Here is a 72,089-nt window from a genome sequence, read left to right on the forward strand (position 1 = left end):
TTTGTTTGATTTTCATACTTGAGATTTTGTGCTTCCTGTTCGGCTTACAAGACCTTATATGATATGTACTACAGTACCACCATGTGTAGAAGTATTTTCTTTTGATGGGGAATCTCATTGGAGTACTCTCTAATACAAGTCATGGGCATAAAATAACCGATCAGGGCTTACCTTGAAGCAGCTTCAAATGTCATTACTTCACCACTGTATGTGTATCTTAGTATGGCTATCTTGATATTTAAAATAACAGTGTATACTTACACCATGTACATTATTCGTCATTATGTAACACTTTTATAAGCTCAGAATTTTTTTTCAAATGATTTTAATAATAGTACGTATGCGTATGTCCGTAAAACTAAAAGAAGAAGAAAAAAAAAAAAAAACTACTCATGTCATACAAACAATTCCCAATTTTTTTTTGAGTAGAAACGATAGTAGACTTTATTTATATAGAATCATTTTGTACAATGAGGAAGAGAAAAGAAGGGCATTCTTCTAACCAAAGAATAATTTTCTCTTTCTCTCTCTTTTGCAACACTAACTAAATCTAGAACCGCACAATTACATCGTAAAGGAAAAATTAAAAATAAAGTCAAAACTATCTCTAATCCAATTAATGTCTTCAAGGATCCAAGCAACCTCAAGTAAGCAAATTCTATCAAAGTTTAAAAGATCAACAAGTTCAGCAAGGTTACACTCTTCTTCAACTTTTAAGAAGTTGATGCTAAGACCGAATTGTAAAGCTGCTCTCACTAAAGAAGTCGTTTTACAAATGGACTTCTCCGAGGATTCTGGCATTTTACCCCTAATTTTGAAAAAAATTAGCAACATGCCCTTGTTTGCAAACTATATAGGAGCGTGCCCCTGTTTCAATACTCGATTATCCTAAAATCGAGTTTAATTAAATACTTGATTTGTAGAAAATCGAGTTATGCCCGATCAAACTTAAAAAAAAATATAAAAAAAAAAATTTCCATGGAACTCGAGTTTTAGGAAATCGAGTTCCATGCAAAAAAAATTTTTATAAGTGTGGTTGCTCTATATTCAAGGAGCCCTATAGTGGCGTTTTTAAGCCCTATAGTGACGTTTTTAAGCCCTATAGCGACGTTTTAAAGTCCTATAGCGGCGTTTTTCTACAAATATTTTTAGAAATGTGATTGGCCCATATTCACGGTGCCCTATAGTGGCGTTTTTAAGCCTTATAGTGACGTTTTAAGGCCCTATAGCGGCGTTTTTCTGCAAAATTTTTTATAAGTGTAATCGCTTTGTTCTGGGTGCCCTATAGTGATTTTTTTTAGGCCCTATAGTGACGTTTTTAAGCCCTATAGTGACGTTTTAGAGCCTTATAGCGGCGTTTTCCTGCAAAAATTTTTATTAGTCCCCATACCAAGTTCAAGGTGCCCTATAGTGGCGTTTTTAAGCCCTATAGTGACGTTTTATAGCCCTATGGCGGCGTTTTGGAACTCGTCTTCCCTAAAATCGAGTTCTATGCTTTTTTTTTTTTTTTTTAGTTTTATTTGAAATAACTTGATTTTCTACGAATCGAGTATTTTAATGAAACTCGATTTTAAAGTAATCAAGTATTGAAACAGGGACATATCCCTATATAGTTTCGAAAAAGGGGCATATTGCTAATTTTTTTCAAAATTAAGGGCAAAAGGCTAGAATCTCCGGACTTCTCCACACAAACAATTCCCAATTAAACGTAACTATTCGTGTAATATTCATATTGAAAGTAATGATGCGTTCATTACGGAAGACATCAAACTTGTCTCGTTAAATACGGCTCCTTAATAAAGAGATAAAACTTGCTGATAACCCATTTATAAAAAATTAATTAATTAATTAAAAAATAAAAAAATAAAAAAATAAAAAAACTTGGTGATAATAGATATGTTGGCTCTTGCAGTCACAGTTCGGACTTTTTTTAAAAAATGTAAAGCCAAGGTATTCAATCTTATCGCAAATAAATGAAAGATTCATATCTAATATATATTCATTTAATTAAAATTGTACATCCAAATATAAAACCTTATTCAATTTTTTATTTATTTATTGAAAGTTAATTTTGAAATTCATAATTGGATTACAACTTCTTTTTATATCGTTCATACTTGCAAAATTTTTAGAAAATTAAAAATCAATAGCTATGTCATTAATAAATTGTTTAAATTACAAATTTTTGTAATTTAAAATTATGCATAAAACATAAACTTATAGATCATATAGTAAATAATATCTGATTGACACAAAATTTGACATGTATATTAAAAGCATAAAGAACATATAATTCAATAGTTAGATTTTCAAAATATATAGTAATGTTTATTTTATTGAGTAATATCATAACCTTATACTACAACTAGATTTGTAACTAAACTTTGTCCTTCCTAGAAAGAAGTCAAAACAATTATGAATTTTACTATAAAAACTCACATATTAATGTGAAAATGATTGTGAACACACTTTAATAAAATAATAAATGAGAGTTGAATTACTCTTAACTAGTGCAGGAGATATTACTAATTTTTTTACATTAACTTACAATCACATTTATTGTCACATTAGTTTGTAAGTTTTTTCTTAAAAAAAAAAATAAAATTGTTAATGGTACTGCAAGTTTTAGTACGTAATGCTTGAAAACTAGTGTGGCAATAGATGTGATTGGTGAGCTTCAATCACCTCATTAATGATTGTTGAGTTGTCTCCTTATGATTAGTGACATGTCAGTTGATAAGTTAAATGTAATAAAACTTGTAGTACCTGTAATACTACTCTTTGTAGTAAAACTTGTAGCATTTTAGCATTTCCCTTACTTTTAATGACACATCAGTGTGTATATATATAGTAAAATTTATAATATATCTAATATCACTCTTAAAAATTTTTAGTCAAGATGTTTTAAAGTTTGATTATTTCGAAATTAGCTCATAAGCCTGGGACTCCACATATTTATTTGAAATTTAAAAGAATAAAGATAAGAAGAAAAGGGGAAAAGTAGTAAGCCAACAAATGAGACTTGAGTTCTATTAAAATATATGGACTAAGCCAAACACCATTTCAGAGCAACAGTTTTGGTGTGGGTCCATCCTAAACTTGGACCTTGAAGACTATCACCAACTTATTAGGGCATCTCCAGCTGCTTCTCCAAATTTTTGTACTGTTTGGAGGATGAACAGTGACTTTTACCTTTTAGCTACCCACTTTTTCAAATCCACTTTCTAACAGATTCTCTATCTCATTTAAATATTATTTCTTAATTCTTTTTTTATTCTTTCTTTAATCTTTCTTTATTCACTCCCACACAATCACAACAATGCTACTGCTGCTGCCACCACCACCACGCCACTACCATTGCACCGCAAACCCACATCAACCACCACCACCATCAATCACCCTACCCCCCACAACCAACATGGCAACCCCCCACCACTACCACCACATCAATCACAAAACCCAACCACTCCCACACCCACACCCACACTCATCTAACCACCCACCACCAAAAAAAAAAAAAAAGCCACCGCCATAACTCAACTTCCAAAAGCCACAACCCATCAGCCACTACCACACAATCTCCACCATCAACAACACAAACACCACCCAAACCCAAATTAATTCAACCAAAAAAATGACCAAAACAACCCACAGCCAAAATTCATCATCAAAAACCGATTAGAAACCCATCACCACCCATGACTTCACCGATCTCGCCGCTGCAGCAACCACTTCTCCACAAAAACCACACCGCAACAACCACGCCAATCTGATGGGGTTGTCTCCTTGCCGATTTGAGAGAGAGAGGAAGGAAGTGCTGATGGGTTTCAGGTTTGAAGAGGCCAGTAGAGCTTGCCAGAAGTGGTTTTCTAAAGATTTTGAGGAAGAATCTAATGGTGTGGCCGTGGTGGGGTGTGGCGTTGAGGAAGAAGCTAGGCAATTTTGAGGAAGATGCTGATGGTTTGGATGAGAGAGAAAGAATAGTAAACTAAAACCACTGTTCAATTTTTAAAGATAAAATAAGAGAATAAAGTTGCTACAGTGTTCTCTAAATTAAGAGAAGCACTGTAGCAACTTCAAACTAAATTTGGAAAAGTTTTGTATTTAGAGAACTGGTTGAAGTGTAAACAGTAGCATTTTATCTCCAAAAAATAGAGATACAGCATCTGTTGGAGATGCTCTTAGAGTTTAGGGTGGAGAGAGGAGTTGTCATTTGGTCATAAGTTCAAAAACCAATATTGGCCCTTACATAGAGGTTCAACTTATCCATGTCTAACGTTTGGAGTTAGGGTATAGACAAGCTTGGAAGGGATTATGCAATTAAGTTTGCCTAATTGAATGCATCAAACACACCTGTAGACATCCCATTTTGGGGCATTTGGTTCACTTCATGTTACATCAAAGTGTAATGTTACATTTTTGTAATATTTTTTTGACTGAAAAAGGTAGATTAAATTAAATTATTATAATCTTAGATTCTTGTAATCACACTACCATAATGTCACATTAAGGAATTTGGTTTATTAAATCACATTCCAATCATAATTCAAGAATGTAACATTCATATAATTTATTCATAAAAATTCTTAGAAATAATTATAATTATTATAATAACAAATTGATTGAAAATAGCCTCAACAACAAAAAATGCCAAAATAACCCTTGAACCAAAAAAAAAAAACCATTGGAAGACCCAAAATGACCAAATTACCCATAAAACCTCAAAAGAAAAAAAGAACCATTTGAAATCTAAAAAATAACCAAAATACTCATGTAACCTCTAAAATTATCAAAAATACCCCAAATCTAATGAAAATGACTAAAATACCCCCGCAAACTTAAAATGACAACATAGTACTGAAATCTTTAAATGACCGAAATACCTCAAAAATCACTAGAATAACCAAAATACCCATGAAATCACTAAAATGACCAAAATACCCCCGAAATCTCTAAACAACCAAAATGTCCTTAAAATCTCTAAAATGACCAAAATAACCCCAAAAATCTCTAAAATGACCAAGATAGATCCAAAATCTCTAAAATGACCAAAATACCCTTAAAACCACTAGAATGAGCCAAAAAAACTCCGAAACCTTAAAAATGACCAAAATACCCCAAAACATCTTAATGATTAAAATACACCCTAAAATTGCTAAAATGACCAAAATGCCCTTAAATCTTCTAGAATGAGCAAAAAACTTAAAACCTCTAAAATGACCCAAATACCCACAAAATATAAAAAATGACCATAATGTCCCCATAACCTCAAAATGACCGAAAATGCCCACAAAACCCCTAAAACTAACCAAAATACCCAAAAACTTGTAAAATGACCAAAACTACCTTGAAACCTCTAAAATAACTAAAATTTCCTTGAAATCTCTAAAATCACCAAAATATCCTAAAATATTTAAAATGGCCAAAAAAATCCTAGAACCCCAAAAATGACCAAAATTCCAATGAAAACATTAAATGACATAAAATAACCTGAAACATTTGTTTATTTCAAAGGTTTCGAGTATTTTAGGCCAGTTTAAAAGTTTCGAGGTAGTTTAGTCATTCAGATGGTTTTGAGGTATTTTTGGTCATTTTACATGTTTCAAGATATTTTTGGGCATTTTGGAGGTTTCAAGGTTATTTTGGTCATTCAAGAGGTTTAGGTGTATTTTTGGTTGTTTGAAATTTTTGAGGTATTTTGGTCATTTTAATGGTTTCGGGTGTATTTTGGACATTCTAGTGATTTTCAGGAGTATTTTGGTTATTATAGTGGTTTTAGGATTATTTTCATCATTTTAGAGGTTTTAGAGTTATTTTTTCCATTTTAGATGTTTCAAATGTATTCTGGTCATTCTAGTGGTTTTGAGGTATTTTTAGTCATTTTATAGATGTGAGGACACAATTTAGTACCGAACCAAAACAGCATTGGGTTCGTACGTAAAGGGCCCAGACAATATGATTTTTAGAGTGTGGGTGTAAAGAACTAGGCTAACCGTAATCTATCCTCCAAAGACTCACTTTCATGAACGTTCAAGGTTTTTCAGTTGATACCCTGGATATTTCTCCCTAGTGACTAGTACAAGTCCTTTTTTCTCTTCTCCCTTTCTTCTCTCTACTTTCCGTCTCTTGTTCTTTTTTTCTTTCTTTTTTCTGTCTCCCCCTTTTCTTCCATGTTCTTCTTTTAGTTTATATACTCCCCTTTGCGTTCCATCCTTACCGCACACGTGTAGGTTGGACCCGGAGGATCCCTTTCTGTCCCATCCCGTTCCCCTGGGAACTTCCTATGGGCAGCTGTAAGGCTGCTTCCTTACTGTTCAAGTATCACCTCCACATTAATGCGGCCAGAGAGTTGGTTGGGAGGTCATTAATGCGGAGGCAGCTGTTGTTACAGATATTTGTTGGCCTTATCTCTTTCATCCGTAGTCGGTTACTCTTATCCTTTATGGTGACCTAATTCTGGGATCGGATCGCAGTAAGACCACGTCCCAGCCTTCCTCGGACGCGATCGTCCTCGGACGCATACTGCCGAGGAGTATGGCGTCTTCGGATGGGCACGCGTCCTTGGATGGACCTTAGGCCCCGCAACCCTGAATCAATTTCGAACCCTACGGGCCCATTAATCGACCGGCCCCCACAATAGCCCCTCAAAATCCTACTTTTCAATTCCTCGGGAGAAAAGGTGGATTTTGACGTCACAAGCCTACGCCTGAGCGCGTTTTGGGGCATGCCCCTGACGCTTCAGTACCCTGATTTTGGCAGCATTTAATTCTGACAACTCCCTTGTCTCCCACGTTCGACGGTGAGATCCAAATCGAACGGCAAGGGATTCCTCTTATCTCGTGAGCGGGAATTTTACCGCTCACAGTCCTTACATGACTATAAAGGTGTTCCCTAACTAAACCTACACCTTACCTTTGATGACTACGTGGTTCCAGAGCTTATACATCGAATCTGCCTTCTTTCAGTCTTCGTTATTTTCCTGGCGACTACAAATAATCGTACGTTGTCCGAGGTCTTTCCCCTGAACCTGTAAGTTTCCTTGAAGCTTCTACCATTTTTGTTTATAGCCAAAAAGCCTTTTCTACTAAGTATTTTAGAAAAATGGGGAAACAGAAGAATCCCTTTCGACGTCTTGTTGACTCCGAGGAGGGTATTAGAAATTTCCGTTCTAAGTACAAGATTCCTCCAACGGTGGGATTGAGGTATGCAGCCCAAGGGGAGTGGGTTGATGCCAGGCAGACCGAGGAAGTAGTTATCCCCATGATTGCCTTTATTGAGGGCGGGATGACTATTCCCATGGGTAGTATCACCAGGGGTTACCTCAACTTTTTTAGGCTATCCCCTACTCAATGTGCTCCCAATATGTTTAGGATTTTGGGAAGTGTAGACGCTCTGAATCAGAGAATGGATCTAAAGCTAACCCATCACGACGTGAATTGGGTGTATAGCCTCCACCGCCTAGCTGACCAGGACTATTATCTCAAATCGAGATATCCTGAAGTGAGGCTAATTCAGTGCCTCCCCACTTCAAATAAGAACCTAAAAGAAGATTTCCTTATTTTTTCTGGAGAATGGCATGATGGTCTACCTTGCCCCACAGTAGAGGGAACACCAGGTGGGTGCAAAGTTATAGACCTATGCTCGTTAGCTCACGAGCGCATTTTACCTTCCTTTATTATTCTTGTATATCACAATTTTAACTTTAGAATCAACGGTTTTGCAGATAGACGCTACACAAAGCCCAATCTCAGACTAGTCAATAAGGCTAGCCTAGATAGTTTATTGAAAGCTGAAATATACGTGAACGAGGCTGATGGCCAGTTACGGGCAGCACATTTAATTCTTGGCTATACCCCCCTTTCTTTTGGCTTTCAGGCGCCGAAGTGCGTGATTAGGGCACGCGATCCTCGGCTTCATCGTATCAGCGTTGCCCACAAAGGGTTTATTGTTCCAGAGGGTATTCCACTTCTCGAACACACACCTCTCACAGAACCTCTTTCTGTGGCCAGCGTCTCGGTGGGACCTTCTTCGCCCTCATTTTCCCTTAAGAAAAAGGGAACCAATAGGAGAAGGAAAGGGGGAAAAGACAAGGAAAGCATCGTAACAGTATCTGAATCCGCGGACGATTTCGGGATTTTCGATCAACCCATAAGCCCCGAGGAAAATCCTGACGAGATGGGGATACAAAGGAAACCTCAGAAAAGCTTGATGGAACTGATGGAAGGTCCACCGGGAAAGTCTGTACCTGCCAAGACAATACCATCCCCGGCTTCATCTCTCTCAGCCAGGTCTCCCTCTCCCGTTCCTCGCCCACCCCCTCGATCATCTCAGCAACCAGCGCTGCCCAGCGCTGCTGAGCAGGAAAAACGCAAGGATCAGAAGGGTAAGGAGGTGACAGATGCGAGCAAGTCTCATCCCATTCGAGAGGAAGATGTCCAACGAGCTGCAAAGCAGCAGAAAACTAGGCATCCCGCCACGCGGGGCCATGAGAAACCTGATTCCCCACATCCTGATTCACAAGCGTGGCTGCCAGCTCCCATGCTCGGTGGGGAGCCCCTGCGAGACGATGCCTCTATAAGGGACTACAATGGCGGCATTGGGTGTCATGTAGCCTCGGCCATAGAGGAGGCCTTATTGCTCCCAAAGGATATGGCTGAGATGAAGAATATGAGGAAGAATCAAATCATCCTTGACAACAAGCGATACTTGGGCATGGTGAGAAGCTGTCTTTTACACTGCCTCATTCTATAATTTTTACCTACTCATGTGCACTTTTTATTAATCCACGAAGCTGCCCCATCCCTCCATTTTTTACAGATCATTCAAAATACTTTCAAGCTAGACGAGATGCTCAATGCTTGCTCCAACCAGCTAGATGGCGAAAGGAAAAGAAGGGTAACGGCTGTACAGACTTTGTCCAAATCTGAACAGGATTTAGTCGACGCAAGGAAGAAACTACAGGTTGAAGAAGAAGCTCGCAAGAGTGCCGAATTGACATCAGTAGGCTACCAGAAGCAAGCCGAGGAACAAGCAAAGTTTCTTCGCGAGGCGAATGCCGAACTGAAGAAGACTCAAGAGCAAGTTCTTGTTCTTAAGAAGCATTTAGAAGAAACTCAGAAGCTAAGGGAGCAAGCCGAAAGACTCAGAGAACAAGCCGAGCAGGCGAAAAACAAGTTCGAACAGGCAACGAATGAAGCCGAGCAGAGGGGCTACGAAATTGGGGTGGCTGAAACGGAGAAAGCTTTAAGAGCTGAGGTTCCGGAGGTGTGCCGTATCTACTGCACGAGAACTTGGAACGAGGCTCTTAACGCTGCTGGGGTTGAAGCCTCGTCTGAGCTACGTAAGCCAGAGAACATATATTACCCCGAAGCGATACGCTCCTTAGCTCCTCAACCGTACCAGACTGACACTCCTCCACCAGCTATTAATCCTAATGAGGGGGTTTTGCCTCGCAATTCCTCTCCAGGAGCTTCCCCAAACAAATCCAATACTGCTTCGAAGGCAGAGACGACCTCACAAGGCTTTCAACAAGAATTGGACTCCACGGTTTTATCAACCGGGGGTATTAATGATTGAAAGTAGAGAAGTATATTTGTAATTTTGAATAGACACTTAATGGAGGGCTTTATCGCTTACTTTATTATCGTTTTGACAAATCCAAGTTACTTTCACAATCTTTTGCTTTGTCGTTATAATTTTGTATGGGCTCATTTTGACCACCTTTTTCATTGCACATCAATCTTGCATTCGAAGCTTTCTCTTTCTGACTCCATAACGAGTGTCCGTAGGGCTTTATTTTCATCAAGTTTATGATTTTAGAAAAATTCATCACAATTATATTCATCATTTAGTACTTCAATATACGACTTAGAAGATCAATTTCTACCGAGCTGTGGTCCGAGGATCTGGCATAATTTAATTTCTGTTTAACAATACAGTATGAACGATAAAATGTTAACTTCCACTAAGTTTGCGATCCAAGGACCTGGCATAGCTTAGTTTCTGTTTAACAATTCAATATGATAGGATGTTAATTTCCACTAAGTTTTGCGATCCGAGGACCTAGCATAACTTAGTTTCTGTTCAACAATTCAGCATGAATGATATGATGTTAATTTCCACTAAGCTTGCGATCCAAGGACCTAGCATAACTTAGTTTCTGTTTAACAATTCAATATGATAGGATGTTAATTTCCACTAAGCTTGCGATTCGAGGACCTAGCATAACTTAGTTTCTGTTTAACAATTCAATATGATAGGATGTTAATTTCCACTAAGTTTGCGATCCGAGGACCTGGCATAACCTAGTTTCTGTTTAACAATTCAATATGATAGGATGTTAATTTCCACTAAGTTTTGCGATCCAAGGACCTAGCATAACTTAGTTTCTGTTTAACAATTCAATATGATAGGATGTTAATTTCCACTAAGCTTGCGATCCGAGGACCTAGCATAACTTAGTTTCTATTTAACAATTCAATATGATAGGATGTTAATTTCCACTAAGTTTGCGATCCGAGGACCTGGCATAACCTAGTTTCTGTTTAACAATTCAATATGATAGGATGTTAATTTCCACTAAGTTTGCGATCCGAGGACCTGGCATAACCTAGTTTCTGTTTAACAATTTAATATGATATGACAGGATGCAAAATTTACAGGATGCATATTTGACATAAGTTAAAAGAGAATATTTGAATTGAAACTTCTTACTAATAATAATACCTTCTGAGATTATTTACATTCCAGGGATGGAGTATAGATTTTTCATCTAGGTCCTCTAGATAGTAAGCCCCTATTCCTGCTACAGAAGTAATCCGATATGGTCCCTCCCAATTGGGTCCCAGTTTTCCCCAATTTGGATTCTTAGTGGCCCCCAGGACTTTTCTCAGCACCAGATCTCCTATGGTTAACGGCCTCATCTTCACATTGCTGTCGTAGCCTTGCTTGAGTTTGTGTTGGTAGTAAGCCAGCCGAACTATCGCGCTTTCCCTTCGTTCTTCAATTAGGTCTAAACTTTTTTCCAGCATCGCATCGTTATCACTTGAAGAGAATGCACTGGTCTTTAACGTTGGGAATCCAGTTTCCAAGGGAATAATGGCCTCGGCCCCATAAGTCATAGAAAAGGGAGTTTCCCCTGTCGAACGTCGGGGAGTTGTCCGATATATCCAAAGCACATGTGGCAGTTCTTCCACCCATTTCCCTTTCGCGTCATCCAGTCTCTTCTTAAGCCCATTAACGATAACTTTGTTAACAACTTCAGCTTGCCCATTGCCTTGCGGATAAGCTGGAGTGGAATATCTGTTTCTTATTCCCAGTTCTGAACAATATTTCCTAAAGGCATTGCTATCGAACTGGAGCCCGTTGTCCGAAACAAGAGCTCGTGGGATTCCAAATCGCGTAACAATGTTCTTCCAGACAAACTTCTTCACATCTACATCCCTGATATTCGCTAAGGGCTCAGCTTCAACCCATTTAGTGAAGTAGTCTGTGCCGACCAGCATGTACTTCTTGTTTCCTATAGCTTTAGGAAAAGGGCCGACAATGTCCAGCCCCCATTGCGCAAAAGGCCAAGGGCTTGAGAGTGGGTTGAGAACTCCTCCTGGTTGGTGAATATTCGGAGCATATCTTTGACACTGGTCGCATTTCTTAACGTACTCCTGCGCTTCTCTATGCATATTCGGCCACCAATAGCCTTGCGTTAGTGCTCGATATGATAGAGACCTCCCTCCTGTATGGCTCCCACAAATGCCCTCATGCAACTCTTCCAGGATTGATTCTGCTGTCTCAGGAGGCACACAGAGCAAGTATGGTCCAGAGAAAGACCGTCTGTACAGCTTTTTATCCTCGGACAACCAATACCGAGGTGCTCTTCTTCGTACTTTCTCGGCTTCCACCCTGTCCTCGGGCAATGTGTCACTTTCGAGAAATTTTAATATAGGGTCCATCCAGTTTGGCAACGAATTAACTTGACGGATTTGGCAAACCTCCTTTTCTGGTGAAGTGGGAGTACACAAGTCTTCGACGATAATTATCTGAGGGAAATTTCGTACTGAGGAGGTGGCAAGGGTCGCCAAGGAGTCAGCGTGGGTATTCTCCCCTCGTGGAATATGTAATATGTCGAAAGATTCGAACTCAGTTTGCATTTGCCTGACCCGATCTAGGTATCCTTGCATCCTTGGGTCTCTGGCCTCCAGTTCTCCGGTAACCTGGCCGACGACCAGCCTTGAGTTCGAGAACAGTTTCACCGCCTTTCCACCCATTTTACGGACCATACTTATTCCCATTATCAAAGCCTCGTACTCTGATTCATTGTTAGTGGCCGAGAACCCTAGCCTTAACGATTTCTCTATGATGACTTCTTCAGGGGACATCAAAACCAATCCCAATCCGGCCCCCCTCTGGTTTGCGGCCCCATCCACGTACACTTTCCACACAGACCCTCCTTGGGCGGATATCACGCTAACCGATTTTCCATCCATGTGATCTTGATTCCTACTAATTTCCTCAGGGCACTCAGCGAATTCAGCTACCAGATCGGCGAGAACTTGACCTTTTACAGAGGTGCGGGGCAGGTACTTGATATCAAAAACACCCAGAATCGTCCCCCACTTGGCAATTCTGCCAGTGTAGTCGGCACTTCTAAGTATAGATTTAAGAGGCCATTGGGTCAAAATAACTACAGTGTGAGCTTGAAAATAGTGCGGAAGTTTGCGTGTTGCATGAACCACCACCAGTATAGCCTTTTCCAATGATTGATATCTCACCTCGGCTTCATGGAGGGACTTACTTACATAATAAATTGGCCTCTGAACGCCATTGTCTTCTCGAATCAAGACGAAATTGACTGCGTGAGGAGCTACCGCCAAGTAGGCATACAACACCTCATCCACCTCAGGGCTAGACATGATCGGTGGCTTGGATAAATAGTCTTTCAACTGTTGGAACGCCTCAGCGCACTCTTTGGTCCATTCGAATCCTTGCCACTTATGTAGCAGGTGGAAAAAAGGACGACACTTCTCAGCTGACCTGGAGATGAACCGGTTCAACGCAGCAGTCATCCCAGTCAACTTCTGCACCTCTTTTGGGTTCCAGGGCGCCTGCAAATCGTTAATAGCCCTAATCTGGTCTGGATTCACCTCAATTCCTCTATGGGTCACCATGTACCCCAAGAATTTCCCGGAGCCTACACCAAAGGAGCACTTCGAAGCGTTTAGGCGCAATTTGTGCTCTCTCAATATCCCAAAGATGTTAGTAAGGTCCCCCACATGTTCAGCTACTACTTTACTTTTCACGACCATATCATCAATATAAACTTCAATACTTCTGCCCAGCTGTGGCTCAAACATTTTTGTCATCATGCGTTGGTAGGTAGATCCAGCATTTTTCAAGCCGAAAGGCATCACCTTGTAATGGTAGTTCCCAATCGGGGTCACGAAAGTAGTTTTTTCCTGATCATCGACGGCCAGCGGTATTTGGTGATATCCTTGAAAGGCATCCAAGAAACTCATCCTAGGGTGCATCCACCAACTGGTCAATCTTGGGCATAGGAAATGGGTCTTTAGGGCAGGCCTTATTAAGATCGGTGAAATCAACGCACACTCGCCATTTCCCTGTTTTCTTCTTTACTACAACCGTATTGGCCAGCCATTGGGGATAAAAGACTTCTTTAATAGCCTCAGTCTGTTTCAGCTTGGCGACTTCACTTCTGACTGCCTCGGCATGCTCTTTCGATGGTCGCCGAGGGATTTGTCTTCTAGAGGGAATGGCAGGGTTCACGTTGAGCCGGTGACAAATGAAACTTGGGTCTACTCCTGGGGCTTCATACAGGTCCCATGCAAAGACGTCCACATTGGCTCGGAGGAACTCCAGCAAACTCGCTTTCTCTTGCAGAGGCAGCTTAGCCCCAACTTGGAAGAATTTTTCTGGATCATCAGCGACAATCACCTTTTCCAGATCTTCACACTCCACCCCATTGGTTAGTATGTCTAAACCCGACGCTGGGGGCTTTAATTGCTATGACTCATTATCGGCTGTAGCCGAGGTTTCTGCCTCTGGCCGATGCTGAATGGCCGCTACTTGGCATTGCCGAGCAGCCACTTGGTTCCCTACTATCTCCAGTACTTGGTCTCCGGATGGGTACTTCACCTTCTGATGTAGGGTGGACGAAACCGCTTTAAGTGTGTGAAGCCAAGGTCTGCCCAAGATAGCCGTATATGGAGAATAAACATCTACGATAATAAAATCCACCTCCACCACCTCCGTGCCTGACTGTACGGGCAACCTGATTAGCCCCATAGGAATGACCAACCTTCCCTCAAAACTGACTAGAGGGGAATTATAGGTTGTCAAGTCCCCCGGTTTCAAACCTAGCCCCTTGTACAAATCCGGATACATCACATCCGCTGCGCTCCCCTGATCAACCATCACTCTTCGGACATCGTACCCACTAATCCTCAGCGTGACCACCAGGGCATCCTCATGGGGCTGTATAGTTCCAACCAAATCTTCATCTGAAAAACCCAAAATCAAAGGGACACGCCTCTTGGCCCTCTTCGATGCTTGAGAACGATCCTCGGCGGGGAATCGGGACACCGACGACACTCTTGTGGGGTAAGAACCAGTCCTTCCCGGGGCCGCAAAGATGACATTGATCGTTCCCCGGGGTAGCCTTGATGAAGCATCCCCCCGCACCTCAGAACCTGCCTGGCTCGCCCTTCCGCTGGAATGGTGCAAGAGTTACTTTAATTTCCCTTTTCGGACCAACTGCTCCAAATGGTCCCATAAATTCCTACAGTTGTCTGTCGTGTGACCATGGTCTTGATGGTAATGGCAATACAAACTCGGGTTGCGCTTTGTAGGCTCTCCCGCCATCCTGTTCGGCCATTTGAAGAATGGCTCATCCTTTATCTTCTCCAAGACCTGCTGAACAGGCTCCCGAAACACTGCATTAACGGCCTGGGCATCTGCCGAGGCTGACTGCCCAGCGAAGTCCCTCCTTAGTCGATTATTATAACGATCCGACCTGAAATCCCTTCTCTCCTGAGGGATCAATTTGGCCTTTCCTTTCCCCTGATGTTGATCCTCCTCTATTCTCTTGTACTTCTCTATTCTGTCCATCAGCTGCCTCCTCTATTCTCTTGTACTTCTCTATTCTGTCCATCAGCTGGCGCACACTGGTGACAGGTTTGCCCGTCAAAGATTTCCTCAAGTTGTAGTCAGCTGGGAGACCGGTTTTGAAAGTGGTTATAGCCACAGCGTCATTCTTCCCCCCTATCTCGTTAAACATTTCCCAGTACCTATCCGAGTAGCTCTTGAGAGTCTCACCCTCTCGCATAGACAAAGTCAACAAGAAGCCCAGAGGCAAAGGAGTTCGGCTGCATATAATAAAGCGAGCGCCAAAAGCCTGGGTCAGTGCTTTGAAGGATCCAACAGAATTGGCCCTTAAGCCATTGAACCACCTCATCGCCGTTGGACCCAAACTCGATGGAAAAATCTTACACATCAGAGCATCATCCCTGGAATGAATAACCATCTTCTGGCTGTAATAACTTACATGTTCCACCGGATCCGAGTGGCCATCATACAGAGAGAACGTAGGTTGATTAAACCGCCGAGGATGGGTCATCTATGCTTCTTGTAAATGGTGATTTGGAAATTTGACTCAATGCTTTGTTCATCGCATCGTTTCCCAAGCCCCTGCTAGTGGGACTTTTACGCCTACGCCTATGACGACGCTCCTCTTCGTAGGAGAAAGTTTCGCTTTGCGGAGTCCTCGACCTCCGCCTGTAACTAGTTCCATCCGACTCCCCGGATGATGGTTCGGAGCGAGGTGGTGAACGTTCCATTCGTGCATGGCGTAACTCTCTCTTCAAGTCCGCAATCTCACGTTGCAGATCCCCATCATGCTTCACGTGGGAAACGTGACTCTTCCCGCGTGTACGGGTTCTCGTGGTATGAGTAGTATGTATGCTCCCCTCCTGGACTTCCCTCTGTTCGGGACTCCTTCGAGGACCACCATGCTGAGAGCCCCTTGACTCCGCCTGATGCGGGCTGACATCACCCTGATACAGCCCTGCTGCGGGGTGAGGCAGTTCCACTCCTTCTATCGAAAACGTTGTATTAGAGGTTATACAAGCTAACACAAGCTCTTCCCACAGACGGCGCCAATTGTGAGGACACAATTTAGTACCGAACCAAAACAGTAATGGGTTCGTACGTAAAGGGCCCAGACAATATGATTTTTAGAGCGTGGGTGTAAAGAACTAGGCTAACCGTAATCTATCCTCCAAAGACTCACTTTCATGAACGTTCAAGGTTTTTCAGTTAATACCCTGGATATTTCTCCCTAGTGACTAGTACAAGTCCTTTTTTCTCTTCTCCCTTTCTTCTCTCTACTTTTCGTCTCTTGTTCTTTTTTTCTTTCTTTTTTCTGTCTCCCCCTTTTCTTCCATGTTCTTCTTTTAGTTTATATACTCCCCTTTGCGTTCCATCCTTACCGCACACGTGTAGGTTGGACCCGGAGGATCCCTTTCTGTCCCATCCCGTTCCCCTGGGAACTTCCTATGGGCAGCTGTAAGGCTGCTTCCTTACTGTTCAAGTATCACCTCCACATTAATGCGGCCAGAGAGTTGGTTGGGAGGTCATTAATGCGGAGGCAGCTGTTGTTACAGATATTTGTTGGCCTTATCTCTTTCATCCGTAGTCGGTTACTCTTATCCTTTATGGTGACCTAATTCTGGGATCGGATCGCAGTAAGACCACGTCCCAGCCTTCCTCGGACGCGATCGTCCTCGGACGCATACTGCCGAGGAGTATGGCATCTTCGGATGGGCACGCGTCCTTGGATGGACCTCAGGCCCCGCAACCCTGAATCAATTTCGAACCCTACGGGCCCATTAATCGACCGGCCCCCACAATAGATATTGGGGTACTTTGGTTATTCTAGTGGTTTAGAGAATATTTTTGGTAATTTTAGAGGTTTTGAGGTTTTTTTTTTTTTTTTTTTTTTTTTTTTTTTTTTTTTTTTTCATTTTTAAGGTTTTAGAGTATTTTTCATCATTTCAAAGGTTTCAAGGCTTAGAAGTTAGAACTAGTAGAATACGGTAAGTATGCCACTTTGGCCATGTGTGTCCATTATGTACATTTGGCTTAAATTCTCTACTCCTTAAGACCAGAATTAATTGGGTCTGGGGGTTTACTTCTTGACCCAAAACGTGTGAAATTTTAGGTATCAACAATTGTCAAAGCCTGGCCAATCCAGCTTACCGTACAAGCAACTTGGAGATAAACACGATTGAATTTCATTTGACATGCGGAACTTGATCCTCTAACAATTTTTATATTGGGTATCAAAATAATGGAGTGCGAAGTTGTTGCCAAATTTGAAAAGTGAGCTTGTTGAAAATTTTATCCGCAAAATTCCAAAAGTCATTTATTTTAAAAGAAATTTCTATGTCAATTTTTTACTTTGATCAGATTCTCCAAAAAAACAGATACAAAAGTTGAATTTGCTCTGAAGATGGAGTTAATGGATGTTAAGAGCATTCCCATTAACTGTTTTATAAAAATTCCATTTTGACATACCAAAAAACCTACTTTATTATTTTAGTACATCATTTTACAATATCCCATATATCACGTGTTTTATTCTTCAATTCTATATATTAAAATAATATACTAATTCCACAATTCATAATACAAGTACACATCCAATGGGTTGTGGCCACCAACAACAACCACAGCCGCAACCATACAACCATCAGCAAACCCATACTACTACCACAACCATACCACCACCGGCACAAACCTATTAAGAAACCAACAGCCACCACCAGCATAAACCTATTACCAAACTCATACCCACAACAAACCCACAACCACCATTGGCACAAACCCATTGCCATCAACACCACAAACCCATAACCACCACCAGCACAGACCCATAGCCACCAATGCCACAAACTCACAGCTACTACCATTGGAATCCTCCCACAAATTTTTTTTAAAAAAATAAAAATAAAAATAAAATAAAATAGAGAGTGGTTTGAAACCCTAATCCAACCAATCAATCAATGACCCAAAACCTCGACCCATAACCCACACAACGCCGCTGAACACTGACCCAAAATGCCAAATCCACAACCCACACAACCATTGCCGAATCCACCATCAAATCACAAAAAACAAAAACAAAAACAAAAACAAAAACAAAAAAATGATAAAGATTGGCCTGGCTTAATGCTTTAGCCTGGGTTTCGTCGGAGAAGGAGGTAGAGACGTTGAGTAGAAGGGGAGAGAGAGAGCAGAGAAATGGTTAGAGGCTCAGAGCAAGAATGAGAGACAAGGAAGAAAGACAAGGAAATGAGAAAGATAGAAAAAATAAGAAGAAAAGAAAGCAGGCCCCACCTGAATAAAAAAATAATTACGTTTTACAATTCGTGAACAGTGCGATCTCAAATTTGAGATTGCACTGTTCATCAATGCCAAATATTATGGCATTTAAAACGCCTAATGAAAGTGGTTTTTTAGTGTTTGGTGTGTCAAATGCCAAATATTTGGCATTTGACAAACCTGATGAGAATGCTCTAAGATGTATAAGTGTATTTGAAGAACTTTTTTTGCTATTTATTTGATTTTTACCAATAATTTTGTTAAGTAGCCTCAAATTAAACTATTTTCCTTAGTAGCCTTATTTAGAACTCAAGTATTTGATAGTCGAATTCCAATTTAAAGAACTCCACTTTGAAACTCAAGTTCTACTAAAAACTTGAAAAAAAAAAATCTCAACTTAAAGTTTTTCTCTACAGAATTTGGGCCTTTGAGACTCAAGTTACCTCTTGGAAAACAACTCAATCTCACACCAAGCTAAACTAGGAAAGTTAATAGGTGTTTTTCTAACTCATTTTAAGGTCTCTACCAAACATAGGAAAATGAGATCATTTTAAGGGAAATTACACTTTACCACCTTGAACTATACCCATAATTACACTTTACACTCTAAACTTTTCAAATGTAGGTTTTGCACCCTAAACTAACTCTTGTTATACTTTGTATCCTGACGTCAAGCTTGTTGTTAACTTGGACGGAAAAGTATGACATCACGCTAAAATACCAAATTGCCCATCTCCTTAATCTCAAAAATTAAGGAGAAATTACACTTTAACACCCTAAAATATACCCCCGATTACACTTTGAATGATAAACTTTGGATTTCTGTCCAAGTTAACAACAAACTTAACATTAATGTGTAATGCGTAACAATGATTATAGTTTAAATTGCAAAACCAGCATTCGAAAAGTTTAAGTATAAAGTATAATTTGGGATATAAACTATAATGCTTTTTGAAAAATAATTCATACATTTTCCAAAACCAGACAACCATTAAAAAACCAAATGTAGTTCTAGAATTATTGAAAGAGTAGTGTTTATTTCACACTTATTATTGCACTATACACACATTTTTTGCATTGAAATTGTAACTTGTAGTCATAATTTCAACTCAAAATCACAATTCAACAATTTTAGTGAAAAAAATATGTATAATTTTATTTTTTATTTTTTATTCTCTGGAGGGAAAAGTTTGTGTATAATTGTGTGTAAAAAAATTTAGAGCCCGTTTGTTTAGGTGTATTGAGAGAGCTAAATGCCTGTTTATCAAATCGTAGAAATCAGCAGATGTTTGGCTGGGCGAAATTTGTGGGATTGCGTTTTTGAATCAGTAGATTTTCATGTTTTAGGAAAGGCAATTTCCCGTTGCGATTTTGATATCGCGCGATTTGCAAATCGTGATTCCGCCAAAAATTTTTGCTGAAAACCAAAAATAGCCTTTAGTCCTCTCCCTTTACCGTTGCATCTCCAGTCCTCTCCCTTCACCATATATATCCTCAGTCCTCTGCCTCAACGCATCAACTTCACAAGGATTGGTTCTCTCTTCAACATTTTTGCTCTGCTCCGTGTATCCTCGTTCTTCATTGCAATTCCAAGTAACTATTCTCCATTACCCATCTTTGAATTTATGATAAATATTTGGGCTTTTGGCATGTTGGTTTGCACTATTTGATCTCAAAATATTAGAATTCAAAGATGATTTGTTGTTGTTTTTGCTCTGCTCCGTTTATCGTCGTTCCGATCCACCAATTACAAAATCATAGTAGATAGGGACAAATTTCTATTTGATGTTTAAAGGAGATATGGATTCTATCTTCTTAGCATTAGATAATAGCAATTACACATTATGATGAATGTTTGCCTCAGAAGAAAATGTTGGAACACTACCCTCTGTGGTTTGCTAGTTTTTGAATGTTTGCCTTAGAGTAATCTTTTAGAAAAGATAAAATGAACTAAAATTGTTGTGCTGTCTTTTGCTCATGGATCTTAACTCTGCTTAGAAACTCAAATTTTAGTGGCTATAGTGATATATTAGTTGGGTTTTGTGCATTGAGTGGCTGTGATAACAATTAGATTTTTATGGTTCTGTTGTTAGCACAAGTTAAAGTTTTTGGTGTCCTGTTGCCATTGTGTGTATTAAATCTTATGCAATCATCTTCACATGTCTCTTCCCTTGCTAATAATACTAGAAACGAAAATCACATTTTTGTATAATCTTAGTCTTGACTCATTGACCAACTTATCAATTTGTCTGATTCAGAAATACAAAACACAGCCAAAGAATTTCTCTCCATTTTCAACTGTCACCATTCTCTGTTTATCAAAGCTTTCAAGCTTATAAATTTTATCACATGGACCATTTGTATTACCATTTGTAACTTTGTGGCTGTAGAACTTACCTAGGAAACTTACTCCTACTATGCAATTTTCTCATGGGTTTGGCTATAGAACTTGTTGTGTTTGGTTGAACATTAATATTAACAAACTTATATTTTTTTTAGATGGGTAAGCCATCCCAAAATAGCTCAAATGTTAGAGCTCAATGGCCATCAAGAGTAATAACTATCTTTTGTGAAGCTTGTGTGGATAAGGTATTTAAGGATAATCGACCTAATACCCACTTTAGTAAAAAAGGTTGGACAAATATTATAGCAACTTTTGAAAAGAAAACTGGAAAGGAATATCCTAGGTCGAAGTATAAGCATAAATGGGATAGTTTGAAGAAAGATTGGGTACTTTGGAATAAGTTGAAGGGAAGTGAAACTGGATTGGGATGGGATGCAGCCAAAGGAACAATAGCTGCAACTGATGAGTGGTGGGAGAGGAAACTAATGGTATGTTTTGTATAACCCATTGTACATATTTTGTATTAGTAGATAAACCATGCTATTTGAGTTATTAATGAAAATATTCAAAATTGTAGGAGGTTCCTGAAGCTGCAAAATTTCGAGAGAAAGGTTTGGAGAATGTTGACTTATTAGACATTGTGTTTAAGGACATTGCGGCCACAAGAGATTTAGCATGGGCCCCCACCTCAGGTGTGTTACCTGATGATCTTGAGACACCTAAGGAGGGGTTAGGTGATACTTCTGCTGACTCATCTTCTCCAAATGATGATGATGACATTCATGAAGATGAGACTCCTAATCTCACACAACCACCTAACCCAACACAAAAGAAAGGAAAGAAGCGAGTTTTACCATCATCCACACAGAGTAAAGGGAAGAAAGGAGGAACGGCATTACAATTGATACAACAACTTAGTCGTATTTGTGATGTTGTCGAGTTAAGGAACTCAGCTTTTTCAGTGGAGCCAAGTAGTACTATTCATAATGTCATGGAACGCATATGCACCTTAGATGGCATTGAGAAGGGTTCCGAACTCTACCTCATGGCAGCATGTATTTTTCAAAAACGAGAGAAGAGAGAGATGTTTGTTGTAATGGAAGAACCATATTTACAACTTCAGTTTCTTCAAGAGGAGGCAAGATTGTTAGGAGGGCACTACTTTGGCACTTAGGGTGTTTTATGTTTTATTCTATGAATAATGTTTTATGGAAGAGAGATGTTTGATGTTTTATTGTTTTATCCTTTGAATAATGTGGCTGTTAGGGAGGTCACTACTTTGACACTTAGGGTGTTTTATGTTTTATCCTTTGAATAATGTTTTATGGAAGAGAGAGATGTTTTTAATAATTTATTGTTTTATCCTTTGAATAATTTATTTTTTATTCTAGATGGCATTTTTTTGGGTAAAATCTTTATAGTGGTCCAATTGACCTTTTTTCTCATAATTGTTAACACATAGCAACTTCAGCTTTGCAGACAGTATTGAAAAAAATGATATAGTTGGTTGTTTCTATTGGAAATCAAGAAAGAAGAAGGTTATGAAAAAAGCGTTAAGTTAGACCCAATTGTTACTGGTATATCTTGTTTTAGTTGTAGCTCTTAAATTTATTGTACTAAACTTGAACCTCTAGTCTCTAATTGACTGATGCCATTGTTTCTGGAAGTGTGAATTCTTGGCCTACATGTATTTTACTTTCTGCTAGAATTGGTGCTGGTTTTAATTTTGAATATAAAGCTAGAAATTTTGAATATAAAGCTAGAAGTTAATTCTTTTTCTTTTTCTTTTTTCAATTAGTTGTTCTTAACAGGGGTGATTGATTGTGACCAGCACAACATATTTTTTGTACACCCTGTGCCTATTAAATAGTATTGTCTACATTGGTAATGAGTAATTCTTTTCAGGACTGAATTTTTTTTACCAAGTACTTGGGTCTGGCTAAATATCCTTCCTTGGCATCCTTGCTATCCTTTTAAATTTGTATCCTTTGGATTACTTTGCTGCAAATCTGGGTTGATTAACACTACTGCTGGTTTGATCTTTGGCCAAATTATGTGTGTTAAGGAAGTGTAATTGAACACTGCTTGCACTTTACTTTGGAAGATTTAGTTGATGAAACAGTTTTATTTAAAAGCTATTAGATTCTTGCATATTTTCTTTTTATAACAGCCGATCCCATTACATATTTGTACATAGAAACCTTATGTTGCATAAGTTCCAAAATGAATTTCTTCTGTTACTTTTCAATTTCAAGTTTTCGTGACTTAAGAGAATTTTGTGGTTTCAACTTTCAATGCACGTGTATCAAAATTGGAACATCCATTAGAGGACAAACTTATGAATGTTTGTGCAAATTGTTGTGCTTATAGACATGTGAATGCATATCATGTTAGTTACTATTGCTTTTCTTTGACTAGGCTGCTTCTCCTACTCCAATAATTTGCTTTTTAACATTATTATTGCCAAGTGCCAAGGTCTTAGCTTTTGTATTGATGTGATTCAGCAGCCAAAGTGACCATAAAGATTGCTTGGGTTGTTACAAATAGTGTTTTTGTTAATGGTTTTTTAGTTGATCTTTCTTCAATTTTTTCATGTGTTGGAGGTAGTATTGGTGCAGGTCTCACCTGCTTGAACTTATTGAATCAATACAGTCCATTTTCTCATAAATAAGTAGAGAAAATAACACTTCATAATGAAGTTATTATAGATTTTGTTACTTCAGCTGCACTTGGACTACCAAATTTTAAGATGTGAGCTAGTTCGAATAGAGTTACCTTGAGTTACATAGTTTTCAGGTTGTTATAAGTCCATATGGTTTGCAATCTTCCTGGCCTGATGTTAACTAGTATTTTTACATAAAAATGTGATTAATTTCATCACAAATGGTGTAACCTGTTTCTTCTTTTAAATGTTTGGTCATTTTCTTTATTGTGATTTATCTAATTTATTGCTATAATTTTTTAGGTGATATTCCTATGGATTACAATGATCATATTGATAATAGTGATGAAGATCATTCTTATGATGTGGATAACGATGAATATGATGATGAGGAATTATATGAACTTGTTGTTGCTGGATGTCATGTTGCAGTGACATATTATATTAAATATATTGATAAACAACCTTGTAGAGATTCTGAACAAACTGGCTATATGTGGTTGATGGATTGTTTGATGGGTAATGAAACGAAATGTTTAGAATGAAGCCACATGTTTTCCTTCAATTGTGTAGTGTTTTACAACATACATATGGGCTTCAACACACAAGGCATATTAGGCTTGAAGAGTCAGTAGGTATATGTTTAATGATACTTGGACAAGGAGCTTGTTATAGGATGGTTCAAGAAAGATTCCAATGTTCTGGTGAGACTATACATAGACATTTTCATACAGTTCTGAAACACCTTAACATAATGTCAATGGATATCCTCAAGCCTTCTGACCCTACATTTAGTGTAGTTCCAAGACATATACAGAAGAATCCATTGTACATGCCACACTTTCAGGTATTCATTTCATACATTCTAATTTGTTTCTAAACTTTATTTCCTAAGTATCTAAACTCTATATTCTATTTTAGGACTGCATTGATGCCATTGACGGTACACATATCCAAGTTGTTGTCTCGGACGACAAGAAAGCTTCATATTATAATAGAAAGGGCGTGACATCTTTTAATGTGATGGCAGCATGCGATTTTGATTTACTTTTCACATTTGTGATGGCTGGATGGGAGGGTGCAACACATGATACACGTATTTTCTTAGATACTATCCGTCAACAATCTGTCAACTTTCCAAAACCACCACCAGGTATATAAAATTTTTATATATTAAATATGTATGAAGGATATTATTTATGTACATTTTATATTTTTTTTCTTTTACTAGGAAAATATTATTTAGTTGATGCTGGATACCCCTTAAGGAAAGGATATTTGCCACCTTATAAGGGACAGAGGTATCATCTTTCAGATTTTCGACGAGCTGGTCGAGGGAATCACATAGAAGAGAGATTTAATTATGTTCACTCATCACTTAAAAGTGCAATTGAGCGAACTTTTGGAGTGTGGAAGAATAAATGGAAAATTTTGAAGTAAATGCCACCTTATGACATTAAGCACCAAAGAAACATTATAGTTGCTACTTGTGTTTTGCATAATTTTATTAGAAGACATGATAGGGAAGACGAGGGATTCAATTGGGATGAACATGGCTTGGGCAGACCAAGAAGCAATAGTAGTGGAGAAGGTAGTAGCAGACAGGCAAACGTTGAAAATATATAAGATGAGGAGATGAAATTTGTTCGTGACAAAATAGCTCGATCCATTTGCGGGTTGTAAACGATATTTTTATTATTTCTGTTTTGGTTTTTAATTTTTCGGATAAGAACTTTTTATTATTATTATTATAATGGATTTTCTAGTATTGATATTGTTGGCAATTAACATTTTGATATAATTATTTTCCTAATCAGTTTAATATCTTTTTCTTGATGAGTTATTTTTAATATTTTAAATTTGATAAACTTTTCTCCATGAATTTCAACAACAAAAACATCATTATTGTTGTTATTATTAATGTAATTGTTAAGCTTAATTACATATTTTCAATAATAAAAAAACATCAATCACAGGAAAAATGACAATATAACCTTCCAAAAATAGTTAAGTCCTTTTTTGGAATTTATACTCAAAACAGCTATTTTTAAAACAGCTTATCCAAACGCTTAATATGGTTTTAAAAATAGAAAATGCATATTTTCACATTTTTACCAAACACTTATCTGTGGTTTTTAAAATGGAGTTTTCAAAACGCACGTTTTAAAAACGTTAGTTTTAAAAACGCACCTTTTGAAACAGTTTATCCAAACAGGCCCTTAGTAAAAAAAAAATTGTGTAATAATACCATTATCTAAAGACAAAATTAAAAAAAAAAAAGGCGAAAACACTATTTTGATTCCTATATTTTGGAGTCATAGTTAATTTGGTCCCTACATTTTAGTAACAATCAATTTGGTCCCTATTATTTTGAACTTACAATCAATTTGGTTCCCACCGTTAACTCATTAACGGAAAATGCTTACATGGCACACAACATGCATAGTAGGCACACTTAATGCCTACGTGGCCACTGAAAATAACTGTAATAAAATTATTCATCATTTAGAAAATTCCATGTCAGCATTAAACAAAAAACCCAAAGCAGAAAAAAAATAATTTTGAATGGATTATTTTATAAAATTCCTTAGTTTTTCTTGGCAACCAAACACAGAAACCCAAAAACACAAAAATCGAACTCAATCCAGAAAATTCACAATAACCAAATTTTGTTTCAAGAAAATGAACTTGGCATTCGCGTACTAACTCGAACTTATCTTCTCCTCCTTAACCATCTGCAATATTAACACAATACAACACACATAGATCCGTCTCAAAATTTGATAAAACTTGGATTCAAATAAATAATTACACAATAGTGCACAAGAATGCCTCCTTGTAAGGAGGGTGAGAAGGTGGTCTTCTAAAAGCAAAAGGCTTGATGGCTTTATGCTCCTTGGCCTTCTTGGATTCAACCCAAGCAGGTACACAACTTGGCCCAATCAAACTGTAGAGTTTTTGAGCCATTGGATTCAACCTTAGCAAATAGCACCACCGCCAACATTCTCTCTCGAGAAGTTTCTCAAGAGGAAAAAGACCACTTCCACTAATGCCTTTGTTGATGTGGATTTGGTTATTATGAATTCTCTGAGTTGATTTTTGTCTTTCTAGATTGTTGTATTTGGCTGCCAAGAAAGAGCAAGAACAAACGGGACTCACTTTTTTTTTTTGGCTTAATGTGGATTTTTTTTTTAATTTTTAATTTTTTTTATACAAGATAAAAATTTTACTATAATCTAATTTATGTGTATATATATATGTGAAATTCTCTCTTAGAGACTTAAACCCCGATCCTTACCCCCCACACCTTACAAGCACTTATACTTGTGTAGTGATCATCGCACCAAAGGTGTGCGATGATAATTTTTTATTTAATACTGACATTGCATTTTTGAATGATAAATAATTTTTTTTGAGAGATGCTACGTCTATAATATTTTTATAACAAATCACAAGTGGTTAGTTGTTATTGGTTCAAATTTTAAACTAATGCTAAGATTACTTTTTTGCCCCAATAATAACAACTAGTAACAACTTGTCACTTAGGATTTGTTGTAAAAATGTTGTAAATATATTATTTCTCAATTTTTTATTATTATTTTAGTAGCCACGTAAGCATTAAGTGTGCTTATTGTGCATGCCGTGTGCCACATAAGCATTTTTCGTTAATAAGTTAACGGTAAGGACTAAATTAATGACAAGTTCAAAATAATAAAAACCAAATTAACTGTTACTAAAATATGGGGAACAAATTGACTTGGCTTCGTAGTGCCAGTCTACCAGAGGAGAAGAGCAGTGGAACTGAAATAAGTCTGTTTAGGTTACCGTTTTGGTCCAATCCCAAATGGGAGAAGCACGTCCACAACAACCGATTCTCCGACAAGGCTATCTTCCGTACGACATCGTACTGAACATCCTGGCAAGACTACCTGTGAAATCAGTCATAAGATTCAGGTGCATATCTAAATCCTACAACTCCTCAATCACCAACCCCAATTTCATCTCCACCCACCTTAAAAACATCAAGGATTCCCATGATAATGATAATGAAAATGATAATGGTTTTGTCATACACATGCCCTCTGACAACATTGGTTTTCAAAGACCAGTTTGTACGGTCGCTTTAGACCGCACTTTTGACAGGATTTCCGAGCTTGGAATCCCCTTTGATTTTCATTATATCTATACCCAAATAGTTGGTTCCTGCAATGGCTTGTTGTGTTTCGCCAATTCCGCTAATGTTGTATATTTGTGGAACCCCAGCGTTAGAATGTTCAAGAGGTTGCCTGATACTTGCTTAGGACAGTTAAAAGATGTTACGCTCGGATTCGCGTATCATCCCGAGAATAATGACTACAAGGTTGTGAGGATTTCGTGTTTGTCTTTGTTTACACATGAGATTGAGGTGTACACGTTAAGTTCGGATTCGTGGAGGAGTGTTGGAACCACCAGTTTGACAGCAACCAATGTTATGTTCTATGATAAAAACCATCCTTTGCCAATCCCATTGGTTAATGGAGCTTTGCACTGGGTGTCAAATGCCGTAGAAGGCGAAGAGAATCACAGGAGTAGGATGATTATGGCTTTTGATGTCAATAGCGAGCGATTCAGAGAGCTAGCACTGCCTGATGGGTCTGTTGATGAGAACACCTTCCAGACATTTCTTGCATTGTTCAAGGGGAAATTGGCTTTAATTGTGTGGGAACATAGCGAACAACCTGGCACCCAATACTCCATATGGGTGATGAAGGAGTACGGTGTGATTGAGTCTTGGAATAAACTCTTTGTTGTACCATTTGAAAGAGTAGCTCATTGCATTGCCTTTACCGAGTATGGTTCGCTTCTGGCTTGCTACATCAATGATCAAGTAGAGGCGCAGGGATTTAAGTTTGTATTAGTTGACACTGAAACTCTACATGAGAAGAAGGATCCTGATATCCAACATTATTCATCTGTAGCTACTTTCATGGAGAGTCTTGTTTTATTTGATGGAGCAAACGTGGTATCTTACTAAGCATATGGCGGAGTGTATCTAAGAAGTGAAGTAATTATTGGTATGGACGAATTGAAACCTTTGTTATTCCTTATCCTTTTAGTAGTAGGCGTGTTTGTCTTGCTAAAAGCTTGATTTTTACCCAGGTTTACATATCTTTTTGTGGCTACTATATATTAGTATTTGATACTTGTATGGATGGTTCTTGTGCACATATCAAAGTAGGACAGCATTAACAAAAAACAATATTTGGCCAACATAATCCTTTTTTGCTTGTGTGTCCCTCCGGTAGTGTTACAAAGAGCCACATTAGAGCTCTCCTGACATCAATTTAAAAGAAAAAATTACTAGAAAAACAGGAGAATATAAGAAGCTCTAAAACTGTGATTATTGAGAAGGAGAAGCTGAGTGCCTGTCAAGTGAGACTCTTACCATTCCATGCTCTTGTTCTTGCTTCCTTGTTTCAAGCTACATGTTCTTTGTTGGTTTCTATTCTACATTTTAACTGTAATTTCAATGATCAGAAGCTAATTTATATAACAGAGAGTCGGTTCCAAGATATGTGAAGTTGCTATGTCCTCCTGTCTCTGTCCTTTAACAGATATATCTAGATAAGGAATGCTATCATCTCATGCTTAGCTGGATTCAATCACATGTTTATGTCAGCGGATATGTGGATCAACATGTTTATGTGCTTAAATGGCGTGTTTCTGTTCATACCATTTTGTTCTTTATCCTAAACAAAGGTGCTATGATTTATACTCCTAAGGAAGTTTAAACAAAAATGTTTTAAAAAGACTCTCGATCTGCTTTTGGTTGTTGATTCTTTTGCTAGTTACTACTGATTGCATGACCATTTACATGTCCTCACCTTGGGTCATTGACTTAGTGACCTCTGAATGCATGAGTGGTGATTATTCGCTGTATTCTGAATTTGATATCATCTATAATGCATATTCGGCTCTTGTTCTCATTCTTAGTTAAGCCTCTTCGTTTACCAGTTGGTCTCTCCTTGTACTTTTTCATCCTTTTTTCAGTAAACTTGCATAATTACTATGTATTGGAAAACTTAGTAGATCTGAAAAATTGCTTGTATTCTGTAGTTTTCTTGATCTTAGGGTGATGCCTGTGAGCAACAAAGCGTTGCAAAAGTCTGTCAAACATGTACCAAATAGAGGATAATTGATAATTAATTTCTCCATGGCCTGCGGGTGTAACTCAGCCTTTGTACTAAATCATCACTATCAGGAGCATTAAAATGATCCATTTCCTGTTGATGTAAAGGATATATAAAAAATAAAATAAAACAATAATATATTTCTCATCTCAAAGCATGAGAAAGGTGAAAGGGGATATTTGAACAGAATAGACAGAATAAAGGAGACTAGAAAGGGTGCAAAAGAAAATTATCCCTTTGAACCTAGGAGAAGAGAATGGTGGCCCACTTGAATGTAGGATAAAGCTTGAGTAATGTAGCACTTGCTTGTCAACTGACAGAGATGAGTTACAACCCTGTAGAACACCATTTCATAATTAATTGTGCATTATCAATACTCTCTCTCTCTCTCTCTCTCTATATATATATATATATAAAAGGAGAGTTTGCCACTTTGCCACTATCCCATCAAAGCAGAGAACGAAGCAACCGTGTGAACATTGCTTTTGTTGAGCACTTATTTTGGTGAGTGGTGAGAACCCAAAAGAACTGAAACCTAAAGAGCAAAACAAGAAGACAAAGCAGTGGCAACAACCTTGACATTGGTTTTGTTTGATAGCTTCAGTGACATTTAGAGCGATCCCCCAGATACTTCCCCAAAAACCTTATCCTTACTTCTCACCAGACTTCACCTCTGGACTGCCTGCATGGTTAATTCCATACTACTATCTTTGATTTAATTTAATTCAATTTATTTATTTTAATATTTGTTATTTTTTGTTGTGGCTGAGGGATACTGGTTGAAGCAGTCATCCATGTCTCCCTATACAGGTTTATTCCTTTTCTTTTATAGGGGTTATTTTGGTTATGTTTGTGTTATATATATATATATATATATATATATTGGATTTCCGTTTAACTTTGTTCATCTATGTACTATGGTTCTCTGTTACTGCTATCACTTCTTGGGCCACTCACAGAAAAAAGGTACCACATTAGCTGAGACCATAATTTCCAACCTTTAGCATAGCAAATTGAATTTATAATTAATTTATGGCATAAATGATTTTGAATTATTTTATTGGATAGTGCAGAATTGAAGGGCAACTTAATCATATTTTGTGCAGGTAACATGTCATATTTTTTGCCTGTTTGCAGTGTGATTCCTTTATTTATTTTTTGCTATATATTTTGTGTTGCTTGTTTTAAATAGTAATTTATGCAATATTTAGTGATAATTATCATGCATATAATGACATGGTCACACTATATGTGTTGGATATATCATAAAATGGTCAAATTTTCTTGTTTTTGGTGCTCTCTTTTGCTCATTTGCTAATGTCTTAAGTTCTCTCTTTGTAAAACTTCATTTGATTCTTGAACTTAATCATCTGCAATGCATAAAATCAATTTTCTTTTTCTTTTGTTCTTTGTTCTTTTGTCTCCCCTTTACGTAAGCAATTTTTGGACCGTTCACTAACTCTCATTAGCACATTCAAAGTGATAATTTTTGTTTAGGTGAACAAAGTTAAATCAGTGCAAACCACATGTGGACTAATATGTAATTATCCCCCAATTTTATTATCATTTGGAAACGTAATTTAGGAGTTCTTTATTGTCGATCATCTACAACATTTTGAGTGGCTGACCAATTGCTACACCATTGTTGATAATAGTCATTGATTTGATGATTTACCTATACCTTCTTTTTGACATTGAATGAAGTTATTTAAGTGTATTTGTAGACCATGTAATTGTTTTCTTAGGCTACAGAATTTCATTTATAGGTTTCATAATTGAGTCCCTTTTTCTCTGTTAGGATCTCTTAGTTGCTGAAGTTAGTCGTTATCACTTATCTATAAATATTAACATAGAAAGTTTTTCTAGACAAAGGAAGTAAAATATGGCTCCTATTCCTATTTTGCAAATCTAGTCAATGAAAGAGATGTCTTGCCCACTCAGTAGACCAAAAATTTGCTTCATTAACTAAATCGTCTTTCATCCTGGAACCATAATCATTACATGAAACAATCTTGTTCTAGGCCCTACTTGGACATCATTTACCTATAAGTGATAAATGCAATCTGTTGAGAGTGTAGGTATGCACTTTGTAAATGGACATTTAAATGCTGTAACAGGTGATGATGTTGTTGGAAAGTATTATTGGGAATTTCCTAGTGATTTCAAGGACGCAGCTTGGAGTTTTAGACAGCAAACAAATTATTGCATCATTTAATAAAATAGTCTTCTCATAAATCATCGTTTGCTAAAATATTTTACTATTACTAAAATATCGATGTAATTCTTTAGGCTTCTTTGTGTCCATTTATATATATATATATATATATTTTTTTTTTTTATAGGTAATAACAGCTTTATTGATAAAAAGAAAGCACAATGAATTTACGATAGTAAACTCACTGCATTGAAAAGAATACAAACCAATCAAAAAGAAAGGCTAACAAAATTAAGGAAGTCAAACAAAGAGAGACAATGCGTAAACCCCCCAAACCCGGGACCACTCAAACAAAGTCCTGAGAAGTAAAGACTTCACACAGTTTACAAGTCTCTCAGTTTCCTCAAAAGTACGGGCATTGCGCTCCTTCCAAATTAACCACATAATACAAGCTAGAACCATATTCCACACTTTTGAAGTGTGACTCCCCAACCAATTCCACCATGCAGTAAGCAGAGAAACAACATTCTTCAGCATCACCCACTAAACCCCAAACAAACGAAGGACTTCACTCCACAAAGTATAAGCATACTTACAATGGATCAATAAATGATCCACAGTTTCCTTTTCACATCGACAAAGGTAGCACCAATTCACAAGAGGTAATTTCTTCTTAACAAGGTTGTCTATAGTAAGAAGCCCATCCCTAGTAGCCGTCCATAAGAAGAAAGCCACCCTTTTAGGTAACTTAACACACCAAATGCTCTTCCAAGGAAAAGACACCACCGGAGCTGCTAGCAATGAAGTATAGAAAGAGCGCACATTGAAAACACCACTACAATTCAATTGCCATATCATGGTATCATCACCCCTCCTAGGTAACTTGGAAGAGATATATGCAAAGAAATCATAAAAGATCCCTGTCTCCCAGTCTTGAAATGCATGACTGAAACATAAGTTCCAACTCCTACCACCCCCATCCGGAGCATAATCAACCATTTCTGAAATCATAGCTTCCTTGTTCACAGCAATACCAAACAATGCCGGATATAAATCTTTCAAGGCAGTAAGGCTACTCCAAGGGTCATGCCAGAATCTGATACGAAAACCCTCTCCCGCCGCATACAACACATGACCAAAGAAACTCTCAGCCCCCTTCCTAATGCTCTTCCACATACCACATCCATGAGTCCCTCTAACAACTTTAGTACACCATCCCCTACTGGCCTCCCCATATTTGGAAGCTATAACTTGCCTCCATAAACTTGTGACCTCATTCCCAAATCGCCAGAGCCACTTCCCAAGCAAAACTTGGTTAAATAGCCCAATTTTCCAGATCCCCAAGCCACCAGACTCCACTGACCACAACTTTCTCCCAAGCAACAAGTGAGAATTTAAAGACCTCTTTAGATCTCCCCCAAAGGAAATCCCTCTGAATTTTCTCTAATCTGTCCGCCACATGTTGTGGAATAGTGAACAAAGATAAATAATAAGTAGGGAGACTTGATAAAGTACTCTTCAATAAAGTACTCTTCAATAAAGTAAGTCTACCTCCTTTCGACAAATATAACTACTTCCAACTTGCAAGCTTTTTTTCTATCCTTTCAATGATAGGGTTCCAAATTGAGGAATCCTTATAATGTGCCCCCAAAGGCATCCCCAAATAAGACATGGGTAAACAGCCTACCTTACAACATAAGATACGAGCTAAAGCATCCAAGTTCCCAACCTCACCAACCGGCACAATCTCACTCTTGCCAACATTTACTTTCAGTCTTGTGATAGCTTCAAAGAAAATTAGAACCATATGAATATGTAATAATTGTTCCTTTGATGCATCACAAAAGAGAATAGTATCATCAACGAACAAAAGGTGAGAGATATGCAAACCTCCACGTGTATTGGGATTTGCTTGGAAACCACTGATAAAGCCTCCATCTTTTGTCCTTTTCAACAACCTACTCAATACCTCCATTACCAATAAGAATAGGAGTGGAGATAAAAGATCCCCTTGGCGAAGACCACGAGAGCTGCTAAAGAAACCAACAGGAGACCTATTAATAAGGACTAAAAAACGAGCAGTAGAAATACACATCTTCATCCATCTCCCCCACTTCTCCCCAAAACCCATCCTCTCGGTAAGGTAAAATAAGGCACTCCAACTCACATGATCATAAGCTTTCTCAACATCCAATTTAATAATCACACTAGGAATACCACTCTTCAATCTACTATCCAAGCATTCATTTGCAATAAGAACAGAGTCAAGTATCTGTCTTACCCCAACAAAAGAATTTTGGAGTTGGAAATAAGTTTATCCAACACACAACGCAGTCTATGTGCCAAAACCTTTGAAAGTAGCTTGTACAAACTACCCACCAGGCTTATTGGGCGGAAATCTCTAATATTGACTGCACTAAGCTTCTTGGGTATCAAACACAGAAAGGTGGCATTGAGTGATTTTTCAAAGATAAATTCTTTGTGGAAGTCTGCAAAAAAAGCCAAAATCTCCTTCTCAAGAACACACCAGCATTTTTGAAAGAAAGCCATAATAAAGCCATCTGGATCGGGAGCCTTATCACCCTTTGCCTCCTGTAGGGCTGCAAGGATCTCCTCCTTCTCAAACTCCCTTTCTAAAGCAATTTGATTGGTTTCATCCAGATTTACAAACTCTAAACCATCAATAGTGGGCCTCCAAGATTCGGTCTCTTGATACAAGGCCTTATAAAAACCCACCACTTGATCCTGAATTGCAGACTCATCCTCATACAAAATGCCCTCAACCTCCACACCTCTCATAGTATTTGTACGTCTATGAGAATTAGCAAGCCTATGAAAAAATCTAGTATTATTATCCCCTTGTTTTAAGTACAAAGCTTTCCATTTCTGCCTCCAAGAAATCTCCTCCAAAGAAGCTAAATACTCAATATTAGCCTTTATCTCAACCCTTCTTGCACTATCTTCCAGTGACAAAGTTTGCATCCCTTCTCTCAAATTTAGGTCCAGAAGCTCAGACAGCAAGGGTTTTTTCTTAAAAGCCACATCATAAAATATGAAGTATTCTTTTTCAATAAAATTATTCTTATTTATCTATCTATCTATCTATCTATATATCTATATATATATATATATATATATAATAAAATAAATGTAAGTGATATTGTGGAAATGTGCTTACTTTCAAGCTTTTGCTATTAAATTGATCTATTTTAACATTAAGTAATATTTGACAGATTAACATTATAGTATGCTTATTAAAATGAAGTCGTCTAATAAAGCAAGAACGTGCCATCAACACTAGTACTCTTAAAAAAGTTCATCAAACACAATAATATTAATATGCTAGAAAGACGAACATGCTTCAGCCTTTCATTTGACTATAGTTGGAGAAAAGTTTATTAGAACTTATTCGAAAGAATGCTAACTTACGTTAGGACCATTACATTTTGCTATCATGAATATCGGTTGTTTGACTTGAAGTAATTTCATGCTAATGGCTGAACTAAGCTCTCTCTCTTCCTAATATTGTACTGATGGAGACAACACAAGGTTTTCAAAAAGCTAGCCTAAAGGCCCAAATATATAATAGATAGAATGCATTTATTTGCCCACATTGGAAACTTTAGGTCCTGCACTGCTGCATTTTTGAGGAAGGAGCTTGGACTTAAGATCACATATTGTCTACTTTGACATTAAAGTTTCTGTTTCTAAGATTTTGTATGCATGGATGGATGCTGATAAATGCCCTTTACCAATTTACTGGATTTTCTTTTACTTACTGATTTTTCTTTTTTTAATTGGTATTACTTCTGAATTTTAGGAGCTTGCTCTTTCTAAATACATCCTCATGTTACTCTTGTTTTTACAGTGTACTGGGGTTGCTTACCTTTCTTAGTGCTTTTTATTTCAATTATTATTTCATACCAAAAAGGGTCCTTCATACTTGCCTTCATTTTGCTTTTGAAGATGCATGACCATATAAATTGGGAATTTTTATTTCATGTGCTGGAAAAATTTATTGTTAGTAGAAATAGAGGAAATGTATTTTGACTTGCAATAGCAGAATTAGATTCTCTGCTCTTGTATTTGGTAGTCATACTGGCGTCTTTAGTTGCTTAGTTGTTGTAAAGAAAGTTGATTCTTTTTTTTTTTTTTTATTCCTTGGAAGGTAAATGCAGAACTCATGCACCCACATGAGATTGAACCTCTGAATTGTTGTCGTTGTTGTTGTGAAATTTCTGTGAATGTTCTATTATGTTATTTGATTATTGCATACACTATACAGTATAACTATTGAATGTTATGTTTTGTATTGGATTTGTATGCACTATACTGTTTTATTGAGTTTGTGTCATGATCTTGCTTTAGTGTTGGAACAATTTGGAATGATGTGCTGTTTATTTGAAAATTGGTGTTGTTTTAATATTATGGATTGAAATGTAAATGGAAGTTGGCTCTACTCCATGAAACGAAGTTGATTCCTATGTTGTTTATTTTCTTTCAATTTTGCTATATTTACAAATTTAATCTATATGTTTATATTTTATTTAATTATTAAACTAAATATGATTTCACCACAGTTTGACCTCTGGTTGAATCCTGGAACAGGGCTTGAAATCTGGAATTTATTTATTTTTTGGTTCTAGAGATGTATGGTTTGAAAACCTGATTCTTTATCTCTCTGTGTTTTGATAGAAAAATTGGCAGAGAAGTGTGAAAAGAGAGAAGGGGGACGTTGGTGGACATGGCTTCCATTCTGGGTTGAAAGGTGAATTTTGTTTTCAATGTCTTATTTTGTATTAAGAGGCAATATTACTCTTAGCAGTCTTTTGAACTTACCAACCTTACCTGTTCATATGGCAAATATAAGTAAAGGAAATGTCTTCCAATAATCTTATTTGTAACATGACGCAACACTAGCATAACAGACTTTAACTAATTCTAACAATCATAAGTAACACTATTGTAGATTTGGACCATGGTTTTTTCATTGTTTGGAGTGTATTGGGTTTTTTTTTAAAATAGCAATTACATACACAAGAACACAAAATTTACATGGAAAATCATTTCTACTTTTAAGGGAAAAAAAAAAACTTTCTTTCTTCTGCTAATGATAGTTGTTTAGCATTATCCCGTTGCTTGACAAAGAATGAACTGCAACATACGTTTATTGTCGTAACATGTAATGTCCCAGCAGCAATTAGGTAAAGAGAAGTTGCTCCTTGACTTCTTTTGGGTGTGGGGTAGGTGACATGTTTAGGGAAAAGATCTAGTGTTTCTGTTATAGGAAGTGGAATGGAGTACTCCAACATGTGGGCTCCACTACCATATCTTCATGTGCCTTCTACATGGTTGAAAGGATGTCCAAACTTATAGTCGGTTAAAGCAAAAAGGCACAATGGAATGCTCTCGTGCTCTCTCTAGGGAGGAACAGGAGGAACTTGTGCGTAGTAAGAAAAAAGTTAAAAATGTGAGTCATGCGGGGTTCCAAGAAGGGCTGGATTCAGCTGCTTCGTCTCCGAGGAATGATGGCAATGGCTGGAGCAGAACCATGTCGTTTAAAGATAAACTGGTTGGTGAAATCCCTGGTGCTTTCACACAAGCCTTCAACTTTGGTAATCTAATGGAAGACGATGCTGATTCTGATGAAGAGGTCGAAGGACTGAGGGCAGGTTTGGTGGCAGTGAAATTCTCTAAAGAACTTAAACAGAAGATCCGTAGCCCTTGGTATAAAGCACTCATTGTCAAGGTTTATGGGAGGTCCGTTGGGTTAAGTTTTCTACAAAATAGACTATTATCTATGTGGAGGCCGGCTGGTAGATTAGATTGTGTGGATTTAAGTCATGGATTCTTCCTTACAAGATTTTCTTTGAGAGAGGATTATGAAGCTATATTGAAAAGGGGACCTTGGTTTATTGGAGACCATTTTTTGTCCATAAGACCTTGGGAACCTGACTTCGCTCCGGCGACTGCAAATGTGGCGTCAGTGGCAATATGGATAAGGTTGAACGAACTCCCGATAGAGTATTACCATGCGGAGGCTTTACTTCATATAGGTAAAGCGATTGGAAACATGTTGAGGGTTGACACGCACACGGCCTCTGAGTCTAGAGGTAGATTTGCCCGGATATGCGTTCAGGTCGATGTCGAGAAGCCACTTGTTACGGCCATTCTGATAGGGAAACGTGAGCAGCCGGTGTGCTATGAAGGTATCAATAAGTTATGCTTCGAGTGTGGAAGAATAGGACATCGTAAGGAATTATGTCCGCATGTCATTCGCCAGCCAGCACCGCCGTGTAAGGAGGCTATCCAACCAGACGGTGTGACTGAGGTACAAGCATGCAGCTTGCATGAAACTGGAAATGCCAAACAAAGTGTGGGTCCCAGCTTGAGCGCGCATGGTAGTGCGCAAGAGGATGTACCTGAGAGTACATACGGTCCGTGGATAATGGTAGTGCGCAAGAAACAAGGGACAAAACAGTTGAGGGATGATGGGACCACAGTGAAGTTGGCGCATGGACAGCCAAGAAAATGGAATGAAACACGGTCCTATTTGCCATTGGGATCAGAAAATTTGAATGCTGGGCCGAGCAGGGATATCAAGAGGAAGCTCTCACCCTAGAGAGTTGTTGATGGGCTTCAAGTGGCCAAGGCAGTCCAACGTTTGGCTAAGGAGGGGCTGAAGCCAGATAAGGATAGTAATGAAGCAGGCCCAAGTGTGCTGCATGTTGAGAAGAGCTCGGCTAGGCCTGGGAAGGGGAAAAAGTCACTTAAGCCCAATGAAAAGCCCAACACCTTTAATCCTTTAGCTTCAGTTAAGGGCAAGAAGAGTGTTGCCCGAAACAGAGCAGTTCACTCTATCAGTGCTAGCGCCGTCAAGGGAGAGAGTAGAACCGGTTCTTCCTTGCCTCTAAACGCACAAGGTTTTAGCTTGATTGATGAAGAGAATGGTTGTGGCAGAAAATTCTCTGGCACTCAGTTTCATTTTCAGTCTTCAATCGGGTCAGAAGATCTTGTGGGTTATCAATTTGGAGGTGGGTCCGGCAACGATCAAGGCGCACGCATCTTAGACCATGGGCGGAGTCAACAAGAAAGTGAAGGCAGTTTGGAAGCTCATCCTCAGGCCTACGGTGATGAGTGCGACGGAGGGCAACGCGTCTCTCCAAAAACCGGTATGGGTGGCAGTGAGGAATCGGTGGTGGGCTTCCATGGAGGAACGGTTGAAGGCGGAAGGGATGTGCAGTCTGGAATGGGTTGTGGTGCCTTGGATAACACCATTGGAGTGCCGAACTGTGTGGTGGATGATGCTGTTAGAGGAGAGGCAGCAGATAGAGAAAATGATCTGGATCGTATGGAGCTTGAGGGTGGAGCTGAAGGTAATCCTGCCTGTTGTTGAAGGTTTTTAAAGCTCTCAGTCATTATGAATATTATAGTATGGAATTGTAGGGGCGCTCTGAAGCCCTCTTTTCAGAGACATGTTAGGGAGTTGATTCGCTGCCATAATCCAGCAATTTTGGTAGTAATGGAGACTAAAATTGGAGGTGAAAGGGCTAGGGAGATTACAGATAGACTTCCCTTTGACGGTGCTATCCACACGGAGACCATTGGTTATGCGGGTGGTTTATGGTTGCTGTGGAATTCTGACAGAGTAGAGATTACGACGTTAGCCAACACTGAACAGGAAATTCATACCGTCGTAAAGGTACGAAATTCTGACTTTAGCTGGTTGTTTACTGCAATTTATGCTAGTCCTAGAATTGCGGAAAGACATATCTTATGGGAAAATTTAATTAAAGTTGCTGAGATGCATGATATGCCTTGGGTGTTAGCTGGTGATTTTAATGAACCTCTTATGGAGGGCGATAAATTTGGGGGTAGGGCTGTTAGTGTCAGTAGATCATTACTTTTTAAGGAATGTTTGGATAAATGTAGTATGATTGACATTGGGTTTGCTGGTCTGCGGTTCACGTGGACTAATAAAAGAAATGTTCAAGCCCTCATTCAAGAGAGGATTGATAGATTTTTTGTTAATCCTAGTTGGTGCCTTATGTTTCCTGAAGCAAAAGTGGTTCATTTGACTAGATGCCATTCTGACCATTGCCCTGTGCTGCTAGATATGCAGCCGAGAGTTAATGCTATTAGGAAGAAACCTTTTAAGTTTCAAACTTGTTGGTTGTCTGACCCAACTTTTCCCAACATAGTATCTTAAGCGTGGAGACATTACCCCATGCTTGTAGATGCTATAGCTTCTTTCACTAGAGAGGCCGAGAAGTGGAATAAAATGAAGTTTGGAAATGTCTTTGCTAGAAAAAACAATATCATGGCTCGTTTGAATGGTATTCAACGGGCTGTATCGATTAAACCGTCAAATTTCCTCCTAAATCTTGAGAGTGAGTTGCTTAAAGAGCTGGATAATGTGCTGAATCAGGAGGAAGAAATTTGGGCTTTAAAGTCTAGAGTCAATTGGATGATTCAAGGTGACAGAAACACTGCATTCTACCATGTGTCTACTTTGGTTAGGAGGAAAAGAAATCAGATTCTGGCTATTAAAAATCCAGTAGGGGAGTGGCTGTATGAAGAAGATGCAATTAAAAATGTCATTTGGAGTGGTTTCAATGAACTATATTCCTCCTCTCTCTCTAGTGCTTCTTGGTCGATTCCTTTTACCACTACATGGCAAGGAATGTTGTCAGATGAGGAAAGAGTGAGTATTAGTGGGGTTGCTTCAGTGGAGGAGATTAAAAATGCCTTGTGGTCTCTAAAGGCTTTTAAGGCTCCTGGACCGGATGGCTTGCATGCGGGGTTTTTCCACAGATTTTGGTTAATTGTTGGTAATTCTGTGATTGATTTGGTGAAGAAAGTTTTTGTTGAGAGGAAAGTTCCAGAGTTCTTGAATAGGACCCACATTGTCCTTATTCCTAAGATTCAAGGTCCGGAGACTTTGGGTAACTATAGGCCTATTAGTTTATGCAATACAGTCTATAAAGTGATTACTAAGATTATTGTTGCTAGACTTAGACCCTTTTTGGAGAAGATCATATCCCCTCTTCAAGCTGCCTTTGTTCCTGGGAGGAAAGGCATTGATAATGCAATCATTGTGCAGGAAATTGTTCATACCCTTAGCAAAAAGAAGGGGAAAGTAGGGTTTATGGCCATTAAAGTGGATTTAGAGAAAGCTTATGACAAGCTTGAGTGGAGCTTTATAAGATGCATGCTTATTAGAGCAAATTTGCCCGCTGATCTAATTGATATTATTATGAGCTGTGTTTCTACAGTTTCGACCTCGATATTGGTGAATGGAGAAGCTTTAGACCCTATTTATCCATCTAGAGGGATTAGGCAAGGGGACCCTCTCTCCCCATACTTGTTTATTTTGTGTATGGACTTCCTTGGCCAACTTATCCAAGAAAAATGTGAGGCAAAATTATGGCAACCTGTAAAGGCTTCTCAAAGCGGGCCATCCTTTTCGCATTTATTTTTTGCGGATGATTTGGTGTTATTTGGGAGGGCTGATGGGAGGAGGTGTGCTGTTATAAGAGATGTTCTAGATGAATTTTGTAGCATGTCGGGGCAATCAGTGAGCATTACCAAATCTAGAGTGTATTTCTCTCCCAATGTGGATAGGGATACAAGAGAATCACTTTGTGACATTCTTGGTTTTGCTTCCACGCCCTCTCTTGGTAGATACCTTGGGTTTCCCATAAAGCATCCGGGTTCCACCACTCAAGATTTTAATTTTATCTTGGATAGAGTCAAGCAAAAATTGGCCGGGTGGAAAGCTAATTTGCTCTCTCTGGCTGGCCGGGCTGTTTTGATTCAAGCTTCCTCTTCAACTATCCCTTCGTATGTCATGCAAGGCACTTACTTACCAGGAAGAATCTTGGATGGTATAGACCGGGTTAATAGAAATTTTTTGTGGGGCTCTTCGGAGACCACTAGGAAAATTCATTGGGTTGGTTGGCAGAAAGTAACAAAGACTAAAGAAGAAGGTGGGCTGGGTTTGCAAGAGGCAAAGGGTAGAAACACTGCGCTCCTTGCAAAATTGAATTGGAGGTTTCATACGGAAGATGATGCTCTATGGGTGAGAGTGCTAAAAAGAAAGTATTGTAGCAACAGGAGATTAAGTGCTGTTAATATGGATAGGCCGCCTTGTTCTCAGATTTGGAGGGCCATCAAGAAGGGTAGGGAAACTTTTAACAAAGGAAGCATGTGGGTGGTTCATAGAGACAGCACACTCAGCTTTTGGCTGGATAATTGGACATGTAAAGGTCCTATCCATAGCCTCATTCATGGTCCTTTAACCCGTGAAGCAAGCCATTGGAAGATTAAAGATGTTTTGGTAAGTGGAGGTTGGGATTGGAGTCGAATTCCCTTTGAGCTTACCCCTGAAATTAAATCGATCATCCAAGCCATTCCTATTTCCGTAGGGGATGGAGGAAGGGATAGGTTAGGATGGAGAGGTAATGCTAGAGGTTGTTTTGATCTCAAGAGTGCCTATTCTTTTGCTAGAGAGGTGGATGAGGTGGAGAATGTGGGTATTATAGATGCAAATTGGATTTGGAAATTAGATATGCTCCCTAAAATTAAGACTTTCCTATGGAGATGTGTTCATAATAGCATAGGAGTAAAATCCTGCCTTACTAGAAGAGGTTTTGGGGATGATGGAGGGTGTCCTGTTTGCCTAAGAGAGCCGGAAACTATTTTGCATGCTCTTAGAGATTGTCCAAGAGTAAAGCATATATGGTTTCAGCTGGGTGTGAAGGGAAATAATGGTGTTTTTTGGAGGACCAATCTGCACAAGTGGCTGCAAAATAATGGAAATGTGGGATGTAGTTCTATCGAAGGGAAGCCTCCTTGGAGAGTTATGTTTAATTTTGCTGTGTGGTGCATTTGGAAGAGCAGAAATTCTTTTGTTTTCAATAGAAAGACCCCTAATCCGAACCTGTATAGGGAGATTTCTAATCAAGCTACTGAGTTTATGTACTGTGTCTCTTCTCCTCGCAGCCCAGTCCGAAGAACTAGCAAGAGAATCAGGTGGGAGAAGCCTCCTTTGGGATGGAAAAAATTGAACACTGATGGTTCAGTTATTGGGTGTATGGAGCAGGCCGGATGTGGAGGGGTAGTGAGAGATGAGCATGGGAGTTGGGTTGCCGGTTTCACTAGGCATGTAGGAGCTACGAATAGTTTTGCTACTGAATTATGGGGACTAAGGGATGGTCTTTTGCTATGTAGTAGTTTGAATATCTCTTACCTTATTGTTGAGATAGATGCCAAAGTGATTGTGGATGTCATTAAAAATTCTGCCTATGTAAATCAGATTATATCTCCCATTTTGGACGACTGTAGGCAGTTGCTGACTGGATTTCAGCAAGTTCAGCTGAAACATTGTTACCGTGAGGCTAATCGTTGCGCGGACTTGATGGCTAGAATAGGGGCTGACCAAGAACAAGAATACATGTTGTTTGCTAGTCCGCCTGTGGACTTAGCTAAGGCTTTGGAAGATGATTGTAATGGTGTCTTCTTTAACAGAGTCTGTACTGATCTTGATGTAATGCTTTGAGTTATATAAAATCGTCTTTTAACCAAAAAAAAAAAAAGGTTAAAGCAAAAGGATATTATGTTTCAAGCGAATACACCCAGCTCCGTCATAATACGTGGGTCTCACATGTACATGTGTGAGAGAATTAGGTGTATAAACTTGAAATATGATATACCTTCTCATTAGGGGCTTGGATGGCTTCTCAAAAAAAAAAAAAAAAATGTGGCTTGAATATTACAAGAAACTAGTCTATAATTCGGACTATGTGGAGTAGCTTCCTTTAATTTCTTTCAATTGTAAAAATTTGACTTTCAGACTAATTAATCTTTTTTAGTACTACTTAAAATGATATAAATTCTCTTATATATTATATTATAATATATATAAGAGGAAATTCAATTAGATTTCAATTAGATTTTCAATTTTACACTACTTGTCATATCTAGTTTTTAAAATTTTTGTGCCAAAAGAGCTATTTGGAGCAGAAGTCAAGAAATCAGTTTTCTTAATTTTATTGCAATTAATTACAACACCGAAAAAATTGAGGAGTCCCATGAAAAATAATTTAAAAGTTAAACACCATCTCCCTCTCTAATGCTAGATTAAAAATTTAAAAAAAAAAAAAAAAAAAAAAAAAAAAAAAAAAAAAAAAAAACCTTAGATTGACAAAGTGTGTATTTGGAATGCACGAAAAAACAATGGGTCCCGTGCACTGTTCATGGGACTGTAAGTACTTTTTTCAGCCAAAAAAAAAAAAAAAAAGCACTTTAAAACTGAATCCCACGATATTATTCAGTTTTCAACAATAAGCGGTATCCAAACAGACTTAAAGAGTAAGAAATCCAAGGGCCACCACACGAGAGCCTTGCCCAATTCAGCTACCGTTGATTGGGATTTCACAAAGTGGCACTGCAAGTTTGGAGACAACTATACATTTGAAACATTTGTGCCACCCAACTAAATGAGTTAGGGACATATGTGATCAAGGATTAGAATGAAGCATTCTTTATATGCAATTCCCTTGGAGGTGACCACCTTCTAAATGCTTATCCGAATTAATTCTAGACTATAAGCTTAAATTCTTAATCAATCTATGCATATTTTTATTGTGAATCTTTTTGTTTTCTGTTTTTTAGCGGCTGTGCACATCATCTTTAGGCAATATGCCATTTTGGAATGAAATTTAGATTTCATGACTTTAATTCAATTGTAGAAACTGTCATTTACTTTTCAATTATTTTTATTTGGCTCAAATCATAATTCAGTTTATTCTAATATGGTTCCATGGTTCGTTTTTATTCCATCATATATTGGTTTCACTTCTTGGGTTCTAAAGCAAGGTTTCATAATGCATGGCTCTGCTATTCATGTTCTTTGTACTGCATATTAATAAATACTTTTCCCAATAGTTCTAGAAACACTAAAAAAAAAAAAAAAGGTGTATATCATCTCTGACTTTTTGTGTTGATATGTATTAATTTGGAATCATGTTGACTTACAATCTCTCAAGCCAGGAACTTGGTATCCTTCAATGAATTGCTAATTTTTTTTTTTTTTTTTTTTTTTTTTTAATTTGTTCAGATGGCATGATATCCTTGTGATGTCATTGGAAATTGGATTACAAAAGTCCGCTAAACAATCTTGCCTGTTTTGGCTAGACTTTGGTCAAAATTAGACTTCCATGTCTTGTGGCATTTTTGTTTCGATCATCTATCCTATATATATATATATATATATATATAGGGTAGAAGATTTGTCATCTAAATATATATTTTTATTATTATTTTTTTGGGCAGAAGATTTGACACTATGACATTGATGAAAATGAACATAAGCACTTTGAGTCTTTGACCCAGTTTTACTAAGGATCTGGCTCCAATATTTTGCATGAAGAGTACAAAAGTGCAGTACCTGTTCCGAATGCATCTTCTAGCCACTCGATACTTATGTTAAATATGCCAGTGACATTGAAACTGCCATTCAGGATGTTGTGTTGCGTGAACAAGTTTGTATGCTTCTGATCTATAGCATATGCTTACATTTCATTTCATTATATATGAATAGTTTGCCTCTATTTGGTTCAACTGAAAATTCTCACCCAAAATTTTAATCAAAGTCAAAGGTTTATACTAATTTGGCCTTAACAAAATGTCATCTATTTTTTATTTCATAAGTTCAATTATTAAAAAGCATATGAAAATTGGTTTGTGTGTTTTGTAATTTCAAAGAGGCAAGTGTTTCTATGGACCTCCTAAGGATGATACGAGATATTTCTATTATTATGAGAATTTTATTAGTTTGTTCATTTTATCCATGAATATTCTTACAAGAACATTTACTAAAGATGGCTTTAGAATATTCTCTATTCTCACATTAGAGGAGTGGAAAAGAACGGCACAACTAGCATGTTAAATATGAGTAATTCTGTTCATAAAAAAAAAAAAAAAAAAGAGTAATTCTTGGTCTTTGCCAAATTCTTATGGGCTATTCTCTTTGATAATTGGATATATAAAGATATAAAAATAATTTTCCTAGAAATAGAAGCCTTAAAGGTCCTGTAACAGGAGACTTAAAGCATTCTTATCAAAGGTGCTAAAAATGCTAAATGCTATTTTTTAGCATTTTTAGCACCTCATATGATAAAAACATCTTTACATTAAATATGCTAAATCTTAAATTTTTTAACATTCAGCTATAGTACAATCTTATCTTTGACACCGTACTGTAGTTGAATTGTAAAAAAAAATTCTTTTTTATTCACCTCAATGGATCTTTCTCTCTTCTATCTTTCTCTTTTCTCTCTCACTTCTTTCTTCTCTCTTCGCTCTTTGTGGCTCGTCGATGTTTGTGGTCTGCCGATGATTGTGGTCCGACGATAATGGGCTGCCGATGGCTGTGGTTTGGTGATTGTGTTCATGGATCGTGGGTCTAATGACTGATTTTGATTTTGGGTTATGGGTCGTCCTCCGATGGAGGTTTCTTCTTTTTCTTTTTCAGCTGTGGTTTGTGGTCGTGGTTTTGGTTCGGCATGGGTCGTGGGTTGTGGGTCACCGATCTACTAGGTTTGTGTGTGTGTGATGGGTTTTGGTTCATCGATCTGGTTTTGGTTCGGCATGATGAGTCTACCGGTGGGTTTGCTAGTGGGTTCCAATCGGGGTTGAGGTTCAAATCAGGGTTGCTAGGGTGGTGGGTTTTGGCTACGGTTTTGTGGCAGTTTTGTGGTGGGTTTTGGTTGCGGTTTGTGCCGTGGGTTTTTTTTTGGTGGTTGGGGGTTGAGGTTGAGGTTGTGGTTGGTGGTGGTGGCCGTGGCTGTGGGTTTGTTGGTAGTGAAAGAGATGTGAATGAGAATAAAAAATTAATATTTTAATGAAGTGGTAAAAAAATATAAAATCTTTGATATTGAGTGTATTCTAAAGTGAAGTGTTAAAACTGATAAAGTAGGTTTTTGAGATGGTAAATGTTAAATTTTTTGAAATCTTTGATGAGAATGCTCTTATGCAAGCAAGGGGCCTAAGGTTTTAAAATAACAAGTTAATACTGTATGTAGCCCTTCTCTTGGTATGAGAAAGAGCACCTTAGAACTAATTTCAGCAATATACTAAGATCAAGTACTACTTTGTTCCATTCATTTAATCATGTCTCTGTGGGTTTCAGTTAACTCAACTGATAAAATCTCTGATGGTTGAATAAGAGATTTGGGATTCAATCCCCGCCTACATCAAAAACCGATTGGTGTTTTGGTTTGATGATAAAGAGTTATCATCAGAAACATACGCCATAGGTTGAAGCTCTCTTAAAAAAAAAAAAAAAAAACTATGTCTTTCTTCTATTGCTTTATCGAAAGTGTAACAAATCAATACATTCTTAGGAAAATAGAGCTTAAAGAACATGTGCAACTGCTTCAATGGACCAAAATAATTTCATTTATTACTAATTTTTTCCGTCATAGGTGATATTTGCATCACAATGCCTTCGTTCCAAGATACATATTTGGAAATATAAGATCCATATATCTACAACATGACTTGTAAACAAATTTATGCCGTTAAAGATCCATGGAGTTAATATTTTTTGCCATTGTAACGCATGGGATTAAATTAAAAAAAAAAAAAAAAAATACATGTCAACATCTAAGACTAGATTATGTTTTAAAATTTCTTTATCCTTGAGAATTGAAATTTTTTGCATCTATCTTAGAAAAAATATAATTAAAATTATAAATTTATTATACTTCTACACAATACTATAATTATGTATATTTTATTATGTTCGTACGTATGCATGGGTTACAAGCTAGTATAATTAAAAGATTAATTAGTTAATTCTATCCATAAAGTATGTATATTGAATCAAAAATTTTCAAAGAAATTTTCATATTCCTCTCCATGGTAACAAGTAGATTAGGAATTCTAAAAACATGGGAGGAAAATCAATATCTGTTCACTAATGATTTTCCTTTTTCCTTTTTCTTTTCCTTTTTTTGGTATTTGTTGATTTGATCGCGGCATCACACTTATGTTAACAATTTATGTTTATGGCCGAAGGTTGATATTTTAAGTGTGAACAATTTTTTTTTTTTTTTTTGGTGAGAATCAAGTGTGTGAACAATAAACGATATCCAACTATCATATTCAAATTATTTTATGTTTGGTTTCAAAAAAAAAAAATTTTTATTTTATCATCCAAATGGAGTCTACCTGATAAAATTCCCTTTACTCCAAGCCTGTAGACATTTTTGTTTATATGGATTGGAGTCGTGATTTGATTATTTATAGTTAGTGGGTGAATGGTTTTACAGCACCATCTTTTGCATGGTGATCAAGCATGTAAAGGGATCAACAAGTATACCAATGTCAATAATTCCATGGTAGGGAGACTGGTTAGCAAAACATGAAAGTTTGCACGCCTAATTACTAGGTGCTGATTTAGACTCCCAACTTTTAATTACGGCCTAATCAATTCTAAGCTGATCACAATTAATGTGAAATTTATGTGATTAACCAATTAACCAAGCATGCTACTATCAATTTGCTAGGATAAACATAATTGAACAATGCCATAATGCAAAGGGCAATAGGTTAAGAGAGAGCAAACCAAAATAACACCCAATACTAGAGAACTGGGCATAAAAATCTCTCTTTGTACCTTGAAGTCGGAAATGATCAACTAGCAAATAAGTTGGATTACATGAATACACAAAAACCCTCCAAGCTTAAGCTACTCAATGTACTCGAGCCCTTCATGCTCTAATTACCAATGGACTTCTCGGAAATTTGTCTTCAACTAGCATTTTGGATCTTGTAACACTGCCTAGTTGCACCACTAAGCCTTACCGGTTGAAAATGTGGTCAAGCTCCAATGCTTCCCAAATGTCCAAGCAACAAGCAAAAATCTATGTGGCGAAGGTTAGAATCTCCTCTCATGGATATGTAATTGTAAATTGGGAGAGAGAAGGAGCTGAGGCTATAAAGATTTTTCTCTTAAGTGAATGATGGTACTCTCTCAAGGTGGGTGTTTTTGATTTATAAAACCCTTAATCTCTACCAACAATTTTGTGGAAAATGCAGGTATTTATAGAGGAAAAAGAATCCCAACTTTTTCTAAAATATGAACTATCTAGAGGCACTCATGAGTACTCCAACTCTGATTGAGTTTTGAACTTCCTCAAGTGCTCATCACTTGCAAACTTGAGGGTGCTATAGTCATAACCCACTATCGAGTCAATTTTGAGTTCAATTGGTTTAGCATTTCTTCTCTAACTTTGAAACCAACCAAGTACACTAAAACACCACAAAATACAAGAAAATAAAAGCATGAAATTACAATAAGGGGTAATTACACATAATCCACCTATGGTTTGGGCAAAAATCATTTTTTCTACTCGTGGTTTGAAAAGTATCACTTAACCTATTTGAGGTATGTTTCCGTCAATCTCCATAACCCACCTCAGTCCCAGCCGTTACAAAAAAACCTCTTAACCCCAAAACACAACATAACGCGAATCAAAACACCCAAAAGTCAAAAACTTTTCAGGAGAGAGACTTATGTTGAGATCAACGTGTTCTTCGTGGTTTAGAATGTCTGGAGGGGGAGAAAACACAAGTTTCGCAACATCGAAGTTATGGGAAGGTATGTGTGACTACTATTGATTTGCATTTGGGTTCTTGATGGCATTTTTTACTGCGACCCACCCACGTAGAATCGCTTTGTAAAATTTTCTCAAAATTGGTGTATGTTAAATGTGCATTTTGCTATTTATATATAGAATCGCTTAGGATGTAGCTAATGTACTGCTATGGTTTTTTATATAATGCGTATACCTGAAAGAATCAAATTTATTTGTCAGTGATTACACTTGTTTGTGAACTGTGGGTAGTGTGGTCCCTATGAATTTGTTGGGAATCTGGTTTTGCATGTGCTATATGTGGTTCTTTGGCCGTGTGTTGTCTCTTTTGGCTTGTTGTCGTTTTCAGCATGTCAATATGTAAACAAACTACTTATTTTAAACAAACTACTTATTTTAATTGCAAATGGTTGACTTCACATTTGACATTGAAAGTCATGTTGGGGGTGTTTTGTGGAGGACCCAACCCTTAAATATGTGGGTGGGTTTGTACATACATTGACAGAGATTGACCCTGATAAGTTAAGTTTCTTTGAAATTCGAGATTTATGCCATCTAGTTGGTGCTCCTAAAGAACACAATAGATATAGGTATTTACTTCCTGAAGGTAATGTAAAGGATGATATAAGGGACATAAAAACAGATGTAGATGTGGTGAACATGACTACCCTTCATAAGGCATGAACAACTAACAAAATCATAATCTATACTGACATAGATATGAAGCCACTGGCAGTTGGGCATCTTGATGGAGGGGGAGTGGCAGATGATGATGTAGGTGGTGTAGGTGGTGATGGAGGGAGGGATGAAATAGATGTGGAGAGTGATTATGATGAAGTTGTATTGGAGGAAGAAGAAGATGATGAGAATGTTGAGGATGTTGAGAATGTTGGTGATAGAGTTGAAGAGCAGGATTCTGAGGTTGGTGCAAGGGTTGAAGAACATAATGTTGAAGTAGATAATGATGATGATTGGCTATATGAAGGCCTAGAGGGGGATGACTTTGGTGATGACATATTTGCTACTCCAAACTCAGCTCCACAAGGTTTTGCTCCAAAATCAAGTGATGCTCCCAATACAACCTCAGAATCAAGCAATGCACCCCATGCAGACCCTGAGTGGGCTAAGCCAGCTCTTAAGGATGACCTGGTAAGCATGGATGGGTCTGATGATGAGCAGGTACCTGAGCAGCCAGAATTTAATGCTAAAAGTGACATGAGAAATGTTGTACTGAAGAAGGAGATGAAGTTTCCTAATGCAAAAGTATTCAGTGCTGCTTTGAGGGAGTATGCAATTAAAAAAACCTATTGACATCAAATTCAAGCTTAATGAGAGAACCAAGATATCAGTTCACTGTAAGAATGAGTGTGGGTGGAGATGTTATACATCTCAAATAAGTGGAGAGCTAACATTTCATATTAAGACCTTGACAAATGACTATACTTGCCCCAAGTATTTTAAAAATAGCCAAGCAACATCAGCTTATGTTGCTAAGAGGTTCATTGAGGATTTTAGCAAAAATCCAAATTGGGAGGTGAGTGGTGTACACAACCATGTGATGCAAAATTTATTTGTTGACCTAAGTGTAAACCAAGTGTATAGGTCAAAGAGAAAGACAAAGGATTTGATCAATGGAGATGAGCAACTGCAATATGGTGTCCTTAGGGACTATGCACAAATGATAAACATTGTAGACAAGGGGAGTAGGGTTATACTACAGACAGAAATGGCTGATGAGACTTCCCAGCCAAAATTTAAGAAGATGTATGTTAGGTTTAATGCTTAGAAGTTAGGATTTTTAGGTGGATATAGGCCATTTATAGATTTAGATGGTTGTCACATAAAGCACAGATTTGGAGGGCAAATCTTATCTGCCACTACCAAGTATGCAAATGACAACATTTTTCTAGTAGCCATGGCTGTTATGGAACAAGAAAATAAGGAGTCTTGGATAAGGTTTTTGGAAATTTTTACTGATGATATAGGGAGGTCAAAGGAGTTTCAATTGGTCTTCATTTCTGATAGGCAAAAGGTATGCAAGTTTTGTTCAGTTACACTTGAACTAACATGTTTTGTTTGTTTGCTAAACTAACATGTTTTGTTTGTTTGTTTGGTTATTTGCAGGGGCTTATTCCTGCAATAGAAACACTATTTCCTACTGTGGAGCATAGATTCTGTGTGAAACATATCTACAACAACTTCAAAGTAGATCATAAGGGATTGGAGCTAAAGGATGCACTGTGGAGGTGTGCTACTGCCACAACAGTAAAGGAGTTTGAAAGATGCATGCAGTACATAAAGGATTTGGATGAAAAGGCATATGAGTATCTTACAAACATTGCCCTTGCACAGTGGACAATGTCACACTTCACTCCTAGGGCCTTAACAGATTATTTGGTAAATAACTTGAGTAAGTCTTTTAACTCAATCACATTAAAGTCTAGGGACAAGCTTATCTTGGCAATGTTGGAGTGGATTAGGGTTAGACTTATGATTAGGCTTTACACAAAAAGGGAAGGGATACAGAAGTATGCTGTAAAGTTGTGTCCAAGCATACAAGATAAGTTGGAGAAATTGAAGGTTGAAAGCAAGCCATTTAGTTCTACCCCAGCTGGCAGTTTCCTTTATGAGGTAGCTAGTCAGTATGAGAGGCATGTAATTGATCTTGTCAAGAAGACATGCAGCTGTAGGTATTAGGACTTAAATTGCATTCCATGCAAACATGCCATAACTGCCATTTATACAAATATTGAGACACTAGAAACCTACACCCACCCATGCTACCACAAAGAAACTTACACGGAGATATACAAGGAGGTACTTCCTCCTATGCTTGGCCAGTTAGAATAGGCTGAGACTAGACAGCCTGCTACCCTAGCACCTCACATATACAAACCAGCAAGCAGGCCACCCAAGCAAAGAAAGAAGGCTCCTGATGAGTCTAGGAACCCTTACAAAGCAAGTAGGCTGAACAAACCTATAAGGTATGGGAAATGTAAAAAGGAAGGGCATAACTCAAGAGGGTGCAAGGCTGGCATCACTGGGGAGACACTATGGTAAAGGAGACAGAGGCTTGAAAGAGAAAAAGCTGTAAGTAATTGAGATGTAAATGGCAAAAGAAAAAAAAAACAAAAACTTGTTTTTAAACTTACAAAGGTGTTAATGTACTGAAATTGGGTTTTGTTGCAGGCAAGGGGAGGGGTGCCTGCACCTCAAGCTGCACCCCAGACACCGTCCTAACAACCTACCTAGACTTATAACATGAGGTCTACCACTCAGCCTTCATCCTCATAGCAAGAAAATCAAGCTTCACAGCAAGGAAATCAAGCTAGGCTCACATGAGAGTAGGATGGTTCTCTTCCTCACAACTAGAGTTTCACACACCAAGGGAGACCTGGGATACCCTACCAAGTTTCTTCATAGGTAACTTAGTTGAGTTACCTCTTTCCTAGATGGTTGTGTAGACTGGAATATTTTTTAACAAGTGGATTTATTTTTTATTTTGTAGCCTTCACCTGCAAATAGGAGCACTGGTGGTGTGAGGACTAGAGGACAACTTGCTACACAAAGGCCACCAAAAATGAATTCAATGGGTGGAAAGAGTAAAGGCAAGAAATGAAGCTAGTGGGTACGCATGCCAGCATTGGGAGTAAAGTTAATGGGAACATGTGGGCCTGCAACTAGTGTTTTTTGTGAAGACCATTGTTGGCTTTTTGTAATTATCAATTAGTGTAAAAAAAAAAAAAAAAAAAAATCACCTTTTTGTAATTATCATACATATATGTCTTCCTTCGTTGATCCTCAAAGGTGGATTGTTTTGAAAACTTATTTTAACAGTACCATCAAGATATTGTTGAATATGAGTAAGATCAAGTTCATCAAAAATGGGTTTGGCAGGAGAGGTTTCTTGTTCTAACAACCAATCATTAGGAAGTTTAACATCTTGCCATTGAATCATTTTTGGAACTTGAATTTTAGCATCAGGAGTTGAACATTGAATTAACATGGTTTTACCCGAAGGTTCTCTAGGCATTATAGCACAAGGATTCATTTGAGTACCCATTAGTTTGTAATAAATGCGATAGATCAAAGCAAAAGGCTTACTTCCCTCTTCCATGTGATAGCCAGATGAAGCAATATTCAAAGTCAAAGCTTTAACAATATTAGGATCATCTAAAGCAAGAGTAAGATCAGGATAGCAGTTAAAATAAACAGGACCATCATACATAGAAGCAGTAATCATACCAAGAATGCTATCTTTAAAAATCTTAAATCTAGCATCTCTTTAACACATGAGAACAGAAGCATTAATACCCTTTCGAGTAAGTGGTTTAATAGCAACTTGAACCATACCAATATGTAAAAAATAGAATTTTTTAGCAGCAATGAAATCATTAATATTCTTTTTAGTGAATAAACAGCATTTTTCATGAACTCTTGAAATAGAGAAAATTTGTTCAACAGTTCTAGCTTTGTAAGCAAAATGAAAAGTACTTTCAACAAAACTAGTTTTATAAATAGTTTTAGTATCAACTTTAGGAATAGTCCATTTACGAAAATCAAGGATCAACTCATTATCATCAGTAGTGTGATCTTCTTCATTTATAATATCAGGAGGACAACTAGTCCTGGAGCTGATAGAGGAGTTAGTTCTCCATAACTTATCCATACTATCCTAGGCTTAACACTCAGTTATCATGTTTTTCTCACAACCGTTGCATTTCCTAACACATACCCTAACCAACCTTATATCTCTCATGCCCTACACGCCCTCTCTTGGCTCAAATGGGCCTTACAGCTAGGTTCTAGGACTTTACTTTACGACCAGGGTGGCGCCAATGACGGTAAGAAGGGAACACAACAATGGAATATCAAGCGTTCGGGTAGACACGGACAAGAGACAAAGAACACAACCACACTACCACCAGCCAGAAAAGAGTGGCTCTGATACCATAAAGGGGGAAGGGGACACGCTGCTGAAGAGAGTGAGATGGAAGCACAATAATATTGTAATGATGTAATGAAAATAATGTAAAGAACTTGAAAGTAAAAAACTTGGAAGTAAGAACAATAGATAGCTTGAATGTAAGAACAATAATAAGGCGGTAGAATCGACCAATCACCATAGGTCAAATTATCATAATCAATAGAATCATTTTTACCCATTAATTCTTGTTTTACCTTATAAGCAAAGATAGGAGGCAGACCGTTAATAAACTTTTCTTTCCAATAAGGCTTATGGCAATCTTTCCTGAGCATCACTCTGGAAGTAAAAACATCTCGATACCATCTGTAATTGGACATAGTTGGACAACTCAAATTATTCAAATAATCAGAAACATGTGATGAAATATTGGATGGAGTACCAACAAAATGTTTGAGGATAGTATAAATCAGGGTATTAACGCCATCAGGAATACCATGACCAATACTTTCATCAAAAATAGGCAAATCTTCATCATTCTTTTTAACAGCATGTTTAATAGACTCTTTGGAATCTTCAGTGATGTATGAATCCCACCATCCACGAAGAGTACCAGAAAAACCAGTAGCAAGTAAATTAACAATTTCAGGTTGATCAAGATCATGGTTATTTTGATAAGCAATACCAACCATAGACATATGACTCATTTTATTAATAATTTCTTATTCAGACAAACCATCAATATTCCATTCATAGAGCTTATCAGCAGAAACAGAAAACTGTGTTTGAAAAGATCTCTCTTCAAACTGCATATCAGGAGGAGTAGGTTTTGAATACCAGTTTTTAGTAAAAGACATGGGTTTGGAGTTTCCAACAAATCTTTTAATTTCTGGAAAATTATCATCAAAGATTCTTTTTGCAGGAACAGAGGAAACAGTATCAGAATCTGTATGTTCTTCAGAAACAATTTCTTTTTTGGAAATAGTACGAGCAGTTGGAGTACTTGTAGAAGTACCCTCAGTTTTAACTTTTAAATCAGAAAGATTCTTTTCAACAATTTCAAGAGTCTTGGACTGAGAAGTTTTAAACATTACTTTTTCTCTTTGAGTGGGTAAATCAATCAAAGGTTTCTCAGTTTTAACAGGAGCAGATTTTTTAGAAACAGAAATAGATTTTTCAACAATTTTTTCTTCAATACGGTCAAGCTGTTGACCAATAATATACAAAGATTGATTAGTAAAATTGTTTTGTTCAATAAGGCTAACAATAGGAGTTTGATCATCAGCAATTTTGAAAGGAGAGGCCTTCACTTCCTCTTTTGTTATTTCATCTTTCTTAGTAGTTATCAAAATTGAATCAAAAGGAGGATGACTAGACCTAATAATGGTTTTATCAACCTTAACAAAATTTGATTTCTTTATCACATTTAAATGTTTTTTTGAAACCTCATTATTTGGAACATAATGGTTTTCAAGAAAATCAAAAAACAATATTTGTTTTTTCAATTGATTCATCATTTCCAACCATTTTCTTTTAACACAGTCTTTTTCAGACTGAGCAAAATTATTTTGGAAATATTTTCTCTTGGTTTTTTTTGTTGCAAGCATGAACTCATTGTACAAAGAATCCCAATCAATTTCAAAATCATCATTTAAAACAGTCAAAACTCTTAATTGATTTTGGTAAACAGGAGGATTTTTAATAGGAGAATCAAAGTCAGATGGAGTAACAGAAACAATGTCTTCCTCATCTTCATTAGCAGTTTTACTAAATGAAGTGGAAGTTTCGGGTTTAGTAGAATAATAAACAGAGCTAATTTGAGATTTATCACTTGAAATACCTTTTAGCTTTAAATCAGAGGATGTTTCCAAATTCTTTTTCAAAAATTCATTGGTCTCTCGATCTCTTTTTGAAATACTTTCAGATCCAGCAAAGGAATGTCTTCCACACACATATATATATATATATGTAGCTGACCTTGGAATGTGCTTTTTTGTAATTTATTAAAAGTTAAGTTACAATACATTCCGGATTGTTATTATACACTCCAGGTTGTTCTTATGGTATGAAATTCTGTGGTATTATGGTATGGAAGTTGTGGTATTTATTCAATTCAGTTTGTATGGAACATTATTTGTCCAAAACAGTTTGTATGAAACATAATTTGTCCACACCAAATTATATGGAAGTTTTATTATTGCTGCTACAGATTATGTCCAAGTAGATTTTTCCAATTTAGAGTGTATGAAAGTTGTTATTGTGAAATGGTTGTTATGGTATGTGCAGGTAACTGTATGGAACATTATTTGTCCAAACTGGATTATATGGAAATTTATTTATTGCTACTACAGATTGTGTCAAAGTAGATTTTTTCAATATAGTGTCTGGAAGTTGTTATTGTGGAATGGTTGTTATGGTATGCGCAGGTCATTGATAATTGACCAATGCTTCTTTCATTATATGCCTAGAGACTAGTGGCATGACCAATACTTCTTTCATTGAATGGTTGTTATGGTATGCACAAAACAATACTCAATAATTGACCAATTCTTTGTTCATTGACACATCAAAACATTATATTAGCAGGCTAGTGCTATTACAATGCAAATTCATTAACACCATTGCCATAACTATCTCTACTAACCAATTAACTACTTCAGGGCAACAACCTAGGTCTCTTCACTCCAGAGAACTTAGTTAAGCCAAAACACAACAACAACAACAACATAACAATAACAAAAAAATCCATGACAAAATGCATGCAAACTTCCACATTCTCTGCTTCTCTTCAGCAAACATGGCCTTTTCCTTAGCTTTTGCACAGACAGCTCGAGCCTTTCTCTCCCTCTCCTTGGCTTTGGCTTCCTCTTCAAGAGCCTTTTCTGCCATTTGCCTAGCTTGTTTTGCCATTTTCAGAGCTGTCCTTTCCTTCTCATTGGTGAGTTGGAGAGCACTCTGAACCCTAGACATCCTCCCTAGAGTCAAAGGTGCAGTTTCATTCCCACGAGGACAGGTTGGGTTATCAAGCCAAACAAAGAAAGGACACTTAGGACCAACCTTATAACGGCTACAACCCAAGAACATCCTCCCAAAATTGTACAAACTCAAACTTGTTCTCAAAACACAAGTCAGCTCATTGCACATATGCCCACATGAACCCGAGAAATTACCACTTGATGAAGACATATCAACAAAACGCAATTCCTAGGAAGCCCAAATTTAGAGTTTCACACATTAAGTTAGCACTTGAACAAAATCTGAAACCCTAAATCGAGAACAGATACAAATACCTTGATTTTCTTTACCGAAACTACCTCCCCTAACTTCGATGTTGCGAAACTTGTGTTTTCTCCCCCTCCAGACACTCCAAACCACGAAGAATACGTTGATCTCACCACAGGTCTCTCTCTCGAAAAGTCTCTGAGTTTTGGGTGTTTCGATTCGTGTTATGTTGTGTTTTAGGGTTAAGAGTGTTTTTATAACAGTTGGGACTGAGGTTGGTTACAGAGATTGATGGAAACATGCCTCAAGTTGGTTAAGTAATAATTTTTAAACCATGGGTAGGCAAAGTGATTTTTACCTAAACCACAGGTGGATTATGTGTAATTACATCTTACAATAAATTTGTCACAGAATAATGCCATTAAAACACCTATGGAAATTCACAACTTAACAAAACAGAATTGATTAAGCCCTTTCCTTTGAGCTTTAAACTTAAATTTGCAATCATGAAAGCCTTGAATTAGCTTGCCAATAGGTTCCCTTATATGGAAAAACTCAATATAATAGTGAGATTAATAAAGATTCATTAGTGAAGGATTATAAGGAAAACGAATCAAGAAAATAACAGCGCAAAGATGTCCATAAAACAAAATATAAAGTTCATTAATATCAAACTTCCACATAATTAAACAATATACATCCTGATTTAATCAAAGTATGCCACAAAAAAGTCTCAGCCAATCAATTGAATATTTTGAGCATAATGGGCATCATTTGTATAGGAACTTGTATGTATATATAATCAAAGCTCTTGTGAGATTAATATTTACTAATAGTTTTACTAATCAACAATTCATATCTATTCGTGGAAATAGAATTTTAATACCTTTATTGATATGGCACATTAGTTTTGTTTTTGTTTTGTTTTTTCTTCTTTTTTTTTTAATAGTCAAGGCACATAAGTTATAAAAAAAAAAAAAAAAATACTTAGGATTCTAAATCACATTTAGACTAGGCATTTGCTATCCTAAGAAAAATAACGAACAAATAAATAAAACCCTAAAAAGACAAAGCCTCTCAGTTCTTTCTTATCATATAATAAATGGCTAGCGTTAAGGGATTAAGAAATGAAAATTAATGTGAAGAGAGAGAGAGAGAGAGAGAGAGTGCGCTCATTAAACTCTTCAATAAGGGTGTAAAAACGAAAATTCAATAAATGAACTCTTTAGTGCATTCCCAAGAGTTTCCATATCAAAATTATTTTTTCACCTATTTATAAACACAAGTATTTTCAATTAGTGATGCCAGTTCCATATATTCATTCTACCATTGAAGAAGACTAACACTTCAAGAATAAGTGTTAATGGAAGGCAACAAACAATTTGTTGTGAAGGTTTTTATGGTTGTATTGATGGCATTCTTAGTTTTTATCGGAAGCACACAAGGGCAACCAATATGTTGCTATCGTGACCCATGTTGCTGCAACTCTTGTGGCGGGCCTCATCCTTCTCATATACACCCCAATTGAAATTTGCAAAAACATATAAAATGTATGAGTAAAGTAAGAATAACATATGAAATATTTAATTTTTGGTTGATTTGCTTCATCTCTCTCTCTCTCTCTCTCTCTCTCTCTCTCTCTCTCTCTCTCTCTCTCTCTCTCTCTCTCTCTCTCTCTCTCTCTCTCTCTCTCTCTCTCTCTCTCTATATATATATATATATATATATATATATCAGAAGCTTAAAGATACTTACATGATAGCATGGTACAAACATGAAACACCCCAATATCAAATTTCCACATGATTATACAATATACATCCCTGTTCTCACTCAAAGTATGCCACAAAAAGTCTCAGTTAATCAATTGAATTTTTTGAGTATAAATAAATTATCTGTTGGGCATCACCTGTATAGGAACTAGTAAGTATGTATATGTAATCAAAGCTCTCGTGAGATTAATATTTACTAATAGATTGAACAATCAATAATTCCCCTTTATTCTTGCAAATAGAATTTTATACCTTTATTGTCAAGGCACATTAATTTTTTGTTTTTGTTTTTGTTTTTGGTTTTTATAATCAAGGCACATAAGCTATATAAAAAAAAATACTTGGATTTTTAAAGCATGTTTGATTGTTAAATGTTATCATACTGCATTATAAAAAATAGTATATAAAAATATAATGGTATTCTATTACATAAGATGACTTGATTAATTTGGTGTTTATTGCTATGTATTTTTTTTTTTCTCTTTTTCTTCTCATCTTTTTTTATTCAACATTTAAATTTAGTCATATCATCTATATCATTAAAAAGCTATGTATACCATCTATTGTTGCTACACCCTAGTTGAGTATATTAGTGATCATGTCATTATTCTTTTTCTTTACAATTTTTCTTATAATTTTTTCAACATTTACTCATTTAAGGTGAATTAAAAAATCCATTATTTAACAATCAAAATATCATATCTTTTAAATTATCTTCTTATTATTCATTTTCTAACAATTATTGTTACAATTTCTCCAACCTTTCTCCCTCCCTTCTACCTTTTCATCTTCCCACTACTATCTACTTTAATATCACTCTTCCTCTATCCATTTATCTTCCTTTTTATGACTCTAATTAATCTCATCCCTTCTATTCTTGCAAATAGAATATGAATACTTTATTGTCAAGTCACATTAGTTTTGTTTTTGTTTTTGTTTTTTTATTTTATTTCTATAGCCAAGGCACATAAGTTATATAAAGAAAAAATACTTAGGTTTCTAAATCAAATTTAGACCGTGCATCTGCTATCCTAAAAAAATAAAAATAAAAATAATAATAAAACCATAAAAAAGACAAAACCTCCCATTTCTTTCTTATCATATATGAAACGACTAATGTTAACAGATTAAGAAATGACAATTTATGTGGAGAGGGAGGAAATGTTCATTAAACTATTAAGTAAGGGTGGAAAAACGAAAATTCAATAAATGAGCTCTTTGGTGTGTTCCCAAGAGTTTCCATATCAAAATTATTTTTTCACCTATTTATGAACACAATCATTTTCAATTAGTGGTGCCAATTCCATATTTTTCTATAAAAAATTATATACCTTTCATTCTACAACTGACGACGACTAACACTTGCTATCTGAAGAATTTTAAGAGTAAGTGTTAATGGAAGGCTACAAACAATTTGTTGTGAAGATTTTTATGATCGTATTGATGGAGTTCTTAACTTTTGTTGAAAGCAGATAAGGGTAACCAATTTGTTGCTTTCGTGACCCTTATTGCTATAAAGTTTGTGTTGGTAACCATACACTCTATTGAAATTTGCATAAACATATAAAATGTATGAGTGAAGTATGAATTACATATGAAATAGATGAGTAAAGTATTTTAAACTATGGTTGATTTGCTTCATTTTTTGTGTGTTTCCGTATACACATACACACACACACTCTCTCTCTCCCTCTCTCTCTCAACATATATATATATATATATATATTCTCTTTTTAAAGAAATTAAACGCTCAAAGATACTTAAACGATAGCATGATACAAACATGAAACACCACAATAGCAAAGGTTGTTGACACAACAAACTTCTCAAATGAGGAATTTTAGACCTTCAACTTAGCAAAAATAAAAATTGGGATTTAATGAAATTGCATTTTCTTTTAAATTAAGCGTTAACTTTTTTTTTTTGTTGGGGGGGGGGGGGGGGGGTGTAATTTTATGGGCTTTAAATCGATTAGAAGTTGCTTCTGGATGAAACATAGTGATGGAGCTACACTATGGCTAGGGGGGCTTTGGCTTTTGCTTACACCAATGATTGTGTTTCTTCACAACTTTGTTCATGCTAACAAAAAATGGTTCCAACTTCATATATATTGATAAAGCAGGGAAAAAAAACTCCATCAAACAAAAACAACAATGGTGCACTATTCATAACTAATATTCATTTTCTTCTTCTCATTAGAATGCTAATTTCATTAATTATTACTTTAAAGCGCATATATTTTCAATTCTCAACTAGTACATAATCATACAACTGCACTTCTTAAGCTAGTATATATAAAATTGAAGATGTTTGACTTTTTGTTGACTTTTTCAAATTATGACACATCAACTTTGAAGGCTTTACAATTTTCACTTCAGCGTTATTTTTTTTTATCTAATTTATTTTAATTCTTTATTTTTCTGCCCAACTCTTGTTTCTTCTCACTGACTATTTTAATGCCACAAATTGTTCCAACTTAAAATAACCCAAGGTCATCACCAATGACCGATAAACACCACTAATGCCTCCACCACTACAATAGTCACTGTTATCAGCGGAGAGAGGGGGCGTTGTAGATATCGATGACACTCATGAATCTCTGTATATAAGAAAGAAAAGCAAGGAATCTAAGCTAAAAACATTAAAAGCATAAATAAAATAAAGGCAAAACAAAAAGAATCTGAACTAAGAACATAGAAATTTCTAGTGTAAGGGTAAGAATAACTCAAAATATTTTCACAAATTCAAAAAAAAAAAAAAAAAAAAAAAAAAAAAAAACAAAAAAAAAAAAACAAAAAAAACAAAACAAAACATGTAAGCTAAAATTGAAGTGAATATGAAGGTTGCATTTGAGTTCATAACAGATTGTCATCTTATATATTTTCTTAAGACTAGATTATGTTTTACTATTTCTTTATACTTGAGAATTGAAATTCTTTGCATCTATCTTGGAAAAAATATAATTAAAATTTTAAATTTATTATACTTCTACAAAATACTATAATTATGTGTATTTTATTATGTCTGTGCATATGTATAGGTTACAAGCTAGTATAATTCGAAGATGAATTAATTAATTCTATTCATAGAGTATGTATACTGAATCAAAAAATTTCAAAGAAATTTTCATATTTCTCTCCATGGTAACAATATTTGTATAAAATCTGTAGATTAGGAATTCTAAAAACATGGGAGGAAAATCAATATATGTCCACTAATGTCTTTTTTCTTTTTCTTTTTGCTTTTCCTTTTTTTTTTTTTGGTATTTGTTGATTTGATCGCGGCATCACACTTATGTTAACAATTTATGCTTATGGCCGAAGGTTGCTATTTTAAGTGTGAACAATAAACGTTACCCAACTATCATATTCAAATCATTTTTTGTTTGGTTTAAAAAAAAAAAAAAAAATATATATATATATATATATATATATTTTATCATCCAAATGGAGTCTACCTGATAAAATTCCCTTTACTCCAAGCCTGTAGACATTTTTGTTTATATGGATTGGAGTCGTGATTTGATTATTTATAATTAGTGGGTGAATGGTTTTTCATCACCATCTTTTGCATGGTGATCAAGTATGTAAAGGGATCAACAAGTACACCAATGTCAATAATTCCATGGTAGGGAGACTGGTTAGCAAAAAATGAAAGTTTGCACGCCTAATTACTAGGTGCTGATTTAGACCCCCCAACTTTTAATTACGGCGTAATCAATTCTAAGCTTATCACAATTAATGTGAAATTTATGTGATTAACCAATTAACCAAGCACGCTACTATTAATTTGCAAGGATAAACATAATTGAACAATGCCATAATGCAAAGGGCAATAGGTAAAGAGAGAGCAAACCAAAGATAACACCCAATACTAGAGAACTGGGTGCAAAAATCTTTCTTTGTGCCTTGAAGTAGGAAATGATCAACTAGCAAATAAGTTGGATTACATGAATACACAAAGACCCTCGAAGCCTAAGCTACTCAATATACTCAAGCCCTTCATGCTCTAATTACCAATGGACTTCTTGAAAACTTGTCTTCAACGAGCTTTTCGGATCCTGTAACACTGCCTAGTTGCACCACTAAGCCTTACCGGTTGAAAATGTGATCAAACTCCAATGCTTCCCAAATGTCCCAGCAACAAGCAAAAATCTAAGTGGCGAGGGTTAGAATCTCCTCTCATGGATATGTAATTGTAAATTGGGAGAGGGAAGGAGATGAGGTTATAAAGATTTTCCTCTTAAGTGAATGGTGGTACTCTCTCAAGGTGGGTGTTTTTTGTTTATAAAACCCTTAATCTCTGCCAACAATTTTGAGGAAAATGCAGGTATTTATAGAGGAAAAAGAATCTCAACTTATTCTAAAAATATGAACTGTCCAGAGGCACTTGCGAGCACTCCAACTCTGATTGAGTTTTGAACTTCCTCAAGTGCTCATCACTTGCAAACTTGAGGGTGCTGTAGTCACAACCCACCATCGAGTCAGTTCTGAGTTCCATTGATTTAGCATGGCTTCTCTAACTCTGAGACCATACACTAAAACTCCACAAAATACAAGAAAATAAAAGCATGAAATTACAATAAATTTGGCACAGAATAATGCCATTAAAACACCTATGGAAATTCACAACTTAATAAAACAGAATTGATAAAGTCCTTTCCTTTGAGCTTTAAACTCAAATTTGCAATCATGAAAATCTTGAATTAGCTTGCCAGTAGGTTCCTTTATCTGAAAATCTCAATATAATAGTGAGATTAATAAAGATTCATTAGTGAAGGATTATAAGGAAAACAAATCAAGAAAATAGCAGGGCAAAGCAAACTTCCACATAATTAAACAATATACATCCTGATTCAATCAAAGTATGCCACAAAAAAGTCTCAGCCAATCAATTGAATATTTGGAGCATAATGGGCATCATTTGTATAGGAACTTGTATGTATATATAATCAAAGCTCTCGTGAGATCAATATTTACTAATAGATTTAATAATCAACAATTCATATCTATTCGTGGAAATAGAATTCCAATACCTTTATTGATATGGCACATTAGTTTTGTATTTTTTTTTTTAATAATCAAGACACATTAGTTATAAAAATAAAAAATACTTCGGATTCTAAATCACATTTAGACTAGGCATTTGCTATCCTAAGAAAAATAACAAATAAATAAATAAAACCCTAAAAAGACAAAGCCTCTCAGTTCTTTCTTATCATATAATAAATGGCTAGCGTTAAGGGATTAAGAAATGAAAATTAATGTGAGGAGAGAGAGAGAGTGCGCTCATTAAACTCTTCAATAAGGGTGTAAAAACGAAAATTCAATAAATGAGCTCTTTAGTGCATTCCCAAGAGTTTCTATATCAAAATTATATTTTCACCTATTTATAAACACAAGTATTTTCAATTAGTGATGCCAATTCCATATATTCATTCTACAACTGAAGAAGACTAACACTTCAAGAATAAGTGTGAATGGAAGGCTACAAACAATTTGTTGTGAAGGTTTTTATGGTCGTATTGATGGCATTCTTAGTTTTTATCAGAAGCACACAAGGGCAACCAATATGTTGCTATCGTGACCCATGTTGCTGCAACTCTTGTGGCGGGCCTCATCCTTCTCATATACACCCCAATTGAAATTTGCAAAACCATATAAAATGTATGAGTAAAGCAACGAATGAAATATGTGAGTAAAGTAAGAATAACATATGAAATATTTAACTTTTGGTTGATTTGCTTCATGTCTCTCTCTCTCTCTCTCTCTCTCTCTCTCTCTCTCTCTCTCTCTCTCTCTCTCTATATATATATATATATATATATATATATCAGAAGCTTAAAGATACTTACACGATAGCATGGTACAAACATTAAACACCCCAATACCAAATTTCCACATGATTATACAATATACATCCCTGTTCTCACTCGAAGTATGCCACAAAAAGTCTTAGTTAATCAGTTGAATCTTTTGAGTATAAATAAATTATCTGTTAGGCATCACCTATATAGGAACTAGTAAGTATGTATATGTAATCAAAGCTCTCGTGAGATTAATATTTACTAATAGATTCAACAATCAACAATTCCCCTTTATTCTTGCAAATAGAATTTTATATCTTTATTGTCAAGGCACATTAGTTTTTTTTTTTTTTATAATCATGGCACATAAGTTATATAAAATAAATAAATAAACTTGGATTTTTAAATCACGTTTGATTGTTAAATGTTATCATACTACATCATAAAAAATAGTATATAAGAATATAATGGTATTCTATTACATATGACGACTTGATTAATTTGGTGTTTATTGCTATGTATTTTATTTTTTCTCTTTTTCTTCTCATCTTTTTTTATTCAACATTTAAATTTAGTCATATCATCTATATCATTAAAAAGCTATGTATACCATCTATTGTTGCTACACCCCAGTTGAGTATATCAGTGATCATGTCATTATTCTTTTTCTTTACAATTTTTGTTATGATTTTTTCAACATTTACTCATTTAAGGTGAATTAAAAACTCCATTATTTAACAATCAAAATATCATATCTTTTAAATTATATTCTTATTATTCATTTTCCAACAATTATTGTTACAATTTCTCCAACCTTTCTCCCTCCCTTTTACCTTTTCATCTCCCCACTACTATCTACTTTAATATCACTCTTCCTCTATCCATTTATCTTCCTTTTTATGACTCTAACTAATCTCATCCTCTCTATTCTTGCAAATAGAATATGAATACTTTATTGTCAAGTCACATTAGTTTAGTTTAGTTTTTTTTTTTTTTAGCCAAGGCACATAAGTTATATAAAGAAAAAAATACTTAGGTTTCTAAATCAAATTTAGACCGTGCATCTGCTATCCTAAAAAATAAAAAATAAATAAAAAAAGAACAAATAAATTAATAAAACCATAAAAAAGACAAAACCTCCCATTTCTTTCTTATCATATATGAACGACTAATGTTAATGGATTAAGAAATGACAATTTATGTGGAGAGAGAGGAAATGTTCATTAGACTATTCAATAAGGGTGGAAAAATGAAAATTTAATAAATGAGCTCTTTGGTGTGTTCCCAAGAGTTTCCATATCAAAATTATTTTTTCACCTATTTATGAACACAATTATTTTCAATTAGTGGTGCCAATTCCATATTTTTCTATCAAAAATTATATACCTTTCATTCTACAACTGAAGACAACTAACACTTGCTATCTGAAGAATTTTAAGAGCAAGTGTTAATGGAAGGCTACAAACAATTTTTTGTGAAGAATTTTATGATCGTATTGATGGCATTCTTAACTTTTGTCAAAAGCAGACAAGGGCAACCAATTTGTTGCTTTCGTGACCCTTGTTGCTATAAAGTTTGTGTTAGTAACCATACACTATTGAAATTTGCATAAACATATAAAATGTATGAGTGAAGTATGAATTACATATGAAATAGATGAGTAAAGTATTTTAAACTTTTTTTTTTAGAGTTTCAACCTATGGCATCTACTCTTGATAATAGCTCTTATCATCAAATCAAGACACAAATCAGTTTTTGGTGTAGGTGGGGATTGAACCACAAATCTCTTATACAACCATCAGAGACTTTACTTGTTGAGCTAAATGAAACCCTAAAAAAAAAAATTTATTTTAAACTATGGTTGATTTGCTTCATTTTTTGTATGTTTCCATATACACATACTCTCTCTCTCTCTCTCTCTCTCTCTCTCTCTCTCTCTTCTATATATATATATATATATATATTCTCTTTTTAAAGAAATTAAACGCTCAAAGATACTTAAATGATAGCATGATACAAACATGAAATGCCACAATAGCAAAGGTTGTTGATGCAACAAACTTCTCAAATGATGAATTTTAGACCTTCAACTGAGCAAAAATAAAAATTGGGATTTAATGAAAATGCATTTTCTTTTAAATTAAGCGTTAACTTTTTTTTTTGGGGGGGGGGGGTTATTTTATGGTCTTTAAATCGATTAGAAGTTGCTTCTGGATGAAACACAGTGATGGAGCTACACTATGGCTTGGGGGCCTTGGCTTTTGCTTACACTATGACTGTGTTTCTTCACAACTTTGTTCATACTAACAAAAAAATGGATCCAACTTCATATATATTGATAAAAAAAAAAAAAAAAAAAAAAAAAAAAAAAAAAAAAAACCCTAACTCCATCAAACAAAAACAACAATGGTGCAGTATTCATAACTAATATTCATTTTCTTCTTTTCATTAGAATGTAAACTTCAATAATTATTACTTTAAAGCAGATATATTTTCAATTCTCAACTAGTATATAATCATACAACTGCACTTCTTAAGTTAGTATATATAAAATTGAAGATGTTTGACTTTTTATTGACTTTTTCAAATTAGGACACATCAACTTTGAAGGCTTTACAATTTTCACTTCAGTGTTATTTTTTTTATTTAATTTATTTTAATTCTTTATTTTTCTGCTCAACTCTTTTTTCTTCTCATTGACTGCTTCAATGCCACAAATTGTTCAAACTTAAAATAACCCAAGGTCATCACCAATGACCGATAAACACCACCAATGCCTCCACCACTACAATAGTCACTGTTATCAGCAGAAAGAGGGGGCATTGTAGATATCGATGACACTCATGAATCTCTGCATATAGGAAAGAAAAGCAAGGAATCTAAGCTAAAAACATTAAAAGCATAAATAAAATAGAAGCAAAACAAAAAGAATCTGAACTAAGAACATAAAAATTTCTAGTGTAGGGGTAAGAATAACTCAAAATATTTTAATAAATTCAAAAGGAAAAAAAAAAACAAAAAAAAACAAAAAAACAAAAAACCAAAACATGGAGGCTAAAGTTGAAGTGAACATGAAGGTTGCCTTCGAGTTCATAACAGATTGTCATCTGACTCATCTTATATATTTTCTTAAGTAAATGTGGGTGGTTGTCATCTTTTATCTTTTCTTATGCACATGCTTGACAAATGAATTAGTTAAAATAACTTTTTAGATCAAATTTGACTAAAATCCCAACAAGGCTGATGTGAATTTTCTAAGTCTATACCCAACTTTTTAATAGAATATTCTTTTCCAAAATGGGAAAAAATATCCTACTCAAATTATGGACAATTGGATACTTCTTTCCTTTGAGTTTTATAGACCCGTAACATTTTCAAGCAATGGACAACATGAACTATAAACTCATACACATAGCGCAGGCGTCACATGTGCTTACAGGGCGCCTAATTAAAGTTGATGTACTGACAGCCGCCAAGGTTCTTTGCTATGGACCTCGATGGTCTTGACCACGTCTCAAGGAGTATGTCCTTGTGGTCTCATTTGGGTGCGACAATGGGGGGGTCATTGACACCTAGGTGGTGAACAATGGTTGTCATCGTGTGTGTGGGTTTGAATTGATGGACTAGAAAGGAAAATCTAACTGTAGAAGCCTGTTTGGTAGGTCATTTTAAGCAATTTTTAGAGTATTTTAAACACATTAACACACTTTTTCACCCACACGTATATCAAAAACACCCAAACAATATTATTCAACATTAAGTTTTGTGTATAAATTAAAATAATTATTTAATGAAATTCCAAGAAGAAGAAAAAATTTGTTGAAGGATGTATTTCAAAATAGCTTAGTTCAAACAGAAAAAAGTTTTTTGACTTAAATTTTTAAAAGTTTGTCCACAATGCTCTTATAAAATATTCCAACTGAGAAGGTATTTGTATTTGATGAATCGATATATATATATATATATATATATATATATATATATGGAATGCCTCTCTTACTTAGGCCCCATTTAGTTGGGATGATGGAAAAATGGGAGAAGAAAATGGGAAGGATTTTGAATAGTGCCATTTGGTGGGGGTATGTGATTTTGGTAGGGCTTATTTATCTTCTCCTCAAACCCACCATTTTGGAGTGTTTTGTTTTCTCCCCACATTGAGGAGAAAATAGATGAGAAAGAGGGGCTTAGATGGGAATTTACCCTTATGCTCCTCATCTTCCCTTGCATTAGTTTCTTTTTTTTTTTTTTTGCAATGCTAATATTTATTTTTCCCCATTAACATTAGGTATTTTTTCTAATTAACTATTAATTTTTAATGTAATAGGGGCATTAGAGTAAATTTATAAATACAACTTTCTATCATCTCATTATCTTCATAACCAAATAAAAGAACTATTTCATCCTTCCACTTTCTCACCCCTAATTACACGTATGTGAGGAAAATTAAATCTTTTTATCCCCAACCAAACGAAGCCTTAAGGGTGGAATCCACCCTATGTGTAGGGCCGGCCCAACATAATTTAAGTCTAAGGCGATATATATATGCATATACCTGAAAGAATCAAGTTTATTTGTCAATGGTTACACTTGTTTGTGAACTGTGGGTAGTGTGGTCCCTATGAATTTGTTGGGAATCTGGTTTTGCATGTGCTATATATGGTTCTTTGGCCGTGTGTTGTCTCTTTTGGCTTGTTGTCGTTTTCAGCATGTCAATATGTAAACAAACTACTTATTTTAAACAAACTACTAAATTTAAACAAACTACTTAATTAAAACAACCTACTTATTTTAATTGCAAATGGTTGACTTCACATTTGACATTGAAATTCATGTTGGGGGTGTTTTGTGGAGGACCCAACCCTTAAATATGTGGGTGGGTCTGTACATACATTGATAGAGATTGACCCTGATAAGTTAAGTTTCTTTGAAATTCGAGATTTATGCCATCTAGTTGGTGCTCCTAAAAAACACAATAGATATAGGTATTTACTTCCTGAAGGTAATGTAGAGGATGATATAAGGGACATAAAAACAGATGTAGATGTGGTGAAAATAACTACCCTTCATAAGGCATGGCCAGCTAACAAAATCATAATCTATACTGACATAGATGTGAAGCTACTAGCAGTTGGGTATCCTGATGGAGGGGGGAGTGGCAGATGATGGTGTAGGTGGTGATGGAGGGAGGGATGAAATAGATGTGGAGTGATTATGATGAAGTTGTATTGGAGGAGGAAGAAGAAGATGATGAGAATGTTGAGGATGTTGAGAATGTTGGTGATAAAGTTGAAGAGCAGGATTCTAAGGTTGGTGCAAGGGTTGAAGAATAGAATGTTGAAGGAGATAATGATGATGATTGGCTATATGAAGGCCTAGAGGGGGATGACTTTAGTGATGACATATTTGCTACTCCAAACTCAGCTCCACAAGGTTTTGCTCCAAAATCAAGTGATGTTCCCAATATAGCCCCAGAATCAAGCAATGCACCCCATGCAGACCTGAGTGGGCTAAGCCAGCTCTTGAAGATGACCTGGTAAGCATGGATGGGTCTAATGATGAGCAGGTACCTGAGCAGCCAGAGTTTAATGCTAAAAGTGACATGAAAAATGTTGTACTAAAGAAGGAGATGAAGTTTCCTAATACAAAGGTATTCAGAGTTGCTTTGAGGAAGTATGCAATTAAAAAACCTATTGACATCAAATTCAAGTTTAATGAGAGAACCAAGATATCAGTTCACTGTAAGAATGAGTGTGGGTGGAGATGTTATGCATCTCAAATAAGTGGAGAGCTAACATTTCATATTAAGACCTTGACAAATGACTATTCTTGCCCCAAGTCTTTTAAAAATAGCCAAGCAACATCAGTTTATGTTGCTAAAAGGTTCATTGAGGATTTTAGCAAAAATCCAAAATGGAAGGTGAGTGGTGTACACAACCATGTGATGCAAAATTTATTTGTTGACCTAAGTGTAAACCAAGTGTATAGGTCAAAGAGAAAGTCAAAGGATTTGATCAATGAAGATAAGCAACTGCAATATGTTGTCCTTTGGGAATATGCACAAATGATAAACACTGTAGACAAGGGGAGTAGGGTTATACTACAGACAGAAATGGCTGATGAGACTTCCCAGCCAAAATTTAGGAGGATGTATGTTAGGTTCAATGCTCAGAAGTTAGGATTTTTAATTGGATATAGGCCATTTATAGGTTTAGATGGTTGTCACATAAAGCACAGATTTGGAGGGCAAATCTTATCTGCCACTACCAAGGATGCAAATGACAACATTTTTCCAGTAGCCATGGTTGTTATGGAACAAGAAAATAAGGAGTCTTGGATATGGTTTTTGGAAATTTTTGCTGATGATATAGGGAGGCCAGAGGAGCTTCAGTTGGTCTTCATTTCTGATAGGCAAAAGGTATGCAAGTTTTGTTCAATTACACATGAACTAACATGTTTTGTTTGTTTATTTGGTTATTTGCAGGGGCTTATACCTGCAATAGAGACACTATTCCCTACTGTGGAGCATAGATACTGTGTGAAACATATCTACAACAACTTCAAAGTAGATCACAAGGGATTGGAGCTAAAGGATGCACTGTGGAGGTGTGCTGCTACCACAACAGTAAGAGAGTTTGAGAGATGCATGCAGCACGTAAAGGATTTGGATGAAAAGGCATATGAGTATCTTACAAACATTGCACCTGCACAGTGGACAATGTCACACTTCACTCCTAGGGCCTTAACAGATTGTTTGGTAAATAACTTGAGTAAGTCTTTTAACTCAATGACATTAAAGTCTAGGGACAAGCCTATCTTAGCAATGTTGGAGTAGATTAAGGTTAGACTTATGACTAGGCTTTACACAAAAAGGGAAGGGATACAAAAGTATGTTGGAAAGTTGTGTCCAAGCATACAAGATAAGTTGGAGAAATTGAAGGTTGAAAGCAAGCCATTTAGTTCTACCCCAGCTGACAATTT

The 72,089-nt window shown here is 36.4% G+C and overlaps 3 protein-coding genes across 3 annotated transcripts in view; 2 read left to right on the forward strand and 1 right to left on the reverse strand.

Moving 5' to 3' along the window:
• The first annotated feature begins 27,161 nt into the window (after positions 1–27,161).
• LOC115983648 (F-box protein CPR1-like) lies at positions 27,162–28,453 on the forward strand. Its single transcript, XM_031106379.1, has 2 exons — positions 27,162–27,353; positions 27,663–28,453. Exons 1-2 carry the CDS (start codon positions 27,244–27,246, stop codon positions 28,411–28,413), a joined length of 861 nt encoding a protein of 286 aa, XP_030962239.1. The 5' UTR covers positions 27,162–27,243; the 3' UTR covers positions 28,414–28,453.
• Positions 28,454–32,267: 3,814 nt separating this feature from the next.
• LOC115985671 lies at positions 32,268–34,706 on the reverse strand. Its single transcript, XM_031108587.1, has 4 exons — positions 34,104–34,706; positions 33,615–33,996; positions 33,412–33,509; positions 32,268–33,092 (listed from the first exon to the last, which is right to left on the reverse strand). The coding sequence occupies exons 1-4, from the start codon at positions 34,704–34,706 to the stop codon at positions 32,268–32,270; spliced, it is 1,908 nt and encodes a 635-aa protein (XP_030964447.1).
• A 35,944-nt stretch (positions 34,707–70,650) lies between these two features.
• The window catches only part of LOC115985672, a 2,082-nt gene continuing 643 nt past the window's right edge, over positions 70,651–72,089 (forward strand). Inside the window, exons 1-2 of the mRNA XM_031108589.1 lie at positions 70,651–71,526; positions 71,593–71,865. Of these exons, the coding sequence (XP_030964449.1) occupies positions 70,651–71,526; positions 71,593–71,865 (1,149 nt within the window). The remainder of the gene's footprint in view (positions 71,527–71,592; positions 71,866–72,089) is intronic.

This window comes from Quercus lobata, chromosome 4 (genome assembly GCF_001633185.2).
Source record: "Quercus lobata isolate SW786 chromosome 4, ValleyOak3.0 Primary Assembly, whole genome shotgun sequence".
NCBI lineage: Eukaryota > Viridiplantae > Streptophyta > Magnoliopsida > Fagales > Fagaceae > Quercus > Quercus lobata.

What these genes read in the sequence shown, in the direction of transcription:
- LOC115983648 (XM_031106379.1), top strand. Translation starts at nt 27,244, where the DNA reads ATGGGAGAAGCACGTCCACAACAACCGATTCTCCGACAAGGCTATCTT. An exon ending in AAATCAGTCATAAGATTCAG is followed by an intron (nt 27,354 to 27,662) that starts GTGCATATCTAA and finishes GTGGAACCCCAG; the next exon opens with CGTTAGAATGTTCAAGAGGT.
- LOC115985671 (XM_031108587.1), bottom strand. Translation starts at nt 34,706, where the DNA reads ATGCAAACTTTGTCACTGGAAGATAGTGCAAGAAGGGTTGAGATAAAG. An exon ending in ATTTCCGCCCAATAAGCCTG is followed by an intron (nt 33,997 to 34,103) that starts GTGGGTAGTTTG and finishes GGGGTAAGACAG; the next exon opens with ATACTTGACTCTGTTCTTAT. An exon ending in AAATCCCAATACACGTGGAG is followed by an intron (nt 33,510 to 33,614) that starts GTTTGCATATCT and finishes TTTTCTTTGAAG; the next exon opens with CTATCACAAGACTGAAAGTA.